This window comes from Puma concolor, chromosome D1 (genome assembly GCF_028749965.1).
Source record: "Puma concolor isolate L17-30 chromosome D1, mPumCon1.1.hap2, whole genome shotgun sequence".
In the NCBI taxonomy this organism is placed as follows: domain Eukaryota; kingdom Metazoa; phylum Chordata; class Mammalia; order Carnivora; family Felidae; genus Puma; species Puma concolor.
In genome coordinates, this window is record NC_141676.1 from 5878157 (window position 1) to 5945583 (window position 67427).

General features: G+C 52.9%; 4 protein-coding genes, 2 long non-coding RNA genes, 1 other non-coding gene and 2 pseudogenes across 12 annotated transcripts in view; 4 read left to right on the forward strand and 5 right to left on the reverse strand.

Annotated features, from left to right (window-relative positions):
• LOC147576358 (uncharacterized) overlaps nucleotides 1-2146 on the reverse strand; it is a 5359-nt gene extending 3213 nt beyond the window's left edge. Inside the window, exons 1-2 of one of the 3 annotated variants that reach the window (XR_015240708.1) lie at nucleotides 1774-2146; nucleotides 288-465 (exon numbers count right to left, since the gene is read on the reverse strand). This is a non-coding gene — a long non-coding RNA (uncharacterized LOC147576358). Of the gene's footprint in view, nucleotides 1-287 lie in introns of all 3 variants that reach the window. The other 2 variants (XR_015240707.1, XR_015240706.1) reach the window with 2 other exon arrangements.
• Nucleotides 2147-12059: 9913 nt separating this feature from the next.
• On the reverse strand, nucleotides 12060-12158 carry LOC112852208 (U6 spliceosomal RNA; annotated as a pseudogene).
• Nucleotides 12159-14894: 2736 nt separating this feature from the next.
• LOC147576359 (signal recognition particle 14 kDa protein pseudogene) lies at nucleotides 14895-15234 on the reverse strand (annotated as a pseudogene).
• Nucleotides 15235-27710: 12476 nt separating this feature from the next.
• Nucleotides 27711-36247, forward strand: SLC29A2 (solute carrier family 29 member 2). 2 transcript variants are annotated; one of them, XM_086676837.1, is made up of 12 exons: nucleotides 27711-28283; nucleotides 28543-28624; nucleotides 30134-30294; nucleotides 30517-30656; nucleotides 31038-31172; nucleotides 31820-31917; nucleotides 32128-32212; nucleotides 32764-32900; nucleotides 33165-33270; nucleotides 33385-33470; nucleotides 34192-34442; nucleotides 35096-36247. In XM_086676837.1, exons 1-12 carry the CDS (start codon nucleotides 28255-28257, stop codon nucleotides 35205-35207), a joined length of 1422 nt encoding a protein of 473 aa, XP_086532963.1. In that variant the 5' UTR covers nucleotides 27711-28254; the 3' UTR covers nucleotides 35208-36247. The 2 variants fall into 2 exon arrangements, with proteins under 2 accessions (XP_086532963.1, XP_025771354.1); XM_025915569.2 differs by having other exon boundaries at nucleotides 27715-28283; nucleotides 34243-34442.
• On the reverse strand, nucleotides 33784-43561 carry LOC147576360 (uncharacterized). Its single transcript, XR_015240709.1, has 3 exons — nucleotides 43237-43561; nucleotides 37708-37992; nucleotides 33784-35386 (listed from the first exon to the last, which is right to left on the reverse strand). It is a non-coding gene; the product is annotated as an uncharacterized LOC147576360 (long non-coding RNA).
• On the reverse strand, nucleotides 43435-43516 carry TRNAS-GCU (transfer RNA serine (anticodon GCU)). Its single transcript has one exon. It is a non-coding gene; the product is annotated as a tRNA-Ser (tRNA).
• Nucleotides 43562-43959: 398 nt separating the features above from the next.
• Nucleotides 43960-46243, forward strand: B4GAT1 (beta-1,4-glucuronyltransferase 1). Its single transcript, XM_025915655.2, has 2 exons — nucleotides 43960-45138; nucleotides 45384-46243. Exons 1-2 carry the CDS (start codon nucleotides 44083-44085, stop codon nucleotides 45573-45575), a joined length of 1248 nt encoding a protein of 415 aa, XP_025771440.1. The 5' UTR covers nucleotides 43960-44082; the 3' UTR covers nucleotides 45576-46243.
• A 258-nt stretch (nucleotides 46244-46501) lies between these two features.
• On the forward strand, nucleotides 46502-53786 carry BRMS1 (BRMS1 transcriptional repressor and anoikis regulator). 3 transcript variants are annotated; one of them, XM_086676838.1, is made up of 11 exons: nucleotides 46502-46645; nucleotides 48027-48333; nucleotides 49401-49546; nucleotides 49621-49711; nucleotides 49877-50004; nucleotides 50165-50244; nucleotides 50326-50422; nucleotides 51005-51097; nucleotides 52267-52331; nucleotides 52781-52820; nucleotides 53229-53786. In XM_086676838.1, the coding sequence occupies exons 3-11, from the start codon at nucleotides 49408-49410 to the stop codon at nucleotides 53234-53236; spliced, it is 741 nt and encodes a 246-aa protein (XP_086532964.1). In that variant the 5' UTR covers nucleotides 46502-46645; nucleotides 48027-48333; nucleotides 49401-49407; the 3' UTR covers nucleotides 53237-53786. The 3 variants fall into 3 exon arrangements, with proteins under 3 accessions (XP_086532964.1, XP_086532965.1, XP_025771235.1); XM_086676839.1 differs by having other exon boundaries at nucleotides 50359-50422; XM_025915450.2 differs by lacking the exon at nucleotides 48027-48333 and having other exon boundaries at nucleotides 46512-46645.
• A 550-nt stretch (nucleotides 53787-54336) lies between these two features.
• On the forward strand, nucleotides 54337-59724 carry RIN1 (Ras and Rab interactor 1). The gene is made up of 10 exons (XM_086676836.1): nucleotides 54337-54894; nucleotides 55028-55208; nucleotides 55307-55421; nucleotides 55521-55593; nucleotides 55738-55829; nucleotides 55987-56730; nucleotides 56958-57263; nucleotides 57575-57706; nucleotides 57844-57995; nucleotides 58977-59724. The coding sequence occupies exons 1-10, from the start codon at nucleotides 54809-54811 to the stop codon at nucleotides 59469-59471; spliced, it is 2376 nt and encodes a 791-aa protein (XP_086532962.1). The 5' UTR covers nucleotides 54337-54808; the 3' UTR covers nucleotides 59472-59724.
• Nucleotides 59725-67427: the final 7703 nt, after the last annotated feature.

Consider the following 67427-nt stretch of genomic DNA (forward strand, 5'->3'; position numbering starts at 1 on the left):
TCTGGCATTTTGAGCATCTCTGGGTCCAGGACCCAGCTGGCCAGTGCCTCTCAGGCTTTGGAGGTTGAATGTTGCCTCTCTGAGGCCCAGTGTGAGGTAGGAAGAGCCCACGTGCCTAGTACTAGGTTCTGGGTGGGCTTGAAGTCTCCCGGAGGATGAAGTCCTTAGCCCTGGACAAGCAGGGCCACCTTGGGCCTTGGAGACCTGGCCTGTGTGAACATTGATGGAAGCAAGCACCATCAGAGGCCATTCTCACAGTTCTGTGCCAAGTGCATGAGGGGACTTACCATTGGAGAGATCCGCAGGGCTCCAAGGTGTGTAAGACAGACCCCAGGTCATCCTCGGAGAGGTCTGCACAGCCCGCGGCTGAAGCAAGTACTGTCTCTTTATACTCCTCCTTAGCTTCAGCCTGGAGGAAAACACCCCGGCAGTGTCCCACAGACTGCCATAGAGGGACTCCACAGCCTGGAAAAATACCACATTTCAGAGAATCCCAGACTCACAGTTGGAGTGGGGGGCCCCTTAGTCATCCGCCTTGGGTGACTGAGACCTAGTACAGAGAATTGAGTGATCCAAGTGACGCAGCCATCGTTTAGTAGAAGTGGACCCTGAACCAGGTTCCTGGCTCACAGTGCAGTGACCTTTGTGTGCCTTGTAAAGGCTGGCCTCTGGGACCAAGAGGCAGAGAAAGAGCCCAGGCCAGGAGGTGGTGTTCTGGGAACCAGTCTCAACAATGCACTGACTTGCTGTGTGAGCTTGGCAAATAATGTCTCCTGGAGGGATGCCTCAGTCTCCACTTGTGTTCATTTAAAGGCTTGGCTCTGGCAATGGATACCCCTAGGGAGAGCCATTCAAGATTCCAGGGCTAACTTCTCCAGAGCAGGAACCTCTCTCCTTTGCCGGGTTTGGTGCTCACAGCCAGGCTGGGTTGGATCCACCTTTGGGTCCCCAGCCCTGGTCCAGAGTAGGGGCCCAGAGACGTCAGGAATCTATACATCACCTTGGGCATGGTCAAGTACTTCACAGAAGTCTTCAGTGAGTTCTGGTCAAACATGCTTGTGATTGTTACAGGGAGAGTGCAGGCATCATTAGGATTGGGCAGGGGAATCCCAAAAGCTGGGTCCACATGGCTCTGGGGAGCTCTGCCAGAACCCGCAAGCCATACGTCCATCCAGAAACGAGCTGGTGCTTGTAAGCAGTCTGGAAAAGGTTTGGTCCCAGAAAATTCCAGAGAGCCGGTGACCTGTAGGAAGCCTTCGATGGAAGCAGACACTTGCAAGTAGCAACCTAGTTGGTTGGCCATAGAGTCCATGGGCTCCAGAAGCTTGTCTAGAGTGATTAACGGTCCGGAAAGCCCATCTAGGTCTGGACTGTCCTGGGGAAGAAGCAGCAGATGCCATGCTGGAAGAGGAGATGTCTGGCTCCGCTGTTGGGTACAGGGCAAGGGCCAGAGGCTGACACACTGTGCCAGCTATTCCCAAGGTTAAGGAACACAGGATTGACCTCTGGCTCGGAAGCCTACATCATTGGGCTCTGGCTCATCGCTCTCCAGGAACATGCCATGTGACCCTGGTTAAGTCACTACTCTTCTCTGGGCCTCAGTTTCCCTTTCAGTTTAATGGGTGTGCTGGAGAAACTGATCAGGGGCCTTCCAGCTAAGATCTTAAACCAACCCCAGGCTAAGCCCGGGACAAAAAGGCTAAGGCAGGAAGCTGGAGGGGGGCACGGGTCTCCAGAGACCCGGGGTAGCCCCGCGGGCAGTGAAGTTCTCACCTGATGTTTTCACTCTGTGGCCTTGTCCAGAGAGGATTCCCAAACGCGCTAGGCCTGGCATCTTGTTTCCTTCCAAGGCTCCTATGGAAGAATCTCCCCTGTTGGAGGGAGGAGGAGGGGGACGAGGGGCAAGGGCAGGACCTCCTTTCTCATGGTTGAAATTTCCCTAAAGTGAGTGGAGGGCGCTAAAATGGGGGTGGGGTATATGGCACGGGGGGCTTCCCGGGCCCAGGCTCCGCGCGGGGCTCGCGGCTCGGGGGCGGGGGCAGCTCCCGGCCTCTAGCGGAGCCGCCACTCCGCCGGTTGCCTTTAAAAGGCGCCAGCGCGCGCGCATCAGCAGAAGGGCTGCGGCTCTCTTCCAAAATAGGCAAGAACTGGGAGGCCGCGGGAGACGACGAGCTGCGAGCTGCGCGGACGTCACCAGGGGCCTCCCTCCCACCCCCGCCTGCATCACGTCTCCATGGCAACGGCGTACCGCGGCCGCAGATGAATGAGCTAGAGCTAGGAGAGGAGGAGCGCACAGAGACGAACGATCCCTCTTCCAGCATCCAGGCTGCCCTAGGGAAGGGGATGCACACCCGGCGCTAGAAGGAAGGGGGCGCCCTCTTATTCAAAAAGACTCCAAAACCCATTCATTCCCAAATGATCCTTTTGTGTCCCGGAAATCTGGAAGCTACATGGTCCAGGGACCCCTGACCCTTCGGTTCAGGGCTCCTCCAGCCTCAGAGCTCCCCTTTACCCCCCCCCCCCATCCTCTCTTATTCCGTCAGCTCTTTCTGTTCCCCAAACTTTGCGGAAATATCAGACATCGTGTGTCTTAGCGCCACCACGTGGCCAATGGTGGCGCTGCGTCAGGAGCGCTTGTAGCTGGTGTCTCGCCGTCTATGTCGCCCTCTGGCGCTTGCTAGTGGGAAGAGCACAAAAGATCTTAGTCTTCGCATAAGGACTAGTTAACAAAGGCATCATTGAGACATTAGTAAAGTTTAGTGAGTGCTTTCGATATGTCTAAGTTGATAAGTGCTTCATTTCATTCTCACAGCAGCTCTGCAATTCAGACGATGACGACGATGACGATGATGATTACTATTTCGATTTTACGGGTGAGAACAGGCTGAGGGAAGTTGCAGCTTGCTTAAGATCTCCCAACTGTAGGGCAGAACCGCCACCTGAACTCGTGCTGTGAAAAGCAATTGTGACCCCCTCACTTCCAAATCAGTGGTCTCTGTTGGTCCACCCCATAGTCTCTTGATATAAGCAGCACAACACTTATTAAAATGATTCCCATTTTACAGGTAAAGAGACTGAGACTCAGAAAAGTGAAATGTTTTGCCCGAAGTTTCAGCAGCCATGGATAGAGCCCAGGTCTCTAAGCCCCTGATCTAGGGATTTTTAGGCAGTGGAATAACAGGGAATTCAGCACACCCCTGTGAGAGCCTTAGTAAGAGAGACTGAGGAGATAGCTCATCCCGGGCTACCCCCCCCCCCCATTAGCAAATGCCCAAGGTCAGCAGAGGAGCAGGGACTCGCCCCCACCTCCCAGGATTTTGAGAGTTCATACGAGTTAGATGCTTGTTTATCTCTGCATATATAAAAATGTGCACCGTGCATCATTTTAATGCCATCTTTTTTTAAGCTTATTTATTTTTGAGACAGAGAGAGAACAGGGGAGGGGCAGAGAGAGAGAGAGAGAGAGAGAATCCCAAGCAAGCTCCAAACTCTCAGCACAGAGCCACACGCCGGGCTCCATCTCACCAACGATCTCACCAGTCATGAGATCACGACCTGAGGTGAAATCCAGAGTCCCACGCTTACCCAGCTGAGCCACTCAGGCACCCCATTAGTGTCATCTTCTAAGAGACTCTTCCTACTAATGCAGGACCCCTTGCATTTATCTAGTATTGGGCTGAGAAGACGCTTCCTGGTTTCAGCTTGCTTTTTTTTTTTTTTTAATTTTTTTTTCAACGTTTATTTATTTTTGGGACAGAGAGAGACACAGATGAACGGGGGAGGGGCAGAGAGAGAGGGAGACACAGAATCGGAAACAGGCTCCAGGCTCTGAGCCATCAGCCCAGAGCCCGACGCGGGGCTCGAACCCACGGACCGCGAGATCGTGACCTGGCTGAAGTCGGACGCTTAACCGACTGCGCCACACAGGCGCCCCTCAGCTTGCTGCTTTTAAATTGACCTGCCCTATTTGCCAGTGAATAACTGTTCTCAGGTCTATTGCTTTCTTGTTTTTCCTGGGGAGATGCTGACTCCATGCCAGTCTCGGGGTGGCGCTGGGGGCGGGGGGGGGGGGGGGGGGGGATCTTGTTAGTTTGTTTTTACTGGCTTGTGTTTTGGAGCTCATGGGTATAACATGTTATCTAGTTTTGTTGCAAAACTCTGACCATGTGATTTGATTTTATTATATAGTTGCTCTGTTTTAAGTGGAGATTCAAAATCTGGCCTCCACTGCTGCTGCCTCCCCTGTTATTCTTAGCTAACCCACTTGGGGATGCCAAGGGTTTGAGTGTAAACCATTAAAGGGAATCCGAGAGGCTGGTAGTCACACTTTCTAAAGCTCCAGTTTAAAGACACTGCTTCCAGTGTGGTTTAGATTTTTCAGGAATCTGAACCAGCAGCAATGGGCACATTTCCCCATTTGGTTGACAGTCACTCCACTTACCGGATCCTGGACTTCCAAGGCCCATTAATGGCTTTCCTGTCCCCATTCAAAGGACACCAGTTCAGTCCACATCTTTCCTTCATCCTGGATGGTTCTGTTGTTTTCCCATGAGCTTGTTAACAGGATTTGCTGCCATTATGGCAATCCTAAAAGGTCTGGAGAAATCCGTCCATTTATTTACTCTAGACAAAGTAAATCTTTATCTAGATTCACTCAGATGTGTATCTAAATAGCTTCTCCTAAATGCTTTCCTACTGTTTCCTCCAGTAGGAAATGCTGGAGGATATTGGGGTATTCCCTCTTTTTGATCCCAAAGTTTTTCTCCCAAGGTGTGTTTACAGTTGTCTGCATAGACCCATTCTGCCTCTTGATATGAATGTCCTCTGGAATAGCCAGTCACTCCAGGAAGTCCACAGAGTTGGGACAATTTGAGATAGTTGGTAAATTCCCTCTGCACTCACTATTCCACCATTGGGTTATAACCATCCATGTTTAATTTCTTACCCATCAAATATCTGCCCCCAAGTGGCTCCCATGGGTATGCTCCATGCCCAAGATTTTAGTATCATAGCAGTGAGGGTGGGGACGGGCACAGGAATGTGGCCTCTCAGTTGGTTTTCCATAACTGTTCAGTTCTGACTTCTACTGAGCAGAGCCAAGAACTGTCTCATGAGCATTTTTTTAAGTTTATTTATTTATTTTGTGAAAGAGAGAGAGTGAGAGCAGGGGAGGAGCAGAGAGAGAATGAGAGAGAGAGAATCCCAAGTAGGCTCTGTGCTCTCAATGCAAGAACCCAACATGGGGCTCGAACCCACAAACCATGAGCTCATGACCTGAGCTGAAATCAAGAGTCAGACACTCAACCAACTGAGCCATCCAGGCATCCCTCTCATGAGGATTTTCAATTGGAGCCATATCTAGTAAATTCTTATAAACAAAGCATCCTCCATGTGGTACAGATAGACTACAGATAGAAGAAAAATCTTTTCACATTATTCCTACAGTCAGTAGGACCAATCTTTGTGGCATGGTACCCATTCAGATTTGTTAATCCTTGAGGTTCTGTATCAGTTAGCTATTGCTTTATAACAAACAACCCCAAAACAGTAGCTTAAAACACTGCACATTTATTATTGTACACAAGTCTATTGATCAACTGGGCAGTCTGGCTTTGGATGTATTCAGTTAATACTTTGTGGTCAGGTAGGCAACTCTGTTGGTCTTGTATTGGATCTCTCACATACTTTGGGATCAGCTGGCTGTAGGTTGGTCTAGCATAATCTCAAGTGGGAGCATTGGGCTTTCCTTTACACAGTCTCTCATCTTCCAGCAACCTAGCCTGGGCTTGCCCACATGGAGGTGGCAGTGTTCCTGGGGGGAGGTGGAATACAAAGCCTTTTGAGGCCAAGGCATGGAGCATGGCACTCCACATTCTATTTGACCAAGTCGGTCACAAGTTCAACCCAGAGTCAGAGTGGGAGGAGACTACAAAGCTACAGGGAAAATGGTGAATACAGAGAAACCAATAACTGGGGACATGAATGCAGTTACTTTCCACAGGCTCCTTGAGTTTCTCTATGACAGCCAATTATGGTGACAGTGAATTATGCCTGCTTAAATTTTTATTTATAGTAGGATCATTATTCTATATTACATTCCTAGCATTGATTTTTACCAATATATTTTAAACAGGGTCTGAATTTTTTTTAATTTTTCATTTTTAAAAAAAATTTTTGGGGCGCCTGGGTGGCTCAGTCGGTTGAGTGACTGACTTCAGCTCAGGTCATGATTTCACGGTTTATGAGTTCGAGCCCCACGTCAGACTCTGTGCTGACAGCTCAAGCCTGGAGCCTGCTTCAGATTCTGTGTCTCCCTCTCTTTCTGCCCCCCCACCCCGCTCATGCTCTGTCTCTCTCTGTGTCAGAAGTAAATAAGCATTTATTTATAAAATAAGCATGAGCATTTTTTTAATGTTTATTTATTTTTGAGAGACAGAGAGAGACAGAGCATGAGCAGGGGAGGGGCAGAGAGAAGGAAACACAGAATCTGAAGCAGGCTTCAGGCTCTGAGCTGTCAGCACAGAGTCCAACGCGGGGCTTGAACTCACAAACCGTGAGATCATGACCTGAACCAAATTCAGATGCTTAACTGATTCAGCCACCTAGGTGCCCCACTAATTTTTCTTTTTAATGTTCATTATTTGAGAGAGAGAGAGAGAGAGAGAGACAGAGAGACAGAGCACAATCAGGAGAAGGGCAGAGAGAGAGAGAGAGAGAGAGAGAATCTGAAGCAGGCTCCAGGCTCTGAGCTGGACAGAGCCTGACACGGGGCTCGAACCCACGCACCACAAAACCATGACCTGAGCTGAAGTCGGACGCCCAACCGACTGAGCCACCCAGGCACCCCATATGAATTTTTATTATTAGGCTTCACAGGCACCACTCATAAATAGAAAATTTTGAATCCAAAGAACTTTATTCCTTAGTAGTTAGAATGCCACTCCAGGCAGCTCACCATCATCCATTTATCATGCAATAAGCTGTGAGTAAAAGAGAACTCAAAAAGTGGCTTAGAATAATTAAATGTAATATCTCACAAACAGAGAAATCCAGAGGAGGACCAGTCGATGCATCTTTTGAAAGGAAGGAGTTGACTTTAGAGGTTCCAAGCAATGTATCCGGATATAACACCCAGAGGAGAAAGAGACAACAGGTCCTTCCATTCCTGGATCTCTTTCTTAGAGGAGAAGGAACTTCCCCCCCCCCCCAAAGAATATCTGATACTAGATATTTTCCCTTTGCGCCTCGAGATCCACTTGCCATCTTCTCCAGCTTGCTCCATGCCCTGGGATGGTGGGCTCTATGATGGTATGGATGGGCTCTTTTGCCCATTTTTTGCCAGGTGATGTGGCCAACAGGAATAATTCACAAAAGAATGAAAGGGTCAAGGAGTTAGGTCGAGGTATTTAAACTTCCTTGCCATCTACACTGGGTGACCATGGACTGATGGCATTTCTTCATCAAAGACTGAAGCCCCTGAAAGACTGAAGATAGTCTCCCCTACACATCTTTCCCAGTGGTTCATTAGCTTGAATTAAGTTGCCTGTTTCTGAGCCAAAACATTATAGGAGGGAACAACACTGTAAAATGATTATAGAAAAGGTAATCGAGGTAGAAGATTCATAAATGAAATCTAACATAAGGTAATTGGCATTCCCAATGATGAAATTAGAAAAAAATGCAATGGGAAAAATATTAAAAGATACAGTATCACAATTTCCAAAATAAGGATCAGCCTTTATTTATATGTAAAAACTCATAGGTTGAAAAAGCATGCATGTCCTGGAGGAGGGGAGGAATCTCATAAAAATAGCAAAGTGTCAGTCTGAAAGTACTAGATGTTATGGATACAGAGAGATTCCCATTGATATTCATGGGGGGAAAACTTGTCATATATACAAATAGGATAATGTAATTCATTCATTCAACAAACCTTTTATGCTAGATCCTGTTCAAGACATTTGGGATACATTAGTATACAAACTACTGGTCTCTCCTTTTGTGGAGCTTACAGTCTAGTGGGGACAGAGACCTAACAACCGACATCATGAATAACAAAATTAGATGTTATGTTTATGGGGAAAAAATGTAGAGCAAGTTTGTTGGACTGGGAAAATCAGGGTTGCAATTTTAAATAAAGTGGTAGAGAGGACTTGTTGACAAGTTAGGAGCCCTAACGGTAGTCCATGTTAAACTGTGGCAACAAATATCCTCAATTCTTCACTGCTTATAACAAGAAAGAGAGATGTTGAGGGGGAAGTTGGAAAGTAGATATGGGGTTAAAGATTGAGGTCTGAATTGGATATAAATTTGGGGGGAGATCTTGGTATATAAATGGTGCTTAACACCACAAATCTGGAGTGAGTATGTTAGAAAAGAGAGGAGTCCAAATCCAGAAGCCTGAAGAGATCAGGGAGGAGAGGGAGACTGAGAGAGACCACTGACACAGGAGGAAGAGCAAAGGAATATGTCCTAGAAGGTCAAGTGCAAAAAAGATTTCCACAAGGAGAGAGTAGTCTGTCAGGTCAATTTTGAAATAAGAATAGTTGAGGTCAATAGATGAGAACTAAGAATTTAAGACTTGGATGTCATGGATGACTTTTTCCATGGATGGCCAAGCTGAGAGACAGGTTGGGATGGGTTTAGGAGGGAATTGAAGTGGAGAAATTGGAGATAAGGAGTATCAACAGGCTTTTTTTTCTGCAAAAAGGAACAAAAGTATGAGTGGTAGTTGCCAAGGGAAGTAAGATCAAGATAATGTTTATATGCTTTTAGGAGGGGAGGAATTAACTACATGCCTGTATACTGATAGAAAAGATCCGGTAGGGAGCAAACATCGCTAGAGGAGAGAGGAGGGACTTGCTAGAGCAGAGTCCTTGAGGAGATGAGAGGAGATAGAAAGTGGAGGACAAGTAGGGGATTGGCTTTGGACAGGAGCTTGGCTGGTTCAGAGAACAAGCAGAGCAGGTGCTGGGGGGGGGGGGTGCAGTATATGTGGCAATGATGGGTGGAAATTCCGACTGCCTCCATTTTGCCAAGGAAGTGGGAAACACACTCATTAGCTGAGATGAGGATGGGGGAGGAGGTGATAGAGGTTTGGCATGTGGCCTCTTCCTCCATCTTCAAAGCTAGCAGGAGAGCATCTCCATCAGTCTCTCTGACCCACACTACTGCCTCCCTGTATCATTTATAAGGACGTTTGTGATTACATTAGGTCTGCCCAGAAAATCCAGTATAGTCTCCCCATCTAAAGATCCTATGTTTAATCACAGCTGCAAAATCCCTTTTGCCATCTAAGGTAACATATTCACAGGCTCTGGGGATTAGGATGTAGATAACTTGTGGGGAGGCATGGTTTTGCCTACCACACCTGGTAAATAATTCAGAGCATCACACGCATATTGCGTACGTTGTGTTTAAAATTTAAAAAGGTCCATCAAGGCTTATACCTCTTTCTTTCTGGTGGGGGATTTTGAGTTCCAGCAATTTGAGCAACTGATGTCGATATGTTTTATTATTAGTGATTCAAACCTTGACTGCTCAGGTAAAACAGTGTCCGTTGGGTTTCTCCACTGTATGTTCCTTTTTTTTTTTTTTTTGTAATTAATAAATAAATATATTTTTGAAAAAATAAAAAACAAATAAATATCTTTTTTTTTATTTTTTTTTCAACGTTTATTTATTTTTGGGACAGAGAGAGACAGAGCATGAACGGGGGAGGGGCAGAGAGAGAGGGAGACACAGAATCAGAAACAGGCTCCAGGCTCTGAGCCATCAGCCCAGAGCCTGACGCGGGGCTTGAACTCCCGGACCGCGAGATCGTGACCTGGCTGAAGTCGGACGCTTAACCGACTGCACCACCCAGGCGCCCCGAGAATTTTTTACCCCACTAGCTACAGGGTTAGTGCAGCTGAAGATAGGGTCATAACAAATAAATTGAATTCATACTATATCCGAATCTTTTGTGTGAAATTTAGGGCATGGATTGGGAAAGTTTGGGAACCCCAAGAATTCAAATGACAATATTTTAAAGAAGTCAGAGAATGCCAAGTATCCTGAACCTCCATATCCCATGCCCACTGAAGTGTGTGTTACCCTTACAAGGGAATGCTTGCTCTCTTCATGTCTGATCCCGACCTTTGCTCACTGACTCCAGACCTAATCTAAAACCCTGTTCCAAGATGCCTCAGAGGAACAAGGGCAAAGTCTGATGCAGAAGAAAACCTCAAGGCCACGCTTTTTGGTTACCCAGTGGTACATATTATATAAGCAAGGCAAAATAAATGCTTAAGTCTTTTTTTAAGTTTATTTATTTATTTTGAGAGAGAGAAAGCACAAGCGAGGGAGGGGCAGAAAAAGAGGGAGAGAGAATCCTAAGCAGGCTCTACACTGTCAGTACAGAGCCCGATGCAGGGCTTGAACTCATGAACCACGAGATCATGACCTGAGCTGAAATGAGACTCGGACGTTTAACTGATCCAGCCACCCAGGTGCCCCAATGCTTAAATCTTTTATTTACCAGTTTTTAGGATAAAGAATTGGCATCTTATCATCTTGCAAATGTGGCCAGCTATTTTTTTTTTTTTTTTGAGAGAGAGAGAGCGCACGCGTGTGCACGAGCACGGGGAAGGACAGAGAGAGAGGGAGAGAGAGAACCCCAAGCAGGCTCCACTGTCAGCCCAGAGCCCTACTTGGGGCTCCCGCTGTGAGACATGACCTGAGCCAAAATCAAGAGTCAGTCGCTTAACCGACTGAGCCACCCAGGCACCCCTGGCCACTTATTTTTTAAATGTTATTATGATCTCATGGTTCTAAACACATTCGATGGGCTTTAATCCATTGCAAATGTTATTCTTTATTTTCTTTTTCTCTTTCTTTCTTTCTTTCTTTCTTTCTTTCTTTCGTGAACTCTACCCCCAATGTGGGACTTGAACTCCACAGCATGCTCTACCAACTGAGCCAGCCAGGGCCTCACAGTTGTTATTCTTATTAAAACTCAATTGCCCCAGGGGCACCTGGGTGGCTCAGTTGGTTGACATCTGACTCTTGATCTCAGCTCAGATCTTCATCTCAGGGTCATGAGTTCATGCCTCCTTTGGGCGCCCTGCTGGGTGTGGAGCCTACTAAAAAACAAAAACAAAACCAAAAAAACTCAACTACTCCATCTTTGGCCTCTTCACAGAGTGGCATCTGAGACCTTTTGAGCATGACCCTAACAGTCTTTGATAATAGCTTTTTGCTATCTGGTGTGACAAGATATCCCTGGCTCCAGGCATTTCTGGATCAAAGATTATGTACCTTTTACATTTGAATTTTGATGAAGTCCAATTTATCATTGTTTTCTTTTGTAGATCGTGTTTTTGGTGTCATACTTAAGAAAATTGTCCCAATCTAAAACTAGTGTCACATATGTCAGTTATACTTCAGTAGTAATTTGCAAAAAGATAATCATCCCTAAGATCAAAATTATGTCCTGTTTTCTTTTTAGAATTTTCATAGTTTAAGCACTTAAGCTAGCTGTTCTATGTTCCACATGTCTGCAGTCTAGATAACATTTTGTATCAGAAACATACACAGGGTTTTAATTACAGTATAAAAATATTATTTTTATGATTTAAAAAAATGAAATGTTATCGGGGCTTCTGGATGGCTCAGTCGGTTAGGTGTCTGACTTTGGCTCAGGTCATGATTTCATGGTTCGTGAGTTCGAGCCCCGTGTCGGGCTCTGTGCTGACAGCTCAGAGCCTGGAGTCTGTTTCAGATTCTGTGTCTCCCTCTCCCTCTCTCTCTCTCTCTCTCTCTCTCTCTCTCTCTGCCCCTCACCTGCTTGTACTCTCTCTCTCTCTCTTTCTCTCAAAAATAAATAAACATTAAAAAATGCTTTTTTGAAAGAAAATGTTCTTGATTTGATTTTTGTTTAGTTTTGTTAATTCATGCATTCATTTTTTTAGTGATCTCTATATGCAACATGGGGCTCAAACTCACAACCCTGAGATCAAGAGTGGCATGCTTTTTTGATTGAGCCGTCCAGACGCCCCCGATATTATTTATTTATTTATTTAAATATGGAACGCTTCACGAATTTGCATGCCATCCAGGAGCCATGCTAATCTTCTCTGTATCGTTCCAATTTTAGTAAAATCTGGGTTAGCTCCCCATTCACGTATTACTTCCATAATTCAAGATTCATTAGTCTACATACAAAAACGCTCTATTCAGTATGCTGTGGACATATTGTGGCAATAACTTTACCATCTTCCCATAGCTGCATTCTCTTTTTCCAAAGGCAATAAAATGAAAATCTTTGTATCAAGACATAGACTTTGTACATGTAGAAGGTAACTCAGAGAATGCAGATTCTGGAGACAGAAGAACCATATCTTGTTGCTCTCCAAGACTAAAATGAGAAGGCTTTCTAGTGGTGCTGATGTCTTTCAGATGTGTTAAAAAGAAAACTAAAGTTGTAAGACAAGTCAGGGGCTTCCTCCTTAATGTCTGCGCTTCCTAAAGATGTTGTAAGGGTTTACTTGTGTGTTTTTAAATCTGATTTCAAATGGTCATTGATGTGAAATGTTGGGATTTGGGACTGAACGGTCAAGAAAGAATTCTTGAGATGTCTTCGGTGCAAAAAGGTGGTTTTATTAAAGCATGGGGACGGGACCTGTGGGCACAAAGAGCTGCACTGGGGTTGTGAGGAGCGACTGATTATATACTTTCAAGTTGGGAGGGGGTTAGGGTTAACAGAAGTCTCTAAGGAATTTGGAAGCAAGGTTTCCAGGACCTTGAGGGGCTAGCTGTTGTTAGGAAAAGGTCATTTATTACTGTCTAATAAAACCTTGGTCATGAGACCCTTCAGATGTGGATCAGTGGGCCATATGCTTGGAGGATGATTGCTAACATATATCTTGGGGGGTAGACATAAAGGTAGTTTCTGAAAGAACTTTTACATATTAACGGAGACTTAGAGGATCATGGAGGGCTGGCTAATGTTAAGCCAAGATTGCCTTTTGCCCTTGGCAAAGTATTAACATGGAGGCAGCTGAGTTCCTAGAGGAAGTTCACTCTGCCTGTCTCAATGACTTGTCAATGTGCTGTAAGTTAAAAGGAAGTTTAATTTTTTCCGTATGTATTTTGCCTTTGTCCTCCACATTAGTCATCATGGTCTAGCTCCTTCTTCACTCTTCCCAGTTAAGTGAATGCGGACATACAAGAAAGACATATATGCTGTCTTTGGCATAAAATCTAGAACAGAGACGCTAACGTCTCCCAGTGAATCATCAACCTTGATTTCATCTGAAGGGCGTTGGGGTGTTTTTCATCTGCTTTAGCTGAAAAATCATCTTGGCATGATCTCTACCTGTAAGCAGGTCCCGCCAACCACCCATTGTGTTCTTACTGTAATTGTGGTGTCCTTTGCAAATTCCCACAGTTTTATCTCCGTAGGCAAAATAGATCACCGTCCTTTCAACAGATTTTAAGTCATCAAATACTGAAACATTTTGCATTGAAAGAGCAGTGCTTCAAAAGGTAACTTTAAAATGTAACTTTATTTCTTCTACCGTCTCTGAGGTCTAGAGTTGTAAAACCAAGGAGCAGCCTACTTGAGGGTTCTATTCCACTGGTGGGTCTTCCCTCTTTGGCTGCAGGATCTGACTGGTACTACCCAGCCCTGCCATCTACTATCTCCATTGTTTTATTAGCCCATCTTGCTGGAAGTCCTGTCCTTACCAATAGAGGGCGCTGAAAAGTCACTAAAGGAAGAAAGGGTTCTCCAGGTTCTGGTGCGCCCCACCTGCCCTTTCTCTAGTGCTGAGCTTTTGTTTTGTTTTGTTTTTTGGTTTTGAGGGGGTTTTGTTTTTTGTTTTTTTGTTTTTTTTTTTTTTTACCAGCATAGATAACACACAGCATTATATTAGCTTCAGGTGTACAATATAGTGATTCAACAGTTCCATATATTAATGCTCATCAAGAGAAGTGTACTCTTAATCCTCTTCACCTATTTCACCCATTCCCCTCCCCACCCCACTCCCCCTCTGGTAACCACCAGTTTGTTCTCCATAGATAAGAGTCTGTTTTTTGGGTTTGTCTCTTTTTTTTTCTTTGTTCGTTTATTTCATTTCTTAAATTACACGTATGAGTGACATCGTATAGTATGGCTGACTGGCTTATTTCACTTAGCATTAGACTCTCTAGACCCATCCAGGTTGTTGCAAATGCCAAGATTTCATTCTTTTTTATGGCCGAATAATATTCCACCGTGGATATATACCACATCTTTTTTATCCATTTATCTATCGATGGACACTTGGGCTGCTTCCGTAACTTGGTTACTGTATACAATGCTGAAATAAACATAGGGGTGCATATAACCCTTCAAATTAGTGTTTTCATATTCTTTGGGTAAATACCCAGTAGTGTCATTCCTGGATCATAGGGTAGTTTTCTTTTTAATTTTTTGAGGAAACTCCATTCTGTCTTCCACAGTGGCTGCACCAGTTTGCATTTCCAATAGCGCATGAGAGTTCCTTTTTCTCCACATTTTCAGCGACTCTTGTTGTTTCCTGAGCTTTTATTTTAGCCATTCTTTTTTCCCCCCCCTTTTTTTTTTGAAGATAAATATAGGTTTAATGATCCATTGTCTTTCACACAGACAGCTACAGAGACTTTGTGATCCCAGGATATACAACCAAGTAGCCAATTCTAAAATAGACTTGGCTTCTTACAACTACCTGAAAACACTGCAGCCTTTCTTCCATCCAAAATGACCCTAATCTCACATGAAACATTATTATAGGGGAACCAGAAACCTAGCTTTGTGGCCGAAAGTAAGAACCAAAGAAGAAAAGTAATTTGGTGGTGAGCTGGTGAGAACAGGAATTCCTTCCCTGTGCTTCTTAGCTCGTCTTATTCTTGCTTTTTTTGTCCCTCTTCTTCAGCCCATCCATGTTAGCTCTCAATAGGTTTGAGTAAGTCGTCTGAAACCTGCTCACGTCCTTGGAGCTCACCACAGTGCTGATCTTTTCCCCATCAGTAGCTCTTAACAGACACATGTTGCCTGAGAGCTCAAAGCCCCCACAGAACCTTTCCTTGGGATGGGTTTAGTTCAACCATCATACTTCTTCAGGGTGATGACCACACTGCCAACAACCAGCACTTCTGGAAGAGTCTGGTCAGCTCCATAGGGAACTACTCACTCTCCAGCAGCACCAGGATGGTGCTCCCCTGCGTCAGCATCTATTTTAGCCATTCTGGCAGATGTGAGGAAGTATCTCGTTGTGGTTTTGATTTGCATTTCCCTGATGATGAGTGATGTTGAGCATCTTTTCATGCGTCTGTTGGCCATCTGGATGTCTTCTTTGGAGAAATGTCTGTTCATGTCTTCTGCCCATCTAAGGCTCAGCTTTTGGGCTGGCAGTTTTCCCACATGAGATTCTTCATGGGCACAGCTTCCTTGAGTATCTGCCTCATGCAGAATGGTTTTTCCAGGGACCAGCTCCTACTGAGGTCAGCTTCCCCAACTCCCAGTTGGTGACCAGCCAGTGGTCAGTAGCTGCCCCTGGTATATCCACTGGCAGCTTTGCAGTGTTTCTGGGAAGATACTTCAGTGACTTCTCATTTCCCTTTCCAGTGAGGGGTGGTCCCCAGCCTAGGTGTGTGCGTGCCCTTCCTCAGGCACTACTCTCTATATCTACTGTAGGGGAGGGGACTACTCTCTCTACCTACTATTCCTTTGTTCTCTAGAGTTCTTTGTAACCCTTACTAGAAAATCCCCCATTCTTCCAATCCTCTGGAAATAACTCTTTATATTAAATTTCCCTGATTCCAATTACTGTGTGGATCATGTCTCCTGATTGGACTCTAACTGATATAATAATGTTACAACATCCTTTGATATTCTTCAGGGCAAGTCTGGCTTCCTGGTTCTTTTCCAAACTGTCATTAGCTATTCCCCGTCATTTTTTCTCCAAGATGAATTTCAAAATCAGGTTTATTTTCTTTTTTTTAAAGTTCATTTAGGGGCGCCTGGGTGGCGCAGTCGGTTAAGCGTCCGACCTCAGCCAGGTCACGATCTCGCGGTCCGTGAGTTCGAGCCCCGCATCGGGCTCTGGGCTGATGGCTCAGAGCCTGGAGCCTGTTTCTGATTCTGTGTCTCCCTCTCTCTCTGCCCCTACCCTGTTCATGCTCTGTCTCTCTCTGTCCCAAAAAAATAAATAAACGTTAAAAAAAATTAAAAAAAAATAATAATAAAGTTCATTTATTTTTTAGAGAGAGAGACAGACAGACAGAGACAGAGCACAAGTGGGGGAAGGGCAGAGAGAGAGGGGGACACAGAATCTGAAGCAGGCTCCAGGCTCCGAGCTGTCAGCACAGAGCCTGACACAGGGCTCAAACTCATAAACCATGAGATCATGACCCAAGCTGAAGTCAGACGCTTAACCGACTGAGCCACCCAAGCGCCCCTGGTTTCTTTTTTCAAAATCGATTTTCCAATGCTATAAAACAACCCTTAAGATTTTAATTAAGATAATATTGAAATAACATGTGAAAATGTTGAGAATGGGCATCTTTGTGATAAGAATAAGTCTTCCTATCCAGAGACATGAATTAGCTCCTCAGGTAGGTAATGCTCTCCTTACTCTTGTTTGCGGGAAATTGTTTCTTCATTCTGCTGTGAGTACCTTGAGAAGGGCTTGTGTGCCACCAAAGTGGTCCCCCGTCTGCCACTGCTGGGCACCCAAGACATACAAACAGCCTAGGGTTAATTTCTTAAATAATTTCTCAGCTTGAGGAGCATCTGGGTCGCTCAGTCAGTTAGGCGTCTGACTTCGGCTCAGGTCATGATCTCACGGTTCATGGTTTCGAGCCCCACGTCGTGCTCTGTGCTGACAGCTCAGAGCCTGGAGCCTGCTTCAGATTCTGTGTCTCCCTTTCTCTCTGACCCTCCCCTGCTCTCTCTCTGTCTCTCAAAAGTGAATAAACGTCAAAAAAAATTTAATGGTAATGATTTCTCAGCTTTAGTTTACCACCCAGTGGGCTAATTCAGGCTCCACGCCTGTCTGAAGATGAAAACACATTTTTTCCCCCAACCAGATCCACAGAAGAGACAACCTTCCTAGTTGCCTCCCTGGGCGAGTGGGAAGTTTGTTGGTCTTCCTTGTAAAATGATTGCAGCCTTCAAGTGTCCTAGCTTTGTGCAAATGTCGCGATTCAAACTCATCCCACCTTAAAGCCTGAGGTTTCGTCTTTCCTTCTTAAGTGAGGTTAAAAACCAAGTTTTCTCCCTTGGAGAACCTGTAAGCAAGTGTTAGATTGCCCCCTTGTGGAGACCCCAGGCCGGGTTGAGATGGCCTGACACTTCCTCCCCACCATCATTCTATCTATAATTATCTGAGAGAGCTTCTTCCTGTGCTTAAGAGAGGATGCTTTTGTACTCAGTAACATGAGAGAGACTCAGGTCTGGAGGACCCCTGGGATGTGAAAAATGTAACATTCCGGGTCCCCATCCCTCTCTGTGTAGCTCATAACTACAGCTACAGAAGGGGAGACCTGGATGTATTCCGAAGAGCAGCTCAGATAGCTGCTCCCCAAATGACAGCCACCACCTTGCTGGTTAGTGGGAGGGCTTCCTGGGATTCATGGGACACAGGGGACTGCTGCGCTGGGTGTGATGTTAGTCCACCTCACGGCATCTGGTTCTTCAGAAGGAAAGAGCATAGGCAATGAATTTCACTCTCCACCCCAAGACTTTAAAGAGGCTTGTCCGGAAAGCAGGTTTAGCGGTCTGTTTCCAGCTCAACACCTCCTCCCCAGATTATGGCTGATGTGCGATGCATGGGCGCTGATAGATGCCAGGCCCGGACCATCACTCCCAAAGTAACACGGAGTCCAAAACCAAGTTTTTATTCATCTTCTTCCTTTTGCACTGGCCTAGGGTAGCGACATGTGCTTCTTAAGAGCACAGACTCAGAAGCAAGACAACCTGGGTGCAAGTCCTGACTCTGTTCCTTTCTACTTGTGAAACCACAGACAAGTGGCTTAATGTCTCTGTGCTTCAGTTTCCTCATCAGTAAAATGGGTGCATTACCTACACCTGCCCCAGAAGGTTGTGATGATGGAATGAGTGGACCCACGTAAAGAGCTCAGAACGACTGGCATATGCTAAATCGTCAACATCCATTGTTTTTTTTTTTGTTTTTGTTTTTTTTTTTTTAATTTTTTTTTCAACATTTATTTATTTTTGGGACAGAGAGAGACAGAGCATGAACGGGGGGGGGGCAGAGAGAGAGGGAGACACAGAATCGGAAACAGGCTCCAGGCTCTGAGCCATCAGCCCAGAGCCTGACGTGGGGCTCGAACTCCCGGACCGCGAGATCATGACCTGGCTGAAGTCGGACGCTTAACCGACTGCGCCACCCAGGCGCCCCAACATCCATTGTTTTTAAGTCTCTAAAAGAAAAGCAAACAAGCAACAAAGGCAATGCCAAGCCTCTGACCCCTCTCAGCGCCCCCGAGACTGCCAACCCCTCAGCTCACAGGCTTCCTCCCTGGCACTCAGGTTCGTCTTTGCTTCTAGTACTTGAAGATTTCCAACTTCCCTTTCCTCCCTACAAGCTCGGCCTTGCACTCCATTTGTGGAATCAGATATTTCATTCCACATCTCTAAGGATCGTAGTCGAAAATATTCAGCACTAACCTGATCGTCCACTCAGACTAGAAGCTCTGCCTTTATTTCTCCAGCCTTTCTGCCACATAGCCCTGAAAGCCTCTGAACTGAATCGGAAGGTGTTTGCAGTGGGGATAGACTAAGATGTCGAAACAAACAGGCCCCAGAGGTGTCTGATTCTCCCTCATGTAACAGTTTAGGGTGGCAGGGCCAGCTTGGTGGGGAGTTCTGCCCAAGCACTGGGCACGACGTCACGATTCGAGCCCTGGGCTGACATCAGAGCTGTGATCTTCTGCACAAGCCTTCCATGAACCCAAAGGTTGTGACCATTCGAGCCCTCAGCATGGGGAGAAGACATGGAAGGCACACATGGAAAGTTTCTGTGGGTCAGTCCAGAAAGTGACACGTGTCACCCCAACCAAATTCTACTAAAGAAAATCTAGCACATGGCTAAACCCAACCCCAAAGGAACCTTGGAAGTGAAGCATAGATGATGTCACATGCCCCATGAGCAGTCTATTACCACCAAAGAAGAGAAAGGATTTTTGTGGATAACAAGCAATCTCTGCCGTGGAAGGAAAACACTGGGTCCTGCATCAGAAAGTGTAGGGGTGCCTGGGTGGCTCAGTCAGTTAAGCATCTGGCTCTTGATTTTGGCTCAGGTCATGGTCTCACAGTTTGTGAGTTCAAGCCCCGCATGGGGCTCTGTGCTGACAGCACAGAGCCTGCTTCGGATTATTTCTCTCTCCCTCTCTCTCTGCCCCTTCCTTTCTTGTGCTCTCTCTCTCTCTCTCTCTCTCTCAAAATAAATAAATAAACTTAAAGAAAACTTAGGGGGAAAAAAAGAGGGACACCTGGGTGGCTCAGTGGGTTAAGTGTCCTACTTCAACTCAGGTCATGATCTCACGGTTTGTGGGTTCGAGCCCTGTGTCTGGCTCTGTGCTGACAGCTCAGAGCCTGGAGCCTGCTTCAGATCTGTGTCTCCCTCTCTCTCTCTGCTCCTGCCCCGCTCGTACTCTGTCTCTCTCTCTCTCTCTCTCAAAAATAAATAAAACATTAAAAATTTTTTAAAGTCATTTTGGATGCATGAGCAATGAAAGATAAAATACTCAGGCATAAACTTAACAAGAAATGGGTATACTATTTACAAACAAGACTTTAACACTCTACTAAGGAACATTAAGGACAGACTTGAGTAAGTAGACAGTTCTATCATGTTCTTGAACAGGAAAAATCAACATCAGAAAGATGTCAATTCTCCCCAAATAAGCTGTACTTTTAATGTAATTCCAATAAAAATACAAACAGGATTTGCTTAACTAAACAAGTGAATTCCAGAATACAGTTGGGAAAATAAACAAGAGAGACTATAATCGATATTTCTAATAAAGAAGAGTAGTCCGGAGATACTCTTCCTGCCACACATTAAAACATATGCTGGGGCGCCTGGGTGGCTCAGTCGGTTGAGCGTCCGACTTTGGCTCAGGTCATGATCTAGCGGTCTGTGAGTTCGAGCCCCGCGTCGGCCTCTGTGCTGACAGCTCAGAGCCTGGAGCCTGCTTCCGATTCTGTCTCTCTCTCTCTCTCTCTGCTCCTCCCCCGCTCACACTGTCTCTCTCTCCTTCAAAAATAAACATTAAAAAAGTTTTTAAATGTTATAGGTTAGCTATACAACGAACCACTATGTAGTTATAAAAAGAAAGAAAGAAAGAAAAGAAGAAAAGTTTAAGGAGTCCAGTGATGATTCAGAAAAACTCCCCCCAATACAGCACAAATAAAATGTAGGGAAAATCTGAGGCACTTGGGTGGCTCAGTCAGTTAAGCATCCGACTTCAGCTCAGGTCACAATCTCACACTCCGTGAGTTCGAGCCCCGCATTGGGCTGCGTGCTGACAGCTCAGAGCCTGGAGCCTGCTTTGGATTCTGTGTCTCCCTCTCTCTGACCCTCCCCCGGTCATGATCTGTCTCTCTCTGTCTCAAAAATAAATCATTAAAAAAAAATTAAAATGTAGGGAAAATCTGAAAAAATTTTTTTGATAATTGGTTAAACTAATAGGAAATGTTAAGAGAAATTCTTACTTTTAAAACTTTTTGTGGTGAAAAGCTTCAAACCTACAAAAAAGATAGACAAGGAACATCCATGCCTCCACCATCTAGGTGCAACAATTGTTAATATTTTGCCACATTTTCCATCTATATAAAAAGATAATATAAATATATAACAAATAATTTTTTTTTAATTTTTTTTTAAATGTTTATTTATTTTTGAGACAGAGAGAGACAGAGCATGAACAGGGGAGGGTCAGAGAGAGAGGGAGACACAGAATCGGAAGCAGGCTCCAGGCTCTGAGCTGTCAGCACAGAGCCCGACGCGGGGCTCGAACTCACGGACCGTGAGATCATGACCTGAGCCGAAGTCGGACGCTTAACCAACTGAGCCACCCAGGCGCCCCTATAACAAATAATTTTTATATAACTAGGTGTCATGACATTTCAACCCTAGTTATTTCCCATACATGCTGAATTTTTTCCTTTTTTCCCTTTTAATCACCAATATTCAGAGTTAAGAGCTAACTCGTATCAGCCACTCCCAGTAGTGGCAAAGAGCGTGGGGTTTTGTTTCGTTTTTATTTCTTTTTGGTTTCATCATGGACTCATAAGTTTTTAATTTTTTTTTCAATGTTTATTTATTTTTGGGACAGAGAGAGACAGAGCATGAACGGGGGAGGAGCAGAGAGAGAGGGAGACAGAATCAGAAACAGGCTCCAGGCTCCGAGCCATCAGCCCAGAGCCCGACGCGGGGCTCGAACTCACGGACCGCGAGATCGTGACCTGGCTGAAGTCGGACGCTCAACCGACTGCGCCACCCAGGCGCCCCAAGGACTCATAAGTTTTTATAGATTCAATGTATTTCACTCAATTGCCATCATTTTTTATTTTTTTAATTAAATAATTTTTTAATGTTTATTTATTTTTGAGAGGGAGGGAATGAGTGTGAGCAGGGGAGGGGCACGGAGAGAGGAAGACAGAGAATCCAAAGCAGGCTCCGTGCCTCAGCGCAGAGCAGGACGTGGGGCCTGAAATCATGAGCCGTGAGATCATGAACTGAGCCGAAGTCGGACGTTCAACCGACTGAGCCACCCGGGCGCCCCTAAATTTTGCTTAACATTTATTTATTTTCGAGAGAGAGAGCGAGTGGGGGAGGGGTGGAGAGAGGAAGACAAAAGATCCAAGCAGGCTCTGCCAGCCCTATGTGGGGCTGAAACCACGAGATCATGACCTGAGTCGAAACCAAGAGTTGGCCCCTTAACTGACTGAGCCACCAAGGCGTCCCTACAATCATTTTTTTTAAAAAAGGGGTCCCATAATTGGGCCCCTGGCTGGCTCAGTTGGTAGATGAACTACTCCTGATCTCAGGGTTATAAGTGCAGGTCTCACCCCAAGTGTGGAGCTTACTTTGAAAAAAAAGGGAGGTGCTTGTAAGAATTCCCAGCAAGTCTGTCCTCACATGAGTTGGGAGCCGATGAGATTTTGTGACCAACCTAAGAAAAAGGTAACTGCAATCCGTTCATCAACACTCGGCCACCAAGAATCTTCATGAGAAATTCTACAAATCAATTAATGTTTTTCCATGTTATTTGGCTGAACTGTGTAAAACCGACATCTTTGTGGATAATTATCAATTCCTGGCCTTTTCGCATAGTTCAACTTAAGAGTAAAATAAAGGATGAGTCCTCAAATTATAGGTAATTCCCTAAACGTTTCAGTCACAATGAAGAAGCTTCCAAACATTTTTGTCTTAGCCTTAGAAGTAGAATGGCTCTCCAAAGGAAAATTCTTTAAAAGTATTTTCTTCACTCTCTGGAATCATTGGGGAATTAATTCAATCAATATGAAACATCATAACTGAGATATTGCAAATTGAAGTACCATAACTTGAGACATGGTTGAAAGTTTACCTACTGGAAAAGGAGAGCGATCGTGCTAAAATGAAGAAAGTTGTCAGCGGATTTCAGGATAAACCTTCTTGTAAGGAATTTCCAGTTTTTATTTTTGGAGCAATTCGATAGGAACAGGCCCTACGACGCTCTGTCTTGGAGACTGAGTTGAAGGACGCGGGCACGATGACCAGACTTAAGGACCAGTTTGAACTTACGGGACCGGTTTGGATATTAACTCCATCCGAAGCAGATGTGGAATGTTAACCAACATTGACCGAGACAGTTGGGTTAAACTTGCAACTACCTTTGAGCCCCAAACATGACTTAATCGTTCTCCTTCGGAAAGGTTTTAGAGCCAGTTCTGACCCATCTTCAGTCCTTTGGAGAGCAGTAGGTAATGTGTAACAGCATTTCCAAAACATATTTACTTCCGAGATCCTCACTGCTCTGTGTGATTACTGCAAAAGCAACAAAACCAAAGTACAAATGTGTCAGAAGACATCTGCGGGGACCTCCTTTAAAATTTTTTTTTAATGTTTATTTATTTTTGAGACAGAGAGAGACAGAGCATGAATGGGGGAGGGTCAGAGAGAGGGAGACACAGAATCCGAAACAGGCTCCAGGCTCTGAGCTGTCAGCACAGAGCCTGATGCGGAGCTCAAACTCACAGACCGTGAGATCATGACCTGAGCTGAAGTCAGACACCCAACCCACTGAGCGACCCAGGTGCCCCAAGGTTGCTTTTTAAAGTATTGCATATTAATAAAGTCATATTTAATAACTTAGGGTGCCTGGGTGGCTCAGTCAGCTAAGTGTCTGACTTTGGGTCAGGTCATGATCTCGTGGTTTCTTGAGTTCCAGTCCCAAGCTGGGCTCTGTGCTGACAGCTCAGAGCCTGGAGCCTGCTTCAGATTCTGTGTCCCCATCTCTCTCTGCCCCTCCTCTGCTCATGTTCTGTCTCTCTCTCCTTCAAAAATAAATAAACATTAAAAATATATAAAAAAAATAAATTGTGTAGGTGGGTTATGTTACTTGTGAATCTCTTTTAGGATCATCAAAGTGGTGTGGTAAAATATGTTATAAAAAGAGGGTGTTGGGCCTGACAGAGCTGAAAACAAGTGCCCCAAAACAGGGAGTCTCAAGGAGGGGCAATGTTGCCCCCAGGGGATGTTTGGTGATGTATGGAAACATCATTTCAACTGCAGGAAAGTGCTCCTGGCATGTAACGGGTGTGGGCTAGGATGCTGCTGAAAACACTACAGTGCACAGGAAGCCACCACGACAAAGAATTATCCCCCCAAATGTCCATAGGGCTGAGGCTGAGAAACCCTGATCTATCAAAACTCCTGCACAGATGCCCAGAAGATGTACACAATGGGTCCAATACACCCAGAGCAGCATTGCTTACACTAGAACACAGCTGGAAGCAATCCAAATGCCTGCAACACTTATCCAATGAGATAAATGTCATATGGTAGTGGAATATTACACATCCATGAATAGTGAATGAACAATATCATGAATGAATCTCAAAAATGTGTTGAATTTTAATTTTAAGAACATTTTTTAACGTCTATTTATTTGTTTTAACGTTTATTTATTTTTGAGACAGAGAGAGACAGAGCATGAATGGGGGAGGGTCAGACAGAGAGGGGGAGGCACAGAATCTGAAACAGGCTCCAGGCTCTGAGCTGTCAGCACAGAGCCCGACGCGGGGCTTGAACTCATGAACCGCAAGATCATGACCTGAGCTGAAGTCAGAGGCTTAACCGACTGAGCCACCCAGGCGCCCCTAACGTCTATTTATTTTTGAGAGAAAGAGAGAGAGTACGTGCAGGGGAGGGGCAGAGAGAGAGGGAGACACAGAATCGGAAGCAGGCCCCAGGCTCTGAGCTGTCAGCACAGGGCCCGATGTGGGGCTTGAACTCACAAACCGTGAGATCATGACCTGAGCCAAAGTTGCATGCTTAACCAACTGAGCCACCCAGGTGCCCCAGAGTAGATCTTAATGTAAACTATGGGCTATAGTTAGTAATAATCAATATTTATTCATCAGTTGTAACAAATGTGCCACAACTAAGATGTTAATGATGAGGGCAACTGGGGAATGGGGTGCGAGAGTGAGTATATGGGATTCTGCTTTACTATGTAGTCTATTTATTCTATAAACCTAAAACAGTACTAAAAATAAAATCTGCTCTTTATTTTGAAAAGCAAGTTGATAATTTTCTGAGCCTGGACCCTAACCGCATTTTATGTACGGGCACAATGTATTATTTGTGAGGTTTGAAAATACACAGCATTCTTCGGTAACACAGCCACCGTCTAGGTAGAGGGACAGCTGCGCTTGGTTTTGTTTGGAACTTTGCCCCAAGACTGGGTCACTATTTCAGAAAATCACATCACCAATAGCAAACTGGTGGTCTCTGAGCGGCTGGCTCACCGCTCGCTGGTATTGTGTGTGCCCTGGCAGACGATGGATTCGCTGTGGTTTTATAAAGGGGGCCAGTATCCACCTGCTCCACAGGGCCTGGGCATTTACATGCTCAAACACACATGATTTTATTACTAAATACTCTTACTTATTCCGTATGGTACAACTAGGACATTATACTGACATTAAATTTGTTTTCATGTTTAGTTTTTTTTTTTTTTTAAGTGTATTTATTTTGGGAGGGAGAATGTGCACACACACACAAGCGGGGAAGGGGGAGAGAGAGAGAGGGAGGGAGGGAGAGAATTCCAAGCAGGCTCCAAGCTCTCAGAGCAGGGCCTGACCCGGGCTCCGTCTCGCAAACTGTGAGATCATGACCTGAGCCAAAATCGAGAGTCAGACGCTTAACTGACTGAGCCACCCAGGCGCCCCTACGTGACATTTTTTGTGCAGAGGTAGGTTTTGTTACATATTAATTCACTGCAGGCTAGCAACAAAATATTTGTTATTAAAAGGATGACTGAGTCCTATAGAGTTGAGAACCTCTCCTTTCAACTGAAATCTAAACCCCTTCCTCCGCCCTCAGGCCTGTCCTAACCAGCCCTCTCTGTCCCAGAGGCTCAGCCCCCTGCTCCCACCAGGCCTGCCAAAGGGATCTATTTGTATGTCTCAGAATGTACCAGCACTCTCACGTCCCTGCTCTTGGTACAAGCTGTTCTGTCCCCGAGATTCCCTCACCTCCTTCACTCACGCCTCAACAAATGCAGTGTCCCCGAACCTCAGTTGTTCATGTCCTTACGTTCAACCTGTGCCACAGCTGTGCCCTCCCTGCAGTCCCTTTTACTGAATTTTCTTTCTTTTTTAAAGATCTTATTTATTTTTAAGTTTTATTTATTTATTTCGAGGGGGGAGGGGCAGAGAGAGAGAGACAGAGAGTGAGTGGGGGAGGGGCAGAGAGAGAGAGACAGACAGACAGACAGACAGAATCTGAAGCAGGCTTCAGGCTCTGAGCTGTTGGCACAGAGCCCACCGTAGGGCTCGAACCCATGGACTGCAAGATCATGACCTGAGCCTAAGTGGGAAGCTTAACCAACTGAGCCACTCATGTGTCCCCCCCCAAGATTTTATTTTTAGGTAATCTCTACACCCAGTGTGGGGCTCGAACTCACAAGCCCGAGATTAAGAGTCGCTAGATCCATTGACTAAGACAGCCAGGCGCCCCTACTTAATTTCCTTTAAATGACTCGTTTTTCATAAATTAATTTTTTGAATTTACATTAAATTATAAGCAAATTTATCTTTTGTCTTCTATACCTTTTTATTTAGGCATAGTTGACACACAATGTTACATTAGTTTCAGGTGTACTATAAACACATTTATTTTTAAATAAATTATAAAAATTTAATATTTCATTATTTAACAAGCTTATATTTTAATTTATTTCTATTTAATCTTTATTTAATTCTAATAAACTTATGAACATTTCTTTATTAAATTAGACATAATTTTATTTTTCAAAGAAAAGGGTACATCATTATTATAGGAAGCTAGCATCCATAGTCCGAAAAATAAAGCAAGAATAAAAACAGAGAGAAGGAACATAAAAGTTATGAACCTCTATTTATATTGAAATTGTCAACAGAAACCCTGATGCCAGCTTTTTGTTAGAGAAAGAAGGAGAGAAACCAAGAGGCCTTAGAAACACGTTAGCACCAAGTTGAGACTTTCCCCTTGACATATTCTGGAGGCTTGAAAGCAAATTGAAAAGAGAATAACTTTCTCTTTCAGTGTAATTTAATGCTGTCTCTGTTCTCCCTCAAATCACTGGTGTGTTATTACAATCCATTTATTCACCAAGTATTTATCAAACACCTACTACGAACCAGTCAGTAGTACTAGATGTTTGCAATAATAAAACACTGAACCAGGCAAACACAGTCTTTGCCCCGTAGACTCCCAGTCGGCTAAAACCACACACACACACACACACACACACACACGTAATCTGGAAGGGATCATAAAATTTCATTACTTATGGCAGTAATTTGCAATTTAGATCAGCATTTATATGCACCGTGACTGCGGAGCAAACAAACCCACTTGTAAATTCCATGAGTTAGAGCAAATTAATTTCAAAATGGCCATGGTCTATAATCTTTTCAAAGTTTTGCACAGAAAAAAAAAAAAAAAAAAAAGAGGTGGGAGGTAGGTGCATCTTCATAGGTTTGATGTGATGAGACCCGGGATCGCCGAAAGTTGTTTGTTTGTTTGTTTGTTCGCTCGCTCGTTTAGCGGCGGTGGTGGGAGGGCACCTCCGGGTCACCCTTTCCTCCTGAGCCTTTGCTTAACCCCTTGCTGCCCCGAACGCAGCTCCTCGGTCACCGGGAAGCCCGCCCGGATGCCCCGCTGGGCCCACGCCTCCGCAGTGCGCCCCCAAAGACACGGAGCTTCTCCGGGCACCCGCTTGGAGGAGAAGAGGCAGTCTGTCTGTCTGTCTGTCTTCCAGACCCGCCTGGGGACGCCTGGCCCTCTCCTCGGTCTCCCGAAGCACCCAGCTCCGCGCAGCCCTCCAGGACCCCTGGCGGCAGACGCTCAGGTTACCCCTGGGCGAGCCGGCTCCCCGGAGGGCTCGGCGTCACCCCGCGCGGCACGGCTCTGGCACCACCTCCGAGCTGGCGGCGGGGGAAGAAGCCGCACCAGGTCGGCTCCCCAGCTCTGGACGGAGGAGGGGCGGGGTACCTCCCCCACCGCAGAGGGGTGCATATCTGCATATTCAAACCGCAGAGGTCCGAGACGGGCGCCCGCGGAGAGGGGAGGCAGCAGGGGACCTTCCCGGGGCAGCCGCCTGTAAGCCGCACGGGATGGCGAGGGTAGCCGTGCGTGCCGGGCCCGCGAGGTCGAGCAGGGTCCCAGGCTGGAGTCCGGAGTCCCCGCCGGGGGGAGGTAGGGAGGGGTGGTGCGACCCTCTGTCTCCGCCCCGGGGGCGGAGCGAGGTTCGATCCTGCGGAGCTTGACACCCGAGGAAACCGTTCCAGGCCTTCCTCCCCAGCTCCCGCTTCGTCCCCGCCCCTTTCGGGGAGACTCGACCCCCTCCGCGCTCTGTCTACCGCCCGCAAGACACAGCCTCCCGGGTTTTCTGGCCCCCGGGCCCCGGCGTAGCTGCAGGTGCAGCACCCAACCTCCTTCCCACCCCGGCGCATCCCGCTGGGCGGCCATGGCGCGAGGAGACGCCCCACAGGACAGGCGAGTTGGGCGCTGGGTGGGGTGCGGACGAGGATCCGGGGGGCGGTGGGCAGCGCAGACCCGCTCCCTTCGGGCGCTCCAAGGCTCAAAGCGGACTGGATGGAACTACAATTCCCATCAGCCGCCTCCCTGGGCTGCCTGAGCCGGAGTGATGGGGGTTGTAGTCCGCTCTCCGGAGGGGGCGACCTGGGAGGCGTGGAGGGGGGGCGGCAGCCGAGGCGTCGCGTCCTAGGGGTGACCTTCTGACTGATCCCCACAGCTACCACCTGGTCGGGATCAGCTTCTTTATCCTGGGGCTGGGCACTCTCCTTCCCTGGAACTTCTTCATTACGGCCATCCCGGTGAGACTCGCGGCTGGAGTGCCAGCCCCATGGCCACAACCACCATCGCCTTGGACCAGAGGCGTGCCAGGCGCTTTCCACACCATGCCACCTTTGACTCCTCATTATGCCCGTTTGCACGTTTGTCCGCTGAAGCACCGAGCCTCAGAGAGGGCGAGTGCCCCTTTCACGGATAGGAAAGGCCAAGCTTTCAGAGATGCCCGGATCCTACAGGGGCAAGGCTACCAGCTCGGGGGAGGGGGGGAGGGGGTGGGGGGGGTGGGGCTCTGGAACTAGCAAAGAGCTACCCACCCACCACCCCTGTTTGTCGTTATTCCCTGGTTAAGTCATCCCTGGGCTAACCCACTCCAAAAGCGGATTATCCAAGCACGGCTTACATTCATTCATCCACCAGTTAGTAACGTGTACCTACTGTGAACCAGGCCCTGTTCTTGGCACTGGGGCTGCAGGAGGAAACATAACAGAGGGAGCCTGCATCCTCATGGAGCTTACATTCTCTCAAGGGAAGGAAGAAATGTGGGGTTTGTGTTCTTTTTGGGACTGGGTTATTCATATACATTCAGTTCAACAACTTTCAAGATGTCTCTTCAGTGCCTGGCTCTGTGCTGGGCCCCGGAGACTCAAAGATTAATCAGCCCCTGGTCTTGAGAGAGAGCTGGGTGCAAAGAGCTATTAATAATGTAACATGACACTCAGCATCCCAGGCTTGGAGTAAAATCCAGTAGGCCCCCGGAAGGGGGGGGGGGAGTGATTCCTTCTGCTTCACAGAAGAGGTGATTTGTAACTTGGGAGAAGGGTAGGCAAAGCATGGTGTTTGGCCGGGGTGATGTGGGGGGGGGGGGCGTGGGAGGAAAGGGAGAAGGCATTCCAGGTGGAGGTGACAGCGATGCAGCCTGTTCAGAGAAAGGGCCAGAGCCTGGGGTACCTAAAGCTTACCAGCAGGGCACCAGATGCGGCACAAAAGAGAGGCTGGGCTCTGGTCCCGAAGGGCCCCAAATGCCATTCTAAAACCTCAGGGTTTTGCCCCTCAGGGAGCCATGGGCAGTGGCGGGGGTGGGGGGGGGGGGCGGGGAGGGAGGACGGATGGGGAGGTTAAGCAGACACTGGACGAGTATGTGTTCTACAGAGAATGCAGTTGGTCAGCACCTAGGCCAGGGCCTGGCTTACAGTAGGCACTCAATGAATACTCAGCAATCTGGAAGCTGCTGCAGGAGTGGGGGATGAAGGCTGGAACCCGGGCACTGAAGATTCAGAGATGGAGCAAGGCCCAGGTTGGGGGTTCTTAGGGCTTGGGCCCTGTCCCAGCCCTCTGCTGTTCAATTCAGTGCACATTCATCGAGCTCCCACTGTGTGCCAGGTGCTGGGATCCGTACAAGGACAAACAGACAGCTCCCGCGGACGTTAACTGAGCAATCCCAAGCATGGGAGGAGGCAGAGGGGGAAGGCTGGGGGGTTCCTCAGGGTAGGTTGGAGGGTGACCCTGTACCCCCTCCTCTGGCATCCTGTCAGTACTTCCAGGGGCGGCTGGCAGGGGCCAACAACACCGCTGGGACCCTGGGCACCAACCACACAGGCCCTGCAGACACTTTCAACTTCAACAACTGGGTGACGCTGCTGTCCCAGCTGCCCCTGCTGCTCTTCACTCTCCTCAACTCCTTCCTGTACCAGTGGTGAGAGACCTTGCCCCTCGGGCTCCCCACCCTCTGTGGCCCCTCCCCCGCCCAGCTAAGGAAGCTCCATCTGGGCCCAGGTGGGAACTCCCATCCTTCCTCCACTCCCCCTGCATGTCCCCTCCAGGTCCCTCTGTCCAGCCCTGGCCTCAATCTCTTGCCCACCTCCCCCTGCCTGGCCTGGGCCCAGCTGATGTCCATTCTGCCCCTCCTTGTGAGCAGCATCCCTGAGACGGTGCGGATTCTGGGCAGCCTGCTGGCCATCCTGCTGCTTTTTGCCCTGACGGCAGTGTTGGTCAAGGTGGACATGAGCCCTGGGCCCTTCTTCTCCATCACCATGGCCTCTGTCTGGTTCATCAACTGTGAGCACCGCTGCCCCTCCCCACCTCCCCACCCAGTCCACCCAGGGTTTAGCCCAGCCTCTTCTTTGTAAGTGAAAAGGGCCCCACGTATCCAAGAAGGGAGGACAGCAGCCCTCCTATCCCTGATGAGAAACCAAGGCCCAGAGGGGAAGAAGAAACCACTTGTCCCAAACCCAGAGTGACCTAAGATGAGGCCTCCTGGCCCCGGGCGCCTCAGACCTATGGCTACACCTGAGCAGAGGAAAGAATGGGGGCTGATACACCAGAGGGCCCAGAGTCTCACACCTGCCCAACTTAGTCCAGAGTCTGCCAACACCTCCTCCGAGAAGCCTCCAAGGTCTGTCTAGTTGAGCGGCGGCCCCCACTCCTATCCCTCCACAGCCTTCTGTGCAGTTCTGCAGGGCAGCCTCTTCGGGCAGCTGGGCACCATGCCTTCCACCTACAGCACCCTCTTCCTCAGCGGCCAGGGCCTGGCTGGGATCTTCGCTGCTCTTGCCATGCTCATGGCTATGGCCAGTGAGTGGAACTGGGTGGCTGGAGGGCAGGGGTGGCCTCTGGGATTCTGGGAGCAGAGACAGTGTGCTAGGAGTGAGATGCCTTTGGTTCTGGTAAAGATGGAGGTGATGGGAAGCTGGAGGTTGGGTTTGGGGACAGGGAGTAGGGTTCTTGGGCTCTACAGTGAGAGAAGGACCAGGTAAGGAATGGGTTACCATAGGGCCAGGGGCAGGATTCCTGAGGCTGATAGTGGTTTGTGGCAGCAACCTGGGTTTGAGGGAAGGGGGGGACAAGTTTGAGATTCAGATAAACTTGGTCCAAATCCTAGTTCCACTGCTCCCCAGCCAGGGACATTGGACAGGGCACTTCACCTGTGTCAGTTTTCCCACCTAAATGATTCTTACAGCTCTGTCCCCAGATTGTAAGGTGTATGCAGTAATAATGAGCACGTAACAGGTGCTCAACAAAAATGACAAGTAGGGAGGAGTGAGAGAAGCAAAGGGCGGGGCTGGGCTGGGGCCCTGCACAGGTTCCTGAGTTTGTCAGTGAGCGGAGGCCTGGAGGTGAATCTGAGAAGTGCATGATGGGAAGTGGGACAGGAGGCTTCAGCCGCCGTGGGAGCCAGTGGGACCAGCCCCCTCCAGTCTGCAGCTGAAGTTTCTGCACAGGTGGCGTGGATGCCCAGACCTCCGCCCTGGGGTACTTCGTCACACCCTGCGTGGGCATCTTCACGTCTATTGTGTGTTACCTGAGCCTGCCCCACCTGGTGAGCCTGGTATTGGGCTCAAGGCCCCACTTCAGAGCATCTCAGATACAGCTCTGAGTCTGAGGCCCTGAGAGGGGCCAGGGGAGGAGGAGGGGACCTGATCCCCAAAGGAGTCAGCCCCTAGGGAACTCCAGCCTCTAAGTCGACAGGGTGGAGAGGGATCCGGACACCTCAGCCAAGCCAGGCAGGGCCAACGCTTTCCTTCTGCAGGAGTTTGCACGCTACTACCTAGCCAAGAAACCATTGCAGGCGCAGGGTCAGGAGCTGGAGACCAAAGCTGAGCTCCTCCAGTCTGGTGAGCTGGGGCCCCTGCTGGGGAAGTGGAAGACCCAGGGGAGGCCGAAGCTACCTCCACAGGGAAGGGTCTTTCCTCCGTCCCCATCTAGAGTCCTCCCCCTGGTAGCCTTGCGTGAGCAGACACAGAAGATCATGAAGGGAACTCAGTGGGAGTCAAGTCATCCCTGCTGTCTTTTGGGCATTGGTTTTCTCCTCTATAAAATGGGGGGACAGTAGAGCTCCAGCATGCTCGTTCTGGCTCGAAATGCATTTGTTTGAACCCTGGTCTCACAACATCTAAGCTGTGTGACCTTAGGCCAGTCACTTAACCCCTCTGAGCCTCAGTCTCTTTATTTGCAAAGGAGTAGCAGTGAGATAATCCATCTAAGGTGCTTAACTCTGCCTGGCACATGCGTGTGCTTAATAATAGTAGCTTAGCATCTTTCCATAGCTAATTCTCCTTGCCTACATCCTGAGCTGGAGGAGGGTCACTTGTTTTGACTGCTGGGAATTGCCCTCCATCGAGCCTGGCTGTCACCGGCATGACCCTGCCCTCCCCTCTTGCCCCAGATGAGAAGAACAGTATTCCCAACAGCCCCCAGAAGGTAGCCCTGACTCTGGACCTTGACGCTGAGAAGGAGCCAGAGCTGGAGCCAGAGGAGATCCAGAAGCCAGGAAAACCTTCAGTTTTCATTGTCTTCCAAAAGGTTCGGCTTGGCCATGGCCCCCAACCACCATCCCTGGGGAAGAGAGAGCTGCTCTCTCCAGCCCTCTTTAAAGACCCTTAGAATGGAATGGGGCCTTAAGACTTGCGTCCGCTTCAAGGTATCAGGGTCATAGTGGGCCAGGAACACAGTTAGGCCAGGCCCCAGGTGTCCTGTGCCCTGGCCGGTGCTTGGCGCTTGGGGGTTGGGGCTGCACGTTGGGCTCTAATCTGCCCCGCTGCTTACACCCCTGCCTCTGGCTCCCAGATCTGGCTGACGGCGCTGTGCCTTGTGTTGGTCTTCGCAGTCACCCTGTCTGTCTTCCCCGCTATCACAGCCATGGTGACCAGCTCCACCAGTCCTGGGAAGTGGAGTGAGTGTTGGGAAGCAGAACAGGGCAGGGCAGGGGAGAGGGAGGGAGGAGGAATGAAAGGGAGGAGGAGGGAAGAGGAAGGAGGGACCAGGATGAGCCCTCTTTCTCTCCCAGGTCAGTTCTTCAACCCTATCTGCTGCTTCCTGCTCTTTAACATCATGGACTGGGTGGGGCGGAGTCTGACCTCTTACTTCCTATGGGTGAGCATACCTGGGCTGGGGGGGCCCGATGGTTTCAGGAAGCAGTTGGAGATCAGAGGGTGTGAAAGAGCACAGAAAGGTGGTTTCCTAAAAGTCTGACCACTCTAGGTCTGGCAACAGAACAGCTGGCCAAGAGGTAGTGAGCACCTGGCCCCTGGAGGTATGCAAGCCAGGGCTTGGACTGTGAGCTCCTTGAAAGCAGAAGCCACGTCCAAATGGCCTATGTTCCCCAGCATCCAGCCCAGAACCCAGCCCTCGGTCCTCAGGGAATGTTACACGGAGGTTCCCGTACCAAATGAGACGCTGGACAAGATTCTAGTGTTTGGACTGCTTTTAGCCAAGGTGCTCCTTCTTTAAATGAAATCTTCCAAGGAGATACAATAAATAAAGGAGATTGAAGAGGAGTTGCTCTGATCCAAGCTAGGATGGGGCCTGGATCCCCGGCTTCCAATCCCATTCAGCAACCCCATGTGCCCCGAAGGGGTCTGCGGAACCCCCAAGGGTACTTGGAGGAACCCGGCTTGAAAACCAAAGATGGTGTCTAAGGTCTCTTCCAGTTCTGCCACGGAGAGAGCCCAAGCTGGAGCTCGGAGGGGCAGAGGCGAGCCCCAGGCCAGTCCCTGATGGCTGGGTGGCCTTGGCCCAGCCCCTCACTCTCCGGAGGCCCGAGGGCCAGGTCCTCACCGGCTCACGTAGAGTCACAGGTCAGGGGAAGTGACAGTCTGTCCGGGGTGGGCTCCGGGCACCTCCCTCACCCCGGCTTCTGCCACAGCCGGATGAGGACAGCCGGCTGCTGCCCCTGCTCGTCTGCCTGCGCGTCCTATTCGTGCCTCTCTTCATGCTGTGCCACGTGCCCGAGAGGTCCCGGCTGCCCGTCCTCTTCCCGCAGGATGCCTACTTCATCACTTTCATGCTGCTCTTCGCGGTGTCCAACGGTTACCTGATGTCCCTTACCATGTGCCTGGCACCCAGGTCTGGGGGTTGGGAGGGTGGGCCTGGGAGTGGGGAGGTGGCCTAGCTCTTCTTGAGGGGGACGGCCTGCAGGAGAGGGTCCACTCTGCTTCCCGCCAGCCCAGCCCTGGCTGTCTCTAGGTGCCAGCCACCCTGTCAGGTCAGGCCTTCCCTGCCGAGCCGGCCCCGGGGCAGGAATGGAGAGGAAGCCCCAGCCCGGGAGGTTCCTGCCAATAAAGTAGCCCAGGCACTGGTTCTAGGACCTCCTCTCTGGGCCTGTTTCCTCACTTGTGAAACAAATGGGTTGAACTATCATTCCTTAGGGCCCAGCTACTCCCCCCAGATTCTCAGCTGAAGGGGAGCGAAGGTGTTGATCAAAAGTGGAGGGTTCATGGCCTATTTATGCTAGGGACAACGGAGCTGAGAATCCAGAGAGAGGAAAGGTGACGGGGACAACCAGGCTGGGGACGTTTTGTCAAGAGGGAAGGCAGTGGAGTCTAGAGTCCTGTAATATTGGACTTGCAGGGCATGAGAGATGTCCCCATCAGTGGCCTCGTTTTACAGATCGGGGAAACTGAAGTGAGGTGTCCTGTCGTAAGGGGGGGCACAGGGCACTGGGGCTGGGTCCAGGATTGGCCCAATGTTTTCTAAGAGCCTACTCCCGTGTGTTCTAGGCAGGTGCTGCCACATGAGAGGGAGGTGGCCGGCACCCTGATGACCTTCTTCCTGGCCCTGGGGCTCTCCTGTGGAGCCGCCCTCTCCTTCCTCTTCAAGGCGTTGCTCTGAATGCTCCGTTCCGGGCTCGCCCACGGCTCTCTCTTCGCTACCCCTTCGGAGCTGAGACCCCCGTGCAGGGGGAATGGCGAGCCGGGCCCAAGCCTCTGCTGGGCTGGTGCCCCTCGGTCTGGAAGTGCCACTTGGAAGTGGGTGCTGCTCTCCTTCCCGGGCTGGTGTCCGTTTGGGGGCTGCGAGGAAGAATTCACCAGCGGTCATTCTAACCCCCCGCCCCCAGCAGTGGAGCTGAATCACAGAGACAGACTATTCAGAGGCACACAAGACCTCTCTGCACAGGTGCCGATCAGGGAAAGAGGGCCAAGGACCATGGCCCTTCCTCACCATCAAGAGTACATTTGTTAATCTCAAGACACGCACTTGCTGATCTGTGGCAACTGGAGGCCACCAGCGGGGTCTTGCCACAGGCGTGGCTGCTGGGGCCCAGCCTGGGGTTCAGAGTGGGAGTGGGGGCCAGCCTGTCCAGGGCAGGCCTGCCCCTCCCCAGGCCTTAGCAACTCCACGATCGGATGTCTCAGACCCCAGGGCAGAGGATGCCTGGGAGGCCGAGGGCAGCAGGGAGAAGGAACGGGCATTAGGGATCTGAAGGTACTCAAAGGACCATCTGGGCCTCACACAGTGTTTGCGTAGCCAACACTTACTGTCCCCGCTCCCCAGAGCCCGGCTGGGCCTGGGTCCCGGAGCTGCGGGCGGCTTACATGTGTGCACCCCACTTTACAATTTGCAAAGCTCTCCCACACCCATTCTCTTACGGAAGCCACATTGAGACACTTGGGGGAGCCAGGCAGGGACGGTGCTGTCCCTCTGTACAGGTGAGGAAACCGGATCTCGGGGGGAAATGACCTGGTCCGTGGCCGAGCCAGGACCCAGCCCCCACCTCTCTCCTCCCTATAGGTGCTGTTCTTCCTGCCCACTATTTGCTTCTCCTTCCCTCACGAGGCTCGAGGCAGGAGTCCTAAGCACTTGCTCCCCACTTTTTGCTGTTTTCCTTCCAAACCCACTCCTGGGTCTAATAACAACCTTCTTCATTTGTATCATCAATTCACGGAGTCTTTATTTCCAAAGCGCTTTGATAAGCTGGGTAGGGTAGGGCTAATTGTACCCATTTGACAGATGGGATGACTGAGGCCCTGAGAGGGGCAGGGATTCGTGGGCATCCCTCTGCTGGGCCCTCTTGACCACATGATGTCCTGTGCTCCTGGGCAAAGCACCTGGCTGCACGGACAGCTATTGCTTTCCCCCTCCACTGGTGTCCCCTGCCTCCCCAGGCCCTCCTTCTCAAAAATGGAGCCTCAGAGAGGCAGTCAGCCAATTTTCTAGAGGGACGGAAGAAAGGCTTGTCCCACCACACATCCGTACTACCCTGCCCAGCCCAGAGAAGAGCACAGGTTTTTGCTTTTAGAGGCACCGGCCTTTCTGCCCACTTGCCCTCCTGCCTTCCATGAACATTCCCTGAAGCAGCTATTATACACCAGGCGCTGAGCCAGCACAGGGCCCCTGCTCAGAGGTAAGATGACCGATATGACCTTGGCAGCTGAAATAAAGCCGCAGGGGAGACCCCAAATGACCACTATTCACTGTGCCAGGCCCTGGCTGGTCTGGTGACCCTGAAACAAAGGAGACACAGTCCCTGCTCCCAAGGCCAAGGAAGCAGAATGTAGCAGGTGATGGGGTCTGTGAGGGCCCTGCAGAAGCGTGTAGTGTAAGAGTCCAAAAAAGGATGCCTGGATTCCTCTTGGAAGTCAGGGTGGCAGCCCTGAGGCCTCAAGAGAAGAAAAATGCGTTTCCTGGGCTGAGGTGGGGGAGGGGCATCCCAGGCAGAGGTACCAGGGAGGGTGGAAGGCAGACACTGAACATTCAGGGGGCAGTGGGAACTTCTTGGGGGGGGGGGTGGCACCTAGGATGTGAGAGAGGGCGAGGGGGGAGAGGGCAAGGATGTAGCAGTGGGTTGGGAACAAATGGTGAAAGGCCTTAGTGATGAGACCCGAATAGGGGGTTAGACAGAGGAGGAGAGATCCAGGAGAGAAGAGGGTGGTGGCCTCTTCAGAGGCCATTTAACTCAGCGTCTAAATGCACGTAAGCTGATCTAGCATTCTGGGGTCAAAGCCTGGCCCTTTCATGTGTAAGCAGTGAGCATCGGGACTTTCAGAAAGTCCTAGGGAGAGGGTGGGGCTGGAGTACAGACTGGATCCACCAGACAGTGGTTGTGGTCCTGGAGGTACCAGCACGGACCACAAGGTCTAGCCGTACCCTTGGACTGGGAAATGTGAGGACAGGACCACACACTTCCTGACCCCCTTCTCCTTCTCCACCTTCACAGACCGTTGTCTGTTGAACCCAAGGCTTCCTAGACCTGCCAGACACCCCCCGCCTCTCCCAGGCCAGGCAACGGTCCCAGGAAACCCACTGGTGCCGGTCCACAGTCATCTGGAGCAAGCCCACGGTAGGCTGAGCAGTGGAGGATGCTTTCTGGGCCCAGAAAGAGGACACTCACCCCTCAGAGGTCCTTATGATGTCACAACCTTCCCATCCTCCTTCCCGGCAGACCCAGCCCAACTTGCCCATTAGATCAGTATGTAGCTGGCTTCCGATGCTGGAAACAAATACTGGGACTGATGGGCTGCACCTGCTCCTTCCTCTCCTGATTCCAGTCCTCCGGGCACTGCCACCTCCCCAGCCTGACACGGCTCTGCCAGCAGGCCCAGATTCCCTCAGAAGCAGCCAGCTGCCATCAGCAGACGCTTGTAGGGAGCTCTATGTGGCAAGTACTGAGATAGGCCTGGTGGAGAGACACAAACATTTGAGAAACCAGTCCTTACTAGTTTCTTACCCTTTTATGCGCAAGAGGCCTCCTGGTTTGTGAATTGATTCAACTTTCCAATTAAAAGGCAGAGGCTGTTAGATGGATTAAAAATGATTTAACCAGGGGCGCCTGGGTAGCTCAGTCAGCTAAGCGTCCGACTTCAGCTCAGGTCATGATCTTGTGGTTCCTGAGTTCAAGCCCCGCATCAGGCTCTGTGCTGACAGCTCAGGGCCTGGAGCCTGATTCGGATTCTGTGTGTCTCTCTCTCAGCCCCTCCCACTCCCCCCCCTCCCGCTCTCAAAAATAAACATTAAAAAACGATTTAACCATATGCTGTCTATGCTGTCTACCAGAAACTCACTTTAGAGCAAAAAATACAAATAGGCTGAAAATGAAAGAATGGGGAAAGTTATTCCATGCAAATAGTAATCAAAAGGCAGCAAGGGTGAATATACTAATATCAGACAAAGTAGACTTTACATCAAGAATTATTTAAGACACAAAGGAAAATGTTACATATTCATAAAAGGGTAACTCCATCAAGAAGGTATAATAATTATAAACATACACACCTAACAACAAAATCCTAAAGGAATATGAAGCAAAAATGGACAAATTTGAAGGAGAAATACGCACTTCTACAAGAATAGTTGGAGATGTCAGTGCCCCACTTTCAATGAAGCACAGAACAACCAGACAGAAGATCGACACAGGACCTGAGCACACCGCAAACTAGTGAGGCCAAACCGACACACACAGAACACTCACCTACAAACACCAGAATGGACCTCCTTCTCCCAGGATAGATCATAAATTAGGTCACCAAACAAAACTGCAATAAATTTTAAAAGATGGAAATCCTGCAAAGTATCATTTCCAATCACAATGGAATGAAACTAGAAATCAATAAACAAAAAGTAGACACTTCACAAATGTGTGCAAATTACACAACAGACTCTGAACTACTGGGTTAAAAAAGAAGTCAAAAGATATGGAAACAGCCCAAGTATCCATCGACGGATGAATGGATAAAACAGATGTGAGGGGCGCCTGGGTGGCTCAGTCGGTTAAGCGTCCAACTTCGGCTCAGGTCGTGATCTCATGGCTCATGAGTTCAATCCCTGAGTCGGGCTCTGTGCTGACAGTGAGGAGCCTGAAGCCTGCTTCCGATTCTGTGTCTCCCTCTCTCTCTGCCCCTCCCCTCACTTGTGCTCTGTCTCTCTCAAAAATAAACATTTTTAAAAATGGAAAAAAAAAAAAAAAGATGTGAGACACATACACACACAGTGGAATATTACTCAGCCATAAAAAAGAATAAGATCTTGCCATTTACAATTGAAGGACCTAGAAGGCATTATACTAAGTGAAGTAAGTCTGACAGAGAAAAACAAATACCATATGATTTCACCCACTCATGTGGAATCTGAAAAACAAAACAAACAAAAAGCAGAAACAGACCCATAAATACAGAAAACAAACTGTTGGGGTGCCAGAGGAGAAGGGGCTGGGAGGACGGGTGGAACAGGCAAAGGGTATGAACAGGTACAAACTTCCAGTTATAAAACAAAGAAGTCACAGAGATGAAAAGTAGCACATAGGGAATACAGTCAGTAATGTTGTTATAACATTGTGTGGTGACAGGTGGGATGTGGTGAGCACTGAGGACGATGTGGAACTGTAGAATCACTAGGTTGTATGCCTGGAACTAACATTACATTGTATGTCAACTATACTGCAATACTTTGGGGGAAAAAAAGAATCTATACAATGTATACTATGTTCTACGATTAGCTTGCAATTGCTTTGCTGTAAAAAATAAAAGAACTACCTTGAAAATCCCCCATCAAAGGAAAGGAAAGGAAAGGAAAGGAAAGGAAAGGAAAGGAAAGGAAAGGAAAGGAAAGGAAGGAAGAAGGGACAAATCAAAAGACCAACTAGAAAATGCTTCGAAACAAAAGAAAATGAAAACACAACACACTGAAATTTATGGGATGCGGCCGGAGCAATGCTGAGAGGAAATCTATACCTGTAAATGCCTACATTAAAATGGAAGAAGGGGGTGTCTGACCAGCTCAGTGGGTGGAGTGTGAGGTTCTTGATATCCGGGTCCTGAAAAAAAAAGAAAGGTCTCAAATCACTGACCTAACTTTACACCTCAATGAACTAGAAAAAGAAGAGCAAATTAAGCCCAGAGCTAACAGAAAGAAGGAGATGATAAATAATTAGGGTGGAGGGCAGAAAAACAAAAGAGGAAATCAATGAAACAAAGTTGGTTCTTTGAAACAATCAACAAAATTGACAAAGTTTTGACTAGACTACCAAGAAAAAGAGAAAGTGGACCTTCAAACTGTTGAAATCAGAAAGGAAAGTGGGTCCATTACTATTGATTGTCCAGAAATAAAAAGGATTTTAAGAGAATACTGTGTTGTACACCAACAAACAAGAAACCTAGATGAAATTAACGAATTCTAGAAACACACAAATTACCAAAACCAATTAAAGAAGAAATAGCAAGTCTGAACATAATTATAACAAGTAACAAGATTGAATCAGTAATCAGAAATGTACCAACAAAGAAAATTCCAGGACCGGATGACTTCACAGGCTAATTCTACCAATCATTTAAAGAATGGACAAACACCAATCCTCTCAAACCCTTCCAAAAAATACAAGAGCGGAGAAACACTTCTTAACTCATTCATTCTATGAGACCAGTACCACCCTGATGCCAAAGCCAGATAAAGACATCATAAGAAAACTTAATAACCAATATCCATTATGAATATAGATGTAAAAATCTCAACAAAATGCTAGCAAACAGCACCCGTAGCTCATCAACGGGATTATATACCATGACCCAGCATGATCCCCTCCAGAATGCAAGGTGGTTCGACATAAAAAGACCACTTAATGTAATACACCACGTTAATAGAGGGAAGGGGGAAAAACACAAGATCATCTCAACTGATACAGAAAAAAACACGTGACAAAACCCCACACCCTTTCAAGATAAAAGCACTCAACAAACAAGGAATAGATGGGAACTTCCTAAACCTGATGAAGAAAATTTATGAAAAATCCACACCTCGTGTCATATTCAATGTTTAAAGACTGAAAGCCTCTCCCAAAAATCAGGGAAAAGCCCGCTTTTATCATTTCATCTTTTCAATGTTGCACTGGAAGCTCTAACTCCGGCAATTTGGCAAGAAAGAGAAATAAAACGCATCCAAATTAGAAAGGAAGAAGCAAAACTATACATATTCACAGATGATATAACACACACATATACAGAAAAAAAAATTCTGAAAAATATACACGCAACACACACACACACACACACTTACAGCTAATGAATAAATTTAGGGGCGTCTGGGTGGCTCAGCCGTGCTGACAGCTCAGAGCCTGGAGTCTGCTTCAGATTCTGTGTCTCCCTCTCTCTCTGCCCCTCCCCTGCTTGTGCTCTCTCTCTCTCTCTCTTTCAAAAATCAACATTAAAAAAATAATTCAGCAAAATTAGAAGATTCAAGAGGAACACACAAAATTCAGTTGTATTTCTATACATACGATTCTGACACCAATTCTGATGTGTGGGTTTTCCCCCCACACCAAGCAATTCTCTGACACCAGCTGAGTGTCCTACAATGCAACTCAATTCTGACACCGTCTACCTGGAAACAGCATCAGATCCCACAGCCGACTGGCTCAGCCCCACCAGACCGCCCGCCCTTCAGATGCCAGTTGGAAGTCCGGGTTGTCACCCGTGCTCCTGACCAACTGGCTGTCAATCAGAGGTTCCAGCAGCCCCTTCAGTGGATCTGATTAATTTGCTAGAGCAAATCACAGCCGTCGGAGAAATAGATCACTCGCTGGTTTACAGGTTTATTACAAAGGGATATATAAATCAGGAATGGCCAGAGGGAAGAGACGCAGAGAGTAAGGTACGTGGAAAGCAGACCCCTTATTAATGGTTTTCAACTCTGGTCTTTGACTCTCTCATGCTCTGCTCCATCACAGACAGCGTGTCTCCCCAGCCAGGCCTTTCGCCCACAAGAGCAGTCTGTAGGCCTTCCTCTGGGTTTTCTGTGTGGTTTTCCTTGATCTTGACGCCTCAGTGAGGCCCAGTCGCTACTTTTCAGTCTCCCCTTATGCCAAGGCCACTGGGGACACTTCAGAAGCTTCCTATTCACTCATTCAACAAACACAGATTGCTGCCTGCTATGTGGCTAGCACTGTAGCGCGGGGGAGGTGGAAGGTACTGGGAGCAGATGCCTGGGCAGATCTTCAGTGGAGGTGGTATGATGTGAGCGCTGCAGATGAAAGTCAAATGCTCAAAGGGCCAGGGTGAGTAGTGAAGGGGCAGGGTTGAGCCTCTAGCAAAGAGAAAACTATTTGCAAAAGGTGAGCTACTCTTACCTTCTGGTTGATTGTCACCCTGTGGAAATGCAGGCCTGGAATTGCCGGATCTTTTGGAATTTAAAACAGAAGTTGGCGGTGGGGATTTTCCGTGAAATCTTCTGATTCACCAAGGTTAACAACTAACGTGATTCAAACGGTTGTTTTCAACACCGAGCAGGTCAAAAAAGACCCTAACAGCACCAAATCTGACGTCTGAGCCTTCGGTTTGCAAGGCTTGTGCTAAAAGGATCTGCACATTCATATCTCCTCTCTCCCAGTACAGGTCACCAGTGAAAACCTTCAAAGATAGTACCTGTCGAGCGTCCTGCAAGGCCCTATCAGGGGTACCTAACACAGCCCCTGGTGTGGAGCAGGTGCTCAGCAGGTGTTACTGCTGGGGTTGCAGAATATAGGTCCCCTGGTCCTCTTCAATTCAACAGCCTTGGCTTCCTACTGCCTGTAGAGAGGAGGGCAAACCTTGTCCTGGCAATTGGAGGCCCTCCTTAGTCTGCCCCAAAGCTGCTTCCCCAAGATTCACAAAGCACGAACAGTTATTACATATCATTGATTTAGCAGTCGAAGTACCTGCCCTTCCCCACAGCCTTTCCTCTTCTGAACAGTCCATGGATCAATTATTTCACAAACACGTATTAAGCGCCTTCTGTATACGTTAGCTACGGTTAGAATATTGTAGGTCTCCTGCTTAAACTGTGTTGGGGAGGAGGGGAGAGGTGTGTGGACACATGGCGTCCGCTCTGGGAGAATTGCTAGCGGGAGGGGAATCAGTGGGCCGAAAAGAGTAATAATTTAAGTGATCAAACTCACCACTTCCAAATTCCACTACTTTGGACACTAGGGTGGCACCTCCCGAGGGGCCTCTCTAATTACTGCAGATGACACAGTGGTCACAAGTCTGGCATCAGCCAGAACTCCAATTCGGGTCTTCTGGGTGCCACTGAACCTCTGGCCCCTTTCCTATAGGAAAGCAGAAAAGTACACCCCTCACGCCGTGTAAAACGCGACCGACGAGGATGGGATTCGAACCCACGCGTGCAAAGCACAATGGATTAGCAGTCCATCGCCTTAACCACTCGGCCACCTCGTCCCACGTAGGGCGCCTTGCTCCACACACCCTTATCTCTCATCTCTTCCGCACCTTCCGAGCCCCCAGCATCCATTCTTCAGTGTGGATTTCACAGGAGCTGGTGGACGGAGAGAAGGCGGAAAGCAAGGGGCTTTTTGTGTTCCTTCCCGCCCGCCGCAGCCGCGAACCCGCGCCATCCTTCACCAAGCTGCAACCGAGCTCTGCCACGGTTTCCCTCCCTAAGGCGGGAGCGAGCGCGCCGGGGTTTCAGGACGCGCCTGGTCCAGGGGGTCGCGCACTGACCCGGAGGGAGGGGTGCATACCCCTGGGAACCCGGCAGGCGCGGCCGCGGGCACTTTCAGGGTTTGCAAAGCGCGGCGCGGCGGCGGATGCAGTAGCTCCTCCTCGCGCGCAGGGGGCGAGCTGGCGCACCCCGAGCCCCTCTCGGGAGGGGATGGTACGCCGGGCTCGGCTCGCCTCGGCTCGCTTCGGCTGTGCTCGGCAGGCTGCGGTAAATCCGGGCTTGCGGCGGCTGGCAAAGGCTGCGGCCCGGTGGTCCCTGCTGCGCGCTCGGAGCCCCGAGAGCCATGCAGATGTCCTACGCCATCCGGTGCGCCTTCTACCAGCTGCTTCTGGCCGCGCTAATGCTGGTGGCGATGCTGCAGCTGCTCTACCTGTCGCTGCTGTCCGGGCTGCACGGGCAGGAGGAGCAAGACCAGTATTTCGAGTTCTTTCCCCCGTCCCCGCGGTCCGTGGACCAGGTCAAGGCGCAGCTCCGTACCGCTCTGGCCTCTGGAGGCGTCCTGGACGCCAGTGGCGACTACCGAGTCTACAGGGGCCTCCTGAAGACCACCATGGACCCCAATGATGTGATCCTGGCCACGCATGCCAGCGTAGACAACCTGCTGCACCTGTCGGGCCTGTTGGAGCGCTGGGAGGGCCCGCTATCCGTGTCGGTGTTCGCGGCCACCAAGGAGGAGGCGCAACTAGCCACGGTGCTGACCTACGCGCTGAGCAGCCACTGCCCTGATATGCGCGCCAGGGTGGCCATGCACCTTGTGTGCCCCTCGCGCTATGAGGCCGCTGTGCCCGATCCCCGGGAACCGGGGGAGTTTGCCCTGCTGCGGTCCTGCCAGGAGGTCTTTGACAAGCTAGCCAGGGTGGCCCAGCCCGGGATCAATTATGCGCTGGGCACCAATGTCTCCTACCCCAATAATCTGCTGAGGAATCTGGCCCGTGAGGGGGCCAACTATGCCCTGGTAATCGACGTGGACATGGTGCCCAGCGAGGGGCTATGGAGAGGCCTGAGGGAAATGTTGGATCAGAGCAAGCAGTGGGCGGGCACAGCGCTGGTGGTGCCTGCCTTTGAGATCCGCCGAGCACGCCGCATGCCCACGAACAAGAACGAGCTGTTGCAGCTCTATCAAGTAGGCGAGGTGCGGCCCTTCTATTATGGGCTGTGCACGCCCTGCCAGGCGCCCACCAACTACTCCCGCTGGGTCAACCTGCCGGAAGAGACCTTGCTGAGGCCTGCCTATGTGGTTCCCTGGCAGGACCCCTGGGAACCATTCTACGTGGCCGGAGGCAAGGTGCCCACTTTCGACGAGCGCTTTCGGCAGTACGGCTTCAATCGCATCAGCCAGGTGCCCAAAAGGGAGAGGGCAGGGGAAAGGGGGTAGGAGGAATGGCGGGCTCTGGGAGCTAGGAGTAGTCCTGGATGGAAAAGAGCCAATGAGGAAGGACAGTCATAGTTCAGGAGGTGGCTGGATGGTGTGGAAGATCCAGCATGCCTCCAGAGGAGTGGGGATGCTGGAGAGAGGCTTTAGGGATGTCAGTCTTGGCCCTAGAAATGTCATCCAACTTCGCTGACCTGTCTCTCCCCCAACAGGCCTGTGAGCTGCACGTGGCAGGATTTGATTTCGAGGTGCTGAACGAAGGTTTCCTGGTTCATAAGGGCTTCAAGGAAGCTTTGAAGTTCCATCCCCAAAAGGAGGCCGAAAATCAGCACAATAAGATCCTTTACCGCCAGTTCAAACAGGAGTTGAAGGCCAAGTACCCCGACTCCCCTCGTCACTGCTGAGCCCTTCCCTCCCCTAGTCCGAGAAGTCTCAGCCTCTTCCCTCCTTAGGCCGTCCCTCAGGCCTGACAGGGGTAAGAAATGTCACTCCACTTTACGGTGGTAGCTGTGGTGTTGGAACACTGGACTTGAATATGGGGTGCTGGGATCAAGTCCTAGCTTTACCACTAACTAGCTGTGTGGCCTTGAGCAAATCCCATTTCCTCTCTGAGCCTCAGTTATCCCATCTGTAAAAAGGGAGGTGAAAAATACCTACCTCACAGAACTGTTGGGAGGCTCAGATGAGATGCTACATGTGAAAACATTCTGTAAGCTTCGTACAAATGTGAAGTATTATTAATATTATTACAGTATTATTGTTGTTATTATTATTAACAATCTTGGGTGGGTGGGCAGTAGGAGAGCAAAGAGTATGAACAGGGCAGAACTGGGAAGTCGGAGGACTTAACAGAATGAACTTTTTGGAAAGAAATCAGATGGAGGCGTTGGATTTACTTCTTAGCTTTCGGGCAGAAGCCTACACCTCCTGGTTCTTCCAGGCCTCCGCCTTCAGGAGCTCTGGAGAAAGGAAGAGTCTGCAGGTTCCGTGCCAGATCTGTACCCTCGAACAGGCTGGGCTGGGCTATTTGCCTACCGATGACCATATGTAAATAAATGAGTGTTCACACCTACAGCTGGCTCCGTTACTCTCCCGAACCTGGCGTGCAGGGGGTGGGGTCGCCGGTTCTTCCCTTTCACGCGAGGGGCGGGGGGACCGGGGAAGGAGGTCGCTGCGGACCGAGGGGCGCGGACAGCGGGGCAAGAAAACCACAAGGGCCTTCTCCACCAGCCGTAGGCCTGCGCGAATTTCGGCCGGTTGCTATGGAGACCGGCCCCGCGGTATCCCAGCATGCCTCGCCCCCAGCTGCCCAAATGTGAGCTCGGCGACGGGCGCCTCCTGATCGCGTACACGGAAGTGCGGCGGGCCCCGCCTCCCGGGGAAGAGGCAAGGGCGCGACGCTTCCGGGAGCCCGGCGGCCGCGGGCACCTCTTAGGGAGTTTCAGGCGTCAACCCGGAGGCCCCACTCGCCGCGGTGCGTAACGCTGCTCATGGCACCTGGTTCGGCCCCTCTGGCCAGTGGGTCGGAGCTAGCCCAGTCAGGGCGGAAGCGGGGACCTAACCGGCCGGACGCGTGCGGCGCCGCGGGGCCGCAGCTGGCCGCCGAAGAGCCAGTGATTGCCCCGCCCGCGGCGCCGGCGCAGACGGGAATGGAACCGGGCGGGAGGGTCCTGGCGCGCCGCGCCGCGCAGGGTGTGGGTTGGCTTCCTCGAGGGAGAAGAATCGGTCTTCTGTAGAGGCCTGCCCTCGAAATGCTTGCTCACTTTCTAAAAATATAAATTGAGTGTGCCCAGCGCCTTACAAGTTTCCTTTCCGTCCCTTTTCCCTTGCAATCTTTACAACACTCAGAATGGCGAGGGTTACCCTCTTTTTGCACCAGGGTAAGGAGGGGAGGTTGTGATTAAATTGGCTCACTCGTTAGAATCAGAGACCGCTGGAGACAAAGTAAACGTATACATTTAACAATGAAGAGGGATTGCAAAATTTGGGAACTGCAGGAACTGGGGCTTGACAATGGGAAAGATGAGGCTGGTTTGGAGAACTGAGGGTTTTCAGGTCAGGTTCAGATCATTTGTGAAATCATTGAGGAATGTGACTAAACCGTCCTGTGAGCCAGTTGTTTTACAGAACTGGAATTGGTGTCGAGGAAAGCGAACAGTACCTGGTGGGTTTGCTACCACTACAGGGCCCTGGGGCGACCAAGAAATAAATGCCTGCCCTGAAAGAGTGTGCTTTAATTTTTTTTTTATGTTTCTTTCTGAGAGAACGCGAGCGAGCTTGAGCGGGGGAGGGGCAGAGAGAGAGAGAGGGAGACAGAATCTGAAGCCGGTTCCAGGCTCTGAGCTCTCAGCATAGAGCTGGAGGAGGGGCTTGAACTCACAAACCGCCAGATCATGACCTGAGCCGAAGTCAGTCGCTCAACTGACTGAGCCACCCAGGCGCCCCAAGAGTGTGCTTTGTTTAGTTTGTATTCGCACATGCTCTAGCCGTGAAGTGAGTAAGTACTATGCCGGATGAATAAGGTACATGTGCATCCCTGCCCTGGTGAGGCTTACAGCCTGGTTGGGCAAACGTGAAAATGGGCAGGGAGGACACGTAAATAAATAGGGCTTCCCGGAGGGAGTGGTGTCTACGTGCATGTAAAGGACTACAAAGCCGTGCCCGGGGAAGTGGGAAGAACATCACCAAATAGAAGCCTCCAGTAGGCAGAGAGATTATCTGTTGAGAGGACTATTTAGTCTTCCTCGTAGGTGACCTCTTGGCAGCACTGTTACCGCTCTTTCCTCCTAAAATTCTTTCTCCCGTGACTGAATTTTTCCTCTTCCGCCTCTTGCTAATTTCCTTCTCCTTTGCAGGGGTTTCATCATCTGTCCCTCTGGTGACCCTGGGAGTTCCATCATGGACCTCTTCTCCACACATTCTGCCCTGCTGGTCGCACCCTCTCCCAAGGCCTGAAGAACTCACTATATGCTGATGACCATCACATCTCTGCAGCCCAGACTTCTCTCTGAGGCTCACACTCCTCTGCCCCCCACCCTGCCCTTTCTCTCGTTTTGGGGTCTCTGTACATGCTATTCGGTCTGCTTGGAAAGTTCCCTCCCCAGCCATCCCAGCTCATCTGTCTGCAAGCCCTCCCTGCTGATGCAGCAAGGATCTTCCCCTGTAAGCCCTCACCGTTGGAGCCAGCTCCAGGTTCCAGTTAGATGGCTCTGCCATATGCCCCCCTCCCCAGTCTTAACTCTTCTCACACCACAGTACATTTCCACTTCTCTGCCTCTCTCCCAGGAACCTGTAAACTTGAGGTCTATCTCAAGTTGTGTGTTTGCCTCGTTGAGCACAGCGTCTGCTGTACCGTCTGACGGTACCTGGCGTATATTAGACCTTTAGTAAATACCAGATGAGTATCTAAAAGAAGGAATGATTAATAGTGTTCATTCTTGCTGAGAAGTCAACTAAGATAAGCACTAAAAAATACTGGCACTGGGCACAAGGAGGTTGTCGCTTAAGGCCACATGATTCGCCTCAGCCGAGGGCGATGCATAGAGAAATGGAATGGAACACCCTGGGGATTCAAGAGTAGGAACAGCCAGAGCCTTGAAGAGTGTAGCTGTGAAGTGGGAGATGGGGAGCGGTTAAGTGGAATGGGGCAAGGTCTTGTGTTTCTGCTGTTTCTAAATGGTGGGGGGGGGGGGGGTAGCACTGATCACGCCTGAAGTTTCCTGGGAAGGAGCCATCAAGAGGGAGAGCTGCAGGAGCAGTGGAGATGGGGACGCTGTTAGCATGAGGCTCCAGAGGAAGCAGAAGGACGTGGGCTTTGACCCAGAGCACAGTGAGAGGACAAGAGGATTGCAGAATGTTCTCCAAAAGAAAAGTGAGGTCACTCCAGGCAGAGGGATCAGCAGGAAGGCGTGAAGAGGAGGAAGGAATGGTGTACTTAACGACTGACCCTTAGATAGTGGGGTGAGGAAAATGGACCAGTGCAGTCACAAGTTTGGGCCCAGTCCCAGAGGCAGTGGGGAACCCATCGGTGTTTCCCATCTTCTGGACCATCCCCTTGGCCGGCATTCCGCAGACTGGGATCGCCAACAGCGTCCAAGGATGTGAGCGTTTCCACGGCTCCCAGGCTTCTGGGAGATGTGCAGACAGGGCTTGGTTCGACTCCCGGCAGGGCCAGTCTCCTGCTTGGAACTAAGGGCAGTGGCAAGTGATGGCTCCCCTCCTTCTCCCAGAGCCCAGATGCCCGTGCAGCCTCCAGGCAAAGACACAGAAGAGATGGAAGCAGAGGGTGATTCAGCCGCTGAGATGAATGGGGAGGAGGAAGAGAGCGAGGAGGAACGGAGCGGCAGCCAGACCGAGTCAGAGGAGGAGAGCTCAGGTGAGCCCCCACGGCATACACCCCGGTGCCCGCCCGCTCCTCCCCAGCCAGCCCTGACCGGCCTCTTGTCCCAGAGATGGACGATGAGGACTACGAGCGGCGTCGCGGCGAGTGCGTCAACGAGATGCTGGACCTGGAGAAGCAGTTCTCAGAGCTAAAGGAGAAGTGAGTGGAGGGCGCCCAGGGCCGGGTCTTCAGGAACCCGGGGTGAGGAGGCAGCGGGCCTGGTGCCGGGCAGGGGTGGCCGAGGGCCTCACGCACGGGGCCTGCCACGGAGCAGGCGCTTGGCCTCGTGTTTGACGGACAAACATGCTGCCTTTTACCCCCCAGGTTGTTCAGGGAACGGCTGAGTCAGCTGAGGGTGCGGCTGGAGGAAGTGGGGGCTGAGAGAGCGCCTGAATACACAGAGCCTCTGGGGGGGCTGCAGCGGAGCCTCAAGATCCGCATTCAGGTGGCAGGTCTGCGGGCTGTCCTGTGCTCTGGACCCCCTCCCTCCTCCTCTGCCAGAGCCCATGGTTCCCTTCTTTTCTCATCCCTGCCCAGCCCTGCTCCTGGCTCCCCTTTTTGGAGCCACGGGTCCCTGGCCAAGCGGGGCCTCCCATCTCCCTCCCCCTGCAGGGATCTACAAGGGCTTCTGCCTGGACGTGATCCGGAATAAGTACGAGTGTGAGCTGCAGGGAGCCAAGCAGCACCTGGAGGTGAATGGGGCTGGGCGCTGGGGGAGGCAAACGGAAGTGGCTGGGCCCTGCAGCCCTGCTGAGCGGCCCCACCCCTTCCAGAGTGAGAAGCTGCTGCTCTACGACACCCTGCAGGGGGAGCTGCAGGAGCGGATCCAGAGGCTGGAAGAGGACCGCCAGAGCCTGGACATCAGCTCTGGTGAGGCTGCCCTGGACCCTGCTCTGTACGTGCCCACCCCTTGGCGGGGCCTCTGCTGCCCTGCCCGCCCGAGGGGCGTGGAGGAGGACCTGCTTCTTGGGGTTACTGTGGGGACTAAGTGGAACCAGGCACAGAAAGGACCCGGCCCAGTGCCTGGTGTAGAGTGGAGGCTCACAAAGTATGGGTCTCCGTACCCTCCTCGGCCCCTGCTCTCTTTCCAGAACAGGAGGTGTCATTCTGACGCACCCGCCCGTACAATAGCCACAGTCCCTTCTGCGTCCACAGCGCCTGTGTTCGTATGGGGTCCTAAAGAGGCCAGAATTGTCATTGTCCCACTATCCCCTAAACAATTGAAGAAACCGGGCTCACCAAAGTGCACAGACCTCTCTCCCTGGCCTGCACAGCTGTGCCATCTGGGCCTGAGCTCAGCTTCCAAGCCCCGGGCGAGGGTGCCCTCCACCACCGCGGGAGGCAGAGGAGGGGTCAGGGACGGCCTGGCTCGCATGAAAGGCCCAGGCTACAAGGGTAGGGTGCCCCAGGGGCTCCGGCGCCTCGCTCCTAACTCCGGGTCTGGGGGCACAGAGTGGTGGGATGACAGACTCCATGCCGGAAGCAGTGCAAAGACTTGGGATTCTCTGCCGCCCAGCAAGAGGAAGAAGGCGCCTCTCGTTTCTGGTATCCTTCCACCCACGAGCACCCAAACTGGGCGGGACGTCCAGACTGGGGGAGGGGGTGGAGGACACGGAGGACAGAGTCAGACTAGACGCATTTATGGTCATTTGGCCTCACGTAGCCCTGTCCAGGCAAATCCAACCGTCAGGGAGTTTCTGTGGGGCCCTGGGTCTCTCCTGGGCTGTGTGGACCCTAGAGACACAGGAGCGTCCATTCAGTGACTCCCCATAACTTCTTTTGAGGCCCTTCTGGCTTTCCCACAACGTCCCATCCCAGACGGGTCCCAGACTGTCCCACCACCCCACCCACCCCCACTTTCCTCCCTCGGGATGCCTTGCTGCCCGTCTCTGCCCCTCCGGTGCTTGTCTCACATGTTACCTCCTCTGTGAAGCCTCTCCTGGTTCCCCCCGGCCGCCGCCTCCCCAGTGGCTATGGCTTCTCTCTCCTCTGCACCCCCGTGGCCTAAACTGGGGGCACCCGCATCCCATATAGGAATAGTTGCCTGTCACCTTAGGCATGAGCCCTTTCAGCCCAGGGTCTGCTGAGCCTCTGTCCCTCCTGACGTCGTCCAGCACAGACTTGAACGGAATTCTCATGCCCTTGTCTCCACACCGGGTGTTTCCGCGGCCTCAGGTTCTCGGGGCGCTGGCTGCCTGGTGATGGCAGGCAGTCCAGGCAGGGAGGGAGGAGACAGGGCTGCAAGGCCTTGACGGGTGAATGGAGGTGAGGGCATGCAGATATCAGGTACAGAGGACAGAGCGGATGGTCCCCAGAGGGGATCGTGAGACCAAGGGAGGATCACCTCCACGATGGAAGAGACTGGAGTGTATGTGTAGAAGGGGCCGGATGAGGGGTCAGAACAGAAGGAGCAAGGTCCCTGAGTGGGTGGAATGGGTGTTGGACTGCTGACCTTTAAACTGGAGAGAGGAAGTGAGGGGGAGCCAAGGGTAGGTAGGGGTGTGGCTCCGTACCCCCCATAGGCCCCACCCCAAGAACCTGGGAACCAAGAGGTAGGAGGTGGAGCCTGCTTTCTAACTCTGGTCCTGAGCCCCTCCCCACCGTGGTGCCACCTCCCCCAAGTGTTGGAGCTCCCGGGCAGAGGGGCAGAGGGGCAGAGGCCTGTTGCCTACCCCCTCCACTGGGCTTCCTGCTTTCCTTGACCCCCGCTGCAGGTCCTTACATCGTGTACATGCTGCAGGAGATTGACATCCTGGAGGACTGGACAGCTATCAAAAAGGTGGGGCCGGCACCCCCTGCTTTGGTCTTGCAGGCTCACCACACGTGGGCTTCCTGAGGGCCTGAGAGCTCTGCTCGTCCCTCGGCGCCTCCTGCCTTCAGCCCAGGTCCCCTGGCATCGCTGTCAGCTCACAGGCCCCCCTTTGCCTGAGGCTTCCCTGCAAGAGGGACCTTTTAGTCTGTGTCCGCCCCTTCCTCCTTCCAGGGCAGGTTTTGATGGGATAGGGGGAAGGGAGGGAGGGAAGGCGGGAAGGCAGCTGGGCTGGCCTGGCCTCTGACTGGGAGACCACATCACAGCCTTGCCTAGAAAGGGTCCTCCGCTCCCCACCCGTGTGGATGCAGCACTGACCCGGCAGCCTCCCCCGCCCCCCCCAGAGGCTGATGTGGAGGAGGGCACTTGCCAAGCTGGAGGCAGACTCTCAAGGGGGGCTCTTCTTCTCACCCACCCAGGCTAGGGCGGCTGTGTCCCCTCAGAAGAGAAAAGCAGATGGTAAGAACCACAGGAGCTGCTCTGCCTCCTGCCGCCCCCCTCCCCCAGCCCAGCCTCCTAGAAAGGAGCCCAGAAAGAGGTAGTGCTTGTGTCAGATCAGTGGCCCCAGTTAGAGCGATCTGGGTCTGAGGGCACTTTGGGAGTTTGGGGAGCAGGAGCCAGGGTGGGGGTGGGGAAGCTCTAGGTCGATGGGGCTAGGGGATGGAGCCCCCCCACAACCAGGACTGGTCAGGGAGGGCTGGAATGCTGAGCCCCAGCAGTGGGGTGGCCCTGGTGGGCCCATGGCCGTAGAGCTGCCCTGGGCCAGACCGAGGCTGCTCCTCCCAGCCCCCCACAGGCAATGGTGCTCCTCCCTTTTTGGTTCACCTTTTCACCTGTGGCGATTTCCCCCCTCCCGCCTTCCCTCAGGACCTTGACCCTGCTGTTCAGGGCCAAGGGGCCCCTCAGAGCAGCTGGCAGCAACCCCAGGATTTGCATTTTCCTGCTGTGGGAAGGCGGACTGACAAACCCCTCAGGGTCTAGCCAGACAGCTCCCTGGTGCTGCTGCTGGGCCTTCCTCTCCAGCCACCACTGGTCTGGACTCCTCTGCCCTCCTCGGAGGCCTGCACAGCTGTGGCCCAGAGCCGCCCTAGCCAGGCAAGACTGTCTCCTCCGTCCCCAGTGAGCCCGCCACCACCTTCCCCTCCCAAAGGTCAGCCTCCTCTGTGCCCTCCCAGACAAAGAAGATGTGGCTCATCTTAAGCCAAAGCAACATCCTCTCTGCTGACCTCGGACCAGTCGCTGAGCCAGTGATCTGGGCCCCACTTCGTGGGATCTCTGACCCGGGAATTACATTTTGGGGGCCTGTCTCTCCTGGCTGTCGCTAGAGATGAGAAGGCTCCCCGAGTCTTCTCAAGGAGGTTCTTGGTATCTGTCTCCCAGATTTCAGGGACTGGAATTAAAACCTTTCCTGGGACTCTGCCATGACCTATGTGTGTCTGATTTATGCCTTGCAAGGGAATCAGGGCTCTCATGGGGGGAGCCTGAGTAGGGCAGTCTCTTCTGAGGTCCCTGGTACCTTCCTACAGCAGGAGCCTACCTGCTCTGAGTCGGGGTATAGAGAGGGTAAGGGGGTGGCTCTCCCACCATACCCTCCAGGAGTGGGGGACCGGGCCCTGGATGACCAGGGGCTCGTGAGCAAAGCCCAAAGCAACATGTGGCACAGGCAGACCACGTGTTCTGGGGTGGAGAAGGGGACCGTGTGCTCTGTGCTTGGAGACTGGGTCATGCCTGCACCTGCCCCAGTCACTTGGCAGATTGGTGAGGCAGGCTGGCCGGGCCTGTGTGCGTAGGAGGCAGCTGGCAGCACCGTGTGCTGACGACCTCACAACCAAACCCCCCCCCCCACCATTTAGAGCCGAGTGTTAGAACCACCCCCAGAACCTCAGTTAAGCAAAGGGGTTAGTTTCCATGGAGACACAGCATCCTTTCTCCATAGCAACCTGATATTCCAAAACCTAAGTTAGGCTGGGGGGATGAGTCATCTGTGACCAGCAGGGGGTGCTCTCCCACAGGGCTGACCCCAAGACCACGCACAGATGAGCAATTGACCACAGACTTAAAGGTGCCCCAAGGGCAAGACTTGGGCCTGTGGGGACCCAGAAGGGCCCAGCTTAACCCCTTCCCGCCTGCCTGTGTGGTTTGGGGAGGCTGGTAAGGCTTCAGGATGCACTGTGCGGGGGTGGTGGCCCCGCAGCTGGGGCTCCTGGGGTGGCACTTCTACGGAGGGGGATGCCTGCCCCCTTAGGCTGGGCCCAGAACAAAGAGGAAGTGGGCACTGCCCGGGCTGAGTGGACACACAAGAGTTAACTGGCGGGGCGTGACAGGGCGAACCGCCCTCAGGAAGTGTTACTCACCACCGGGAATGTGAGCGCGCTGTTGCCTTGGGGGCTGGATTCTCTTCCTGAGTCCTGGGAGAAACCGGGGAGAAACCGAAGGAGCTCCCAGCCATGGAAACCCCTGGGGAGCCAGAAGCAGGCCCTCTCGGAGCCCCCAGCCTGTCCAACTTCGCACCTGGGCACCCGGAGAGAGAAAAGTTAGTGAAGTTGGAAGGGCAGCCCGGTGGGGCAGGGAGGGACGGCAGTCTGTCCCAGGGCAGAGAAGGAGGAAAGGGTCGGGCAAGGGTCCCACCCCCCGGACCCCTGCTCCAATCTGGTGACCACTCCTAGGCCAGCCCAGGACCCGCTCTACGACGTGCCTGGGGCCAGCGGGGGGCCGGCGGGTGGGCCCCAGCGGCCCGGGCGCACCGTGAGCCTGCGGGAGCGCTTGCTGCGCACACGGCCCGTGTGGCTGCAGCTCCGGGCCAACGCGGCGGCTGCACTGCACGTGCTGAGGACTGAGCCCCCAGGGGTGAGTCTGGCCCCTGACCCCAGGACTGGCCAGCGGAGGGTGGCGGGGAGAGAGGCTGGACACGGAGGTCCCGAGCCCCCGACCCCTGTCCCTTGCAGACGTTCCTGGTGCGGAAATCTAACACTCGTGGGTGCCAGGCCCTATGCGTGAGGCTGCCCGAGGCCAGCGGCCCTTCGTTTGTCTCTAGCCACTACATCCAGGAGAGCCCTGGGGGTGAGCGGGACTGGCCTGGGGGGTAGGGGCTGGAAGCAGTCAGGGCAGGGCACGGGGGTGTTCCCCAGAAAACAACCACACTTCCCGTCCGTCTCTCAGGCGTCTCCTTGGAGGGCTCAGAGCTCACGTTCCCAGACCTGGTCCAGCTCATCTGTGCCTACTGCCATACCCGGTGAGCCTGGCCGCAGGGCGCCTGGTCTGCGTTGGTCCCTGCTCCCTGGGACATCCTGTCCTCCCAGCCCCTCCAGGTCCTGCTAGCCCCCAGAGCCCTGAACATCCCTCACCCCTGGCTTTCTGTTTCCCTCTCTGGCCTCAGGGACATCCTTCTCCTCCCACTCCAGCTCCCCAGAGCCATCTGCCAGGCAGCCACCCACAAGGAACTGGAAGCCATCTCCCATCTGGGCATCGGTAAGGGGTCCTCTGCTACCCATTGCACAGATGGACAAGCTGAGGCCAAGGGGGAAAGAGAAGGCACATGGGCACACAGCCTGAGCCTGTGCCTTTCCCTCGGTCGGGCACCCTCCCCAAGCCTCCCTGAGACCCCCAAATGCTTTCTCTTCCCTAGAGTTCTGGAGCTCCTCCCTCAATACCAAGGCTCAGCCGGGCCTGTCTGAAGGCCCGCTGCTGCCCCGGCTGAAGCCCCGGTCCCCGCAAGAGCTGGACCAGGGCACAGGAGCTGCCCTGTGCTTCTTCAATCCCCTGTTCCCAGGGGACCTGGGCCCCACCAAGCGGGAGAAATTCAAGAGGAGCTTCAAAGTACGCGTGTCCACGGAGACCTCCAGCCCTCTGTCTCCACCTGCCATGCCACCTCCCCCGGTCCCTGTGCTGCCGGGGGCAGCCCCCAACCAGACAGAAAGGTTACCCCCTCACCAGCTTCTGCGGAGGGAGAGCTCTGTGGGGTACCGTGTGCCAGGGAGTGCCAGCCCCAGCCTTCCACCCCTGCCCTCCCTCCAGGAGGTAGACTGTGGCTCCCCCAGCAGCTCAGAAGAAGAGGGGGCGCCAGGGTCCCGGGGAAGCCCAGCCACCTCACCCCGCCTGGGCCGCCGCCGCCGGCGGCCGCTGCTTCGGTCCATGAGCTCTGCCTTCTGCTCCCTGCTGGCCCCGGAGCGGCAGGTGGGCCGGGCAGCCACGGCGCTGGTGGAGGACCGACACACGGCCGTCGGCCAGCTGGTGCAGGACCTGCTGACCCAGGTGCGGGCCGGCCCCGAGCCCCGGGAGCTGCAGGGTGTCCGAGAGGCACTGAGCCGGGCTCGGGCCATGCTGAGCGCAGAGCTGGGCCCTGAGAAGCTGCTGCCACCTGAGAGACTGGGTGAGACTCCGGCCCAGGCTTCACAGGCTCGGCCCACCTCTCCATTCATTCCAGCACTACCCATTCCCCGCCTCTCCCCTGCTATTCTCCCACCTCCCCAGGTCTCCCCCTCCCTTTCACCTCTCTTCCTCCCCAACTACACCCCCTCTCCCCCCCACCTCCGCCCTGGGACTCTGGCTCCCACTCGCACCCTCGTTCCCCTGACCCTGGCCGCCTCTCCCCCGCAGAACACATCTTGGAGAAGTCTCTGCATCGCTCCGTGCTCAAGCCTCTCAGGCCCATCCTGGCGGCCCGCCTGCGGCGCCGGCTTTCTGCCGACGGCTCCCTGGGCCGCCTGGCTGAGGGCCTCCGCCTGGCTCGGTCCCAGGGCCCCGGAGCCTTTGGGTCCCACCTGAGCCTGCCCTCCCCGGGAGAGATGGAGCAGGTGCGTCAGAAGCTGCTGCAGCTGCTCCGTGCCTACTCACCCAGTGCCCAGGTCAAGCGGCTCCTGCAGGCTTGCAAGCTGCTCTACACAGCCCTGAGGACCCAGGCCGGTAGGCCCCCTCCTACCACTCCCTGCCAGCCCCCTGCCGAGTGGGGGGGGGGGGCGGGGAGGGGTGGTGGCGCAGAAATTCCAGAACAGCACAGGTGGGGGGATGGGTCCAACACTCCCATCTCACAGATGGTGCCACTGAGGCCCAGAGAGTAGAGCCTCCTCTCCACAGCCCCTATCGGTGGTTGCCATAGAGACCACATCACCCAAGGCCTGGCGGGTGGAGGGGAGGGTCACCGTATGAGGCAAGGCGTGGATACCGACCCTGGGACCCCAGAGGAGTCTGAAGCTTCCTCCTCTATCACCCCACAGGGGAGGGTGCAGGGGCAGACGCGTTCCTCCCGCTGCTGAGCCTCGTCCTGGCCCAGTGCGACCTTCCCGAGCTGCTGCTGGAGGCTGAGTACATGTCAGAGCTTCTGGAGCCCACCCTGCTCACCGGAGAGGGTGAGGCAGCCCCTCCTCGGGCCACCTGCCTGTCTGTGGGGGGCCGGGATGCCTTAGGGGCCCCCGAGTAGGTGGTGGGGTCTGGGGAAGGGTCACCCACCCTCAGCCTGAGCTACATTCTTCCCCTCGTGTCCCAGGTGGTTACTACCTGACCAGCCTCTCGGCCAGCCTGGCCCTGCTGAGTGGCCTGGACCAGGCCCACATGCTCCCCCTGAGCCCCTCCCAGGAGCTACAACGTTCCCTCAGCCTCTGGGAGCAGCGCCGCCTGCCTGCCACCCACAGCTTCCAGGTAACAGGGCCTCCACGTTGCCCACCCCCCCCCCCACCGCCAAGCCCCCAGGGGGTGGGGTGTGGGGGGTAGGGGTGGGGCAGGGGTGCCTGTTGGTTCTGGCACCTTCCTGCGCAGTCCCCTCCTTTTCCCAGTGAGACCCAGCAGGGGAAATTCTGGTCCTACATCACCATGCCGGAGAAACAGCACCCTGTGTGGACCCAATGTCAAAGCCTAGCCTTTCTAGACAGGGTGCATTCCATGTGCCGGCACCGTGCTCCATGCTCTAGGGGCTCGGCCCCGCAGCTTCATAGAAACTCTGAAGTTTCCATTATTAGGACCATTACTCTCTCCATTCTACAGATAAGGAAACAGACAAGACACGGGGAGGGAAAGGGACATGGGTGGCAAATTCAAGCCCCAAATCCTGTCTTCCAGCCCCCACATGGGGCTCTGGCCTTTCCTGGAGTCGGGCTCCCAGCCCATGCTCCCCTCGCCTTCCCCTCCATCCAGTCAAGGGATCCTTCCTAGCCTTGGTTAAGAGTTTAGACGTTGTAGCCAGATCCTGGGTTCAAGTCCGGGCGGGCTCTGCTACTTTCTATTTGCAGGAGCGTGGGCAAGTTATGTCACCCCTTTGTGCCTCGATTTCTTTATAAAATGAGGTCATGGTACTTACCTCGTGGGGTGGATGTCAGACTTAAATGAGTTCATGCAGGACGAGTGCTGAGGGCACAGAGTAGTAAGGTTGTTAGGCTCCCTGCAGGGGCGTGCGGGAGCCATCCTCCCGGCCTGCCTGCAGCTATGACCCACTAGCCAACACAGCTCTCTCCCTTCCTCAGAGCCCTGCTTGAAGCTCACCTTGTCCAAAAAGCTTCTGTCACTTGGTTCTACCGCTGGATCTATACCACCCAGTGAGGAGTCTGCACTGGGGGCCTCAAGCTCTGTGGGCAGATATATACCAGGCAGGATTGAGCTCTCGTTTTCGCTTCTCCTCCTGCACAGCACCTCCTCCGAGTGGCCTATCAGGACCCCAGCAGTGGCTGTACCTCCAAGACCCTGGCTGTGCCCCCAGGGGCCTCAGTTGCCACCCTGAACCAGCTCTGTGCCACGAAGTTCCGAGTGACCCAGCCTGACACATTCGGCCTCTTCCTGTACAGGGAACAGGGCTACCACTGCTTGTCTCCTGGAGCCCTGGTCCACAGGCTTCCCACAACCGGCTACCTCGTCTATCGCAAGGCCGAGCGGCCCGACACCCATGGGGCCGCACCTGGGGCTACAACAGAGAGGGACAGTGGGGAGCTGGAGGCAGGGGGCAGGGAGGAGGAGGAAGGGGGCCGGGGAGATGGGATCATCGAGGTCAAGGCTGGTCCTGGGGACAGCAGGGGAGAGTCTGAGACAACTGCCGAGAGGGTGCAGGGAAGCGTGGGCCAGGCCAGGGGGGGCCCTGCCCCACCGGGGGGACCAGAGGCTGAGGGAAGCAGAGCAGCAGAGGAGTAGCCGGGAGCGGCCAGAAGGGCCATTTGGGACAGAAAACCCTGAGCTTGCTGGGAAGGCCTTTCAGAGCCGGCCATCAGCCCCACCCCTCTTAGCCGCCATCTAGCCCCACCCCGGGCCGCTCCCGTGTCCGCCACCAGCTCTGTCTGATATTTGTCTCTGTGATCACACCTGCTGGGGTGGTCCCCAGACTGGCTGCAGCTGTAGCCCCAGAGCACCGGAATAAAGCGGAGGGGGGTCTCCCCGCCGGAGGTCAGCCAGCCTGTAGTGGTCAGTGTGCCCGACCTCTGGCAAAGGAATGGGGCACTACGCAGGCAGCCCTTCCAGGCTGGGGGCTTCAAGGCCCTGAAAGGCTTCACCTCCTCCGGGGAGCCCAGTCCAGCCCTAGCCTGCCTAGAGGGCCGGCAGCTCCCAGCTTCAGTGTCCTCACCTGCAGAGTGGAGGTGCCATTGCTGCCCTGCCTTCTCGCCGAAGTCCTGCGGGGGTCAAGTGGACGGTTTTGCTCCAAAGCAGAACTCAGACTGGAGGCAAGGGGAGGGAGGGAGGTGGGATGTTAGCAGGACCCCCTCCAAGGGTCTGTTGTCTGCATTCACTGAAGGTTCTCGCCAGCGTGGGGGAGATCCTGGAGACCAGGCTCTGCCCAGACAGCACCCAGGCCCCAGTCTTTCCTCAAGATGGGAGATCCTGCCAGTGCCCTTGCATCCCAGGGGTATTGGACAGGGGAAGTGGGCTTCTGAAATGGAGGCGGTGGGGGCGGGGGGTGCTCGGAAACCATTTTCTCCGCACTTAACTCTTTTGGACCTCACAAGAGATTTCCCGGGAGGCTGGGCATGACTTATCCCACAGGGAGGCTTGGGAAAATGACTCCTAAGATATGGCACAGCAGCCAAACCAGGGTGTCCGGCTCCAACTACGCCCTCGATTGTAAAACACCGATAAATTAACCCTAAAGGCCCCACAGCCCCAAGGGGGTTCCAGAGCAGGGAGCAAATCCGAGCAAAGACAATGCCAGTAACGACCACCAGGGGGTGCGTGTGGCCCAGGAAGTGGCAGAGGGGGTAATTTAGAGGGGTGAGGACGTCTCAAGGGCTGCATACCCTTGCAGGCTCCGGGCAACCTGGGGACAATGCAGGGGCAGTCAGTGCAGGCTCCCTCGGAGTCCGGGATCTGGGTGAGACAAACTTCATAGGGATCACTCCCTGGGAAGGAACTGTCCCCTGCTGGAAGGACCCCAGCCAGTCTCTGGGCGCACTGCCTCAGGTGCTGAACAGGAAGGGACATCAGACCACCATGTGTGTCAGTCATGACAGCTGGAGGTAGAAATTCTGGACACTGGGATTTCAGACAATCCAGATACAGATGCCACCAGATCTGGGTGCAGGGCTCCCAAATTTCTCACTAGGCCATCGGCCACTCTACCCTCTCCACCCCCCACCCCCGCTCCAAGCTTCTTGCTGGTTGGGAGCCTCCCTCTTTTGTACACCCTCTCTCCCTGTCCCAAGCCCGCCCCCAGTGCCTCGAACAGGGCTGGGCACCACAGAGGCACTCGATAAATGGGAAGCCGGGAGGTTAAGGGAGGGCCGGGTTCTGGGAACCAAACACAGGATGTCTCAAATTCAGTTCCAGAGGAAGACCTAGAACGGTTGCCAGGGGTGCTCAGAGAACCCCAGGGCCGGATGTGGAGCTCGTCTCACGGGAACTAGGACCGGCAGAGGCTTCTGAGCCCCTGCAAACCCTTCCTAATCCCTTCTGTGCTCAGTCTCAATTCCTGGCTCTGGAAATTCAGCAACACCCCTAGCAGTGGCTCATCGGAGCACCGCCAGGCCCGGCCAGAGGGAAACAATGTGAGCTGGCAATAACAGGCTGTGCGCTGGGATTCAGCCTCGCCCCTCCCTCATCCCTGCCTCCCACCTTTGGCCTTCTGGAAGAGGAAGTCACCCGAGAGGTGCCACACCTTGCCCGGCACCCACTGCTGCAGAGCAGGGCCAGACATTCGGCTCCCAAGGAGCAGCCAAGTCATTTCCTCACTTGGAAATGTTGCTCTCGTCACCCCTAGAGTCACTGCAGCGCTCTTTGTGCGTTTATCGTCGGCCTTCCTCACTAGGCCAGAGCCAGGTCGGCCTTGTTCCCCTCTAGATCTCGGGGCGCTAGTACAAATGCCTGGCCCGGAAGTGGCACTTAGTGGATACACGTAGAATGATTCGGGAAGACTCGGCCTGACAGTTGGCCGGAGCTCCTGGGGCCGGGGCGGCGCGTTCTCCACCACTGCCGCCAGGGGGCGAGCAGGCCCGTTCCCAGGTACACGCCTGGCCCCCTTCTGGCGGGAGGCCACCGGGGGGAACCGCTGCACTCGGAGGGCCTGCACTCTGCCAGGTGCCAGGGGGGAAGCATCCCCACGGAGGGGGGGGGGGGGCCTCTGGCACCATCCTGGGAATGGGAGTCCTGCCAACAGAGGTTGGTGGGAGGGGAGCCAGGAGCCAGGCCCTGTGGAGTGGGGGCCCAGGGGGCGGGTGGAGAAAGGCAGTCATCGAGACCCCTGCCGCCACCCTCCCTCACCTTCAACGCAGAGCATTTGACACCCTGCCATGATCTTGTGACCCATGTTCACTCCTCCCCCAGTTTGACACACAGAAACATCGTGACTCACATCTGTGCACAGAACGTGTGACATCCTGTGTGCCACGGTCACGTAACACCAGAGCCCGCCCCCCCCCCCCGCCTTAACAGGAACACTCGGAGTGTTAGGAACACCTGGAGACTGTTAGGCATTCGTTCCCAGCGGGATGGGACACAGTGACACACACAGACCCCTCCTCCGAGCCACACCCTGAGACAGACATCGCTAGATGTGCAAACTCAGAGACCTCCCCTCAGCGCCCTCCCTCTCAGGGTCAGAATGTGACCCCGTGACAAACATAGACGGGGACAGGCTGACCCAGAGACATGTGATGACTGGTATGCAGGGACTCCACGACAGACACCTACCCGTGTAGCACTGCAGCGGCCACAGCCCAGTCCCCTGCTCTGACACTGCACATGGCATAGGAAGAGCACACACGCACGCACACATGCTTTTATACTTCTGATCATGCAGAAGTCCAAGCCCTTACCTGACTAATCTCACTCCAGCCCTGGCCTATCTCTGCCACCACTCAGCCATTCCAGCCCACGGTGGACCCTGGTGGGGGCTGTGAGATGCTGAGAAGACCCCCGGGGGGGGGGGCGTGGCAACCCCACTGGCCAGGCAGGAGGCAGAGGCCGGCAGTGCTGGGCGGGGAGGTCTGAGCTCATCAGATTCCAGCCTGAGTGATTCACGGGAAGCGCCTGGGGAGGATCTGAGAGGGTGGGGGTGATGACCCAGGGGCTGGGGCTTTGGGGGCCTGGGTGGGCTTCAGCTAAAAGGTCTTGGGTCCAGAGCTAGCCCCTAGTCTGGGAGGGGGCTTCCTGAGGGGTGGCCCAGCCGGAAGGGGTGTCTGTTGGGTCTGGCCCCTGGGAGGGGCTTAGGACACAGAGCTGAGCCGCAGGATGAGACAATCGGCCCCTCCCGTCCTCCCCACCCGGGGCCTGGGCCCCTGACCCCAGGCCTTCCCAGCCCCAGCAGCTGGGTGTCTTTAGCAGAGGTTAGGCTGAGGGTGGGGGGCAGGGGTGGGGTGACCTTCGTGGCCATCTTGGCCCCTGGGGCCCTCAGGCAGGCAGCCGGAGTGGACCCCAGAGGCCCCGAGGGGACCGACCCGACTGGCATAGTCCGGGCCGACAGGGTTACAGACCCTCACTGCCCTGCCAGGCGAGGCCTCTGCCAGAAAGCGGAGAACACAGGGCTGTCCCAGCGCCAGGGACGTTTTCGTGCTGAGATGCAACTCTCTGCTCCTGCCACCTTCTGAGCCCCCTGCCTCCCTGGCTGGGCCGGTGCTCAGAGGACCCAGCTGCTCCTGCAGGGTGACCGGAAGACAGGATGGGGCTGGAGGCAGGACAGGGGTACAGGAAGTGCCTTTCTTGGAAGTCTGCACCAAAATAGTCTGTTCTGTCCCTACTCTGGGTCTCAGTGTCCCACGGGGGGAGATATGCGTCACCAAGGAGACCCTCGCCAGGGAGGGGCCTGAGCTGACCTTAATCTGGCATTTGCTCACAATCCTCCTCCCCTCTCCTACCCCCGCCAGCCCCCACCAAGCCTGCCTCGGGCTCTGCTCCACTTTGAAGTCCTAACATAAATATCATGTCTGCTTGGGTTCCCCTTCCCGGCCTGGTCACAGCCCCCAGACCTGGCTTCCACCCCAGCTGGCCCTGGGGGTGCTTGCTGGGGGGAGGGGAGGGGAGCCTGGACCACCCAGGGAAGGTGACGAGCCAGAGACGCCGGAACAGGAGTGGGGAGACGGGGCGAGACACCAGAGACGGAGAGGGAAGATAGGGAAGTGGACAGAGAACAGAGGGACAGACTCCAGAGACCAACAAGGTGACCATCTGGGGACAGAAGAGACAGAGAGACCTCAGAGAGTCACAGGAGCTGCTGGAGATTCCTGACACAGAGAGGAAAGAGAACCGAAAGAGTGGGAGGGACAGTGAGACGAAAGATCCCTGGGGCAGTGAGGGGGCAGGAAGACAAGGGAAAGTTCCAGGGTGAGGGTGGAGACAGGGAGGCTGACACTGAGGTAGCAGTGGGAAGGACGTGGTGGAAAAACATCTCTGGTGAGAGGGTGACTAGCCATCCTTGTTGGCCCCGGGGCTAAGGGGGTCCCCAGCATCTAGGACCTGCAGTGCGGGAGAGTCCTCAGTCCTCAGTCCCGGGACTGGTTGGTCATTCTAGGGAACAGGCCTCTGCCAGATGCCTCAGGGGCCACAGAATCCTCACCCACAGTTACCCCGCCCAGCCGTTGACGAGGAAGCCGCAGCCAGGCCAGGGCCAGGATCTCCACGGAGCCTCACAGCCAAGGGGCACAACAGAGGAAGGACAGGGTCAGCGAGGGCCAGGAGAGCAGCTGTCCCCTCCTGGGGTCCCCAGACTCGGGTGCAGTCCCTGCTCTGCCTCCGCCCTGTGACCTGGGGCAAGCCTTGTCCCTCTCTGAGCTGTCAGGACACTGAGCAGAGCAGCCGGGCCCTTCCAGCTCTGAGGTGGGCTCCAGGACTCCCTTCCTTGGGGCAGATGTGGCCAGAGGTTCAGGTCAGGCATCTGCCAGGAGAGGGACCGGGGGCCTAGCTGTGCCCAGGGCGGACGATGTTTCTCCCCTCACAGGTGGGGGCCTGTGGGGACACACGCGCGCATCACCCGGCTGTGGATACCCTCAGCAACGCCAGCCCCACGCCAGCACACGCACTCACGCGCACGTGGCCACGTACAGGCACCCGGGTACACACACAGGCACACCCAGTCTCTCTCCAGGGTGGGCTCCACCCCCCAACCTCCCACCAGCTGTCAGAATCCCTTTCCCCCCAGGCCTGGACCACAGACACCTCTTCTTCCTGGGCCCCACCTTCTCCAAGCCTCTCTCTCCCACCCCCTTCCGCAAGTCTCTCCCATCCAGAAGCACCCAGGGTGCGGCACCAGCACGTGGGGAGGGGAAGGAGGCCAAAATCGCTGCCCTCCCCCCAGGCTCCCCTCCCTCCCCACTTCTGCCCTGGGACCTCCCCCACCTCCCCTCCTGTGGCTCCCACCCAAGACCAGGCGCCTCCTGCCCACCAGTTGGCCCTTCCTCTTGCCAGCCTGAAGGCTGGGGTGGTTTGGGAAGAATTTAGAAATGGAGGGAGGTGGGGGGATGGGGACAAAAGAAAAAGGAGGAAAGGAGGTGATTTGTATACAAAGCAATGTGCTGGCTCAGCGGCAGACCGTGCCAAGGTTCTAGGACGCCTGCCCAGGGGGCGCCCCCCAATCATACTCAACCCCCCCATCCCGGCTGTTCCACTGGGCTCTCTTCAGGCCAACCCCTCTGCAGGCCGCCTGCACCCCCACCCCCACGGGCCCACACATTGCATCCAAAACCACTGTCTGGCTTGTCCCAGTAGCTGGAAGACAAGGCTCCTTCTGGGGAAGTGGGCTTCTGTTTTCATGCCTGTCTCGAGGTGAGCTCTCCTCATATGGGCCATGATCGGAGCAGAGAACTCCAGCCTCCCAACCCACGCTGTGAGCAGAGCTTGGCGTCCTGAGCCGTCTCCACCCCTGCTGAGAAGACCCAGTGGCCTCAGGCCCCAACAGAGAACACAGACTGTGGTGACAGAGAAGCATCACACATGATTCCCGCCGGTGGTACAGCCCAAGCTGTCCTCCCCTCCCGGACTGCGCGCCTACAGACCCACAGAGTCGCGTTCTGAGAATGCCACCCATCATGGCGCGGCTCACCATGAATGAGCGCAGCTGCCCGGGTCCCTGTCTCCAGCCGCGCATCTAAAATCTCACCCACACACCCACACACTTAGCCACCCATCCGTCCATTCACTTACTCCTTCCCACATCCATCCGCTGTCCCTCTGTCCACCCACCCATCATCCGAGCATGTATTGCATGGATTAGCATCTTCTCTGTGCTGTGGGGGAAGTCAGGCTCAATGGAGCTGCCAGAAAGGGTAAGACCTCAACCAGCCCCTCTCTGTCCCCTCCCCCCACCCAGGTCCCCGTTGCTGTGCCTATTGCAATCCCCCCCCACCCCCCACCCCCACCCCCCGCCCGGGCTCAACTCCACACCTCCCATCCCGGATGGGAGCAGGGGAATGCTAGTCGCCTACCTGAACTAGGTACCTAGGTGCAGCTCCAAGCCTCATTCTCAACCCACCAAACCTTTAGCTTTGTGGGGGTCAGAGGTGCCCACCCGGGCTCCTCTCTACTACCCCCCCCTCCTCCCCCCTCCTCATGGCTCAGCCGTCTCTCAACTCGCAAGTCAGCCCAGCCACACCATCTGGAATTTGGCCTTTGACCCTCTGCCTCCTGCTTCTCCTGCCTGCCCTCCAACCCTTCACCCCAACTGAGGCCGGAGTCCTGACCTCTGATCTGACCGGCCAACTGGCCAGACGGCTTGCAGCCTCCCCTCAGACGCCCCAGCAGCACGGGCCATTGCCCGAATCATGACTGGGCCCGCCACACCCTTGGATCAGGCTCCGGCCAGCCCCTGAGGAGCCTCCACAGGCTGCCTCCCCCAGCCCGGCCCGCCCTGCTGCCCGGCTCTCCAGCCAGCTCCCTCCCCTCTCCCAGACTATTGCAACAACTTCTTAACTGGTCCCTGGCCTCCAGTCCCCCCTCCACCCACCACACACCAGCCACAGGGAACTCCCATCATACCTCTTCCCCATGGTCCCCATGATGGAGGCCAGCCTTTTAGGGGTAGCTTACTGCCATCCAATCCAGGCCTCTGCCCCCTTTCTGACGTTGTCCCTTCACTCCTGTCCCTCACTCCAGGCTCAGTGGAGTCCTCTGTATTCTCCAAAGGCATCTTGACCTCAGCACTTTGTCTAGGATGCCTCCCCCCATCCTCTCGATGCCATGCCCAGCTCTCAGACCCTGCTTGATGGCTCCTCGGGGCACTGCGGCAACTAGAGTACTGGGATGAGCCAGGAGGCCTTGGTTCTAGTCCCAGCCCTGGCACAGACTTGCTCTGAGACTCCCTGGGCCTCAGTGTCCCTACCTGCAAAAAGGTTTACTGATTCCCAGGGATCTCCCAGTTCTGAAATGGCCTGACTTCTGGGGAAGGCTGGGTGAGTGTGGGGAGCAGGTGGGCTTTCCCTCCACACAGCCTCATTCCCCCAGCATGGCCCAGGGCCTTACCTGAGCCCCCTTCATCCATTGATCTGACAAACCCCGCTGAGCAGCATCTAAGGGCCAGGAACTCTCCAGGCCCAGGGGATACAGCAGGGAACAAGACCATGACGCTGCCCTCACGGAGCTCACGGTCTCCTAGGACAAGAGTTCTCCACTGGGGGTGATGGAGTCCCCAGGGGACATAATATTTGGCAATGTCCGGAGACATTTTTGATTGTCCCA

Coding starts and splice junctions, on each gene's coding strand:
- BRMS1 (XM_086676838.1), top strand. CDS start 49,408: ATGCCCGTGCAGCCTCCAGGCAAAGACACAGAAGAGATGGAAGCAGAG. Junction 49,547..49,620: donor GTCAGAGGAGGAGAGCTCAG/GTGAGCCCCCAC, acceptor CTCTTGTCCCAG/AGATGGACGATGAGGACTAC. Junction 50,245..50,325: donor GAGCCAAGCAGCACCTGGAG/GTGAATGGGGCT, acceptor CACCCCTTCCAG/AGTGAGAAGCTGCTGCTCTA.
- B4GAT1 (XM_025915655.2), top strand. CDS start 44,083: ATGCAGATGTCCTACGCCATCCGGTGCGCCTTCTACCAGCTGCTTCTG. Junction 45,139..45,383: donor GCTTCAATCGCATCAGCCAG/GTGCCCAAAAGG, acceptor CTCCCCCAACAG/GCCTGTGAGCTGCACGTGGC.
- SLC29A2 (XM_086676837.1), top strand. CDS start 28,255: ATGGCGCGAGGAGACGCCCCACAGGACAG. Junction 30,295..30,516: donor AACTCCTTCCTGTACCAGTG/GTGAGAGACCTT, acceptor CCTTGTGAGCAG/CATCCCTGAGACGGTGCGGA. Junction 30,657..31,037: donor CTCTGTCTGGTTCATCAACT/GTGAGCACCGCT, acceptor ATCCCTCCACAG/CCTTCTGTGCAGTTCTGCAG.
- RIN1 (XM_086676836.1), top strand. CDS start 54,809: ATGGAAACCCCTGGGGAGCCAGAAGCAGGCCCTCTCGGAGCCCCCAGC. Junction 56,731..56,957: donor GCTGCCACCTGAGAGACTGG/GTGAGACTCCGG, acceptor TCTCCCCCGCAG/AACACATCTTGGAGAAGTCT. Junction 57,996..58,976: donor CTGCCACCCACAGCTTCCAG/GTAACAGGGCCT, acceptor CCTCCTGCACAG/CACCTCCTCCGAGTGGCCTA.